General features: G+C 38.7%; 2 protein-coding genes across 4 annotated transcripts; one reads left to right on the forward strand and one right to left on the reverse strand.

The window, feature by feature from the left end:
* The first annotated feature begins 39421 nt into the window (after positions 1 to 39421).
* Positions 39422 to 46634, forward strand: LOC110700637. Of its 2 annotated transcripts, none has more exons than XM_021878205.1 (9): positions 39422 to 39782; positions 39881 to 40036; positions 43707 to 43758; positions 43831 to 43882; positions 45095 to 45190; positions 45353 to 45406; positions 45488 to 45553; positions 46171 to 46249; positions 46335 to 46634. In XM_021878205.1, exons 1-9 carry the CDS (start codon positions 39717 to 39719, stop codon positions 46410 to 46412), a joined length of 699 nt encoding a protein of 232 aa, XP_021733897.1. In that variant the 5' UTR covers positions 39422 to 39716; the 3' UTR covers positions 46413 to 46634. The 2 variants fall into 2 exon arrangements, with proteins under 2 accessions (XP_021733897.1, XP_021733905.1); XM_021878213.1 differs by having other exon boundaries at positions 39424 to 39782; positions 43707 to 43752.
* Positions 46635 to 47178: 544 nt separating this feature from the next.
* Positions 47179 to 56246, reverse strand: LOC110700623 (SAC3 family protein C-like). 2 transcript variants are annotated; one of them, XM_021878183.1, is made up of 9 exons: positions 55935 to 56246; positions 55285 to 55385; positions 54066 to 54287; positions 52261 to 52485; positions 52073 to 52158; positions 51866 to 51962; positions 49730 to 49822; positions 49491 to 49645; positions 47179 to 47568 (listed from the first exon to the last, which is right to left on the reverse strand). In XM_021878183.1, the coding sequence occupies exons 1-9, from the start codon at positions 56167 to 56169 to the stop codon at positions 47550 to 47552; spliced, it is 1233 nt and encodes a 410-aa protein (XP_021733875.1). In that variant the 5' UTR covers positions 56170 to 56246; the 3' UTR covers positions 47179 to 47549. The 2 variants fall into 2 exon arrangements, with proteins under 2 accessions (XP_021733875.1, XP_021733883.1); XM_021878191.1 differs by having other exon boundaries at positions 55285 to 55380; positions 55935 to 56221.
* Between the last annotated feature and the right edge of the window lie 15843 nt (positions 56247 to 72089).

Here is a 72089-nt window from a genome sequence, read left to right on the forward strand (position 1 = left end):
TTGATCTTTGGGTGGTAAACGTAGAATGCGAGTGTCTGGGAGTCTTCTTTCCCAAGCTTGGAAATCGTCCCTAAAGGAGTACGAAAGGATAAGTAAATCGATACGCTTGTTTAAAAAGGGAGAAAAAAAAAGGCGCATAATATATTCAAACGGATAACATCACCCTTAACAATTCTTCAATGAAGATATTGTTCGGACGAGTCAATTTGCTTTTTGAGAAATAAAAATTGACTCGTTCAGTTGGCGCGCGCAAGTGACTCAATTGCGCGCGGCTATCGAGCGCAATGGAATCTCCTGCACTGGAGGGGTCGCGCAACTCAGTGAGTTGCGCGCGCCACCTGCTTGTAGGATTTTTTTTTTTACTTCGAACGGTTTTTTTTTCATCGTTTTTTTTATTTGATTTTTTTTTTCTATCCTTTGAATATGACTCTAAATCACGAAGAGACAACTTCGTAATTGGGAACCTAGACCAAACTAAAAAGAAAAAAAAGAAGACTATCCTAACACGTTGTATATAGTCACATAATCACATAAGCATGCCATAAGTCCATATTCACGCAATGCCATTCTAAGGTCAAAAAAGGCTTGGGTGTCCAAAGGTACCATATCTTAAGAAGCGACGCACAAATCAATCACTCAACGTGTTGACTCATGGCATCGCCCTCCCAACATTTTGTTGGCGATATGGGTGGGATGATTGTTATTGATTTCGGGATAGAAGCCTAGTGTTGGCGACCCCTAGTGAATGAGCCAATCCCCAATGGTTTAAGTGTGCTATGCTTATGCATGATGCAATGTTGCTTATTTGGTTTTTACTTTTGTGAAAAAGGAAGATATTATGCGTTCAAGTCTCGCTCTCTAACAAGAGATTATCCAAGTTAATTCTCTTTACAACCCATAGGCAACCTAGTGTTGGAAACCTTGGATCATAACTATGAACTAATCATGTAACCTCTAAGTCCCCAGTGGAGTCGCCAGTGTAAGGAGGGGGTTCCCATCGTAAGGGTTCCTCTCCTTAAATTCCCATGGCCCTTTAAAAGCCTAGGACTTTACACTTGTTAGAGTGTAGTAGGATTTGAATTCCTGACTGTTTGAGGGACCTTGAATTAGAATTGATTCTATCATTACGCTTTTTTGTAAGAAACAAGTAGGGAGTCGCCAATGAGTTTTAGGAAAACTCATAAACCTCGTTCATGTCTTTCTTCCATGTGGATTTCATGGAATGATTAGCACGAATCATAAGTTTACCCATGCCCAAATTGGTCTATAAACCAGAAATGAGTTCGGGAGCGAGGGTACTAAAATATCGTTATCCTAGCCCTAGTACGGCCTCTACTAGCTCTTCCTTATTTACAATTTCATCACCAAACAATATATGCAACGCGATACCTAAAACTATGTTAGTCGATTATATTAACACATACCAATTCACGTAGGAATTACATTGTAATGTCGTTATTCAATAATTAATCAAATTCATGAAAAGGACAAGAAAATAAACAATATTCGCCTTGGCTTAAGTGATCAACCAACAATTATTTAATTCAATTCTAATATTTATTTAACGCAAGATACTATGTGGAATTGATTAATTAATTATTTTAAAGGTGATCAAACAACACTAATTAATTAATTAGGGTTCCTTTAAATAAGAAAATAAATGTGATTTAACTAAGTGCTCGGGAATTTACCACTTCTCTTTGCTAGATCTCCATTTAGAATACTTATGGACTCTTTCTTGTTGGGGAACCTCCACCGTAGTAACAAAACATCAAAAGGGGTGAGTGTTTAGGACAAGAGGGGCTAGGTTGCACAAGTTCACAAGTATTTCGCCAGAGTTTAGGGTATTTTTCTGTTTGTTTAAGCCACGGTTTAAGCTCTTAATTATAGGGAATGATTAGGTTTAGGGTTACAAACATTCTACCGTATCAAGTGTCGCGTGCAACAGGATGAGTTGTGCGCGGCATCCCAGCGCAAGTTGTAGACACCTACTTTTGGCCTCTTGTCCCAAAACAAAGTGCGATGATGTTACAAAAATCCGTTCTTCATGTTAGATCAAAGTTGAAGTGTTTATGGACTACGAAAAGCATTATTAAGTAATTTAAAACACATATTTAAGACCAAGTTATTTTAGATCCTTGTCCGATTACTAATTATTCCTAAAACGTGTTCATACATGTTTAAACTTGATTAATAACGGACCAAAATGCGTCAAATGCAATGATTGGATCCAATGGAACCTACATTGTTGAAAAACCCGAGCCAAACAGATAAACCAAACATCAAATTCCCAAGAAATGTTATACAAATGGATAGCCCTTTCAAATATCTTTCCAACGGTATATTATAAGCCCAATTCCAAGCCAAAACGAAGAAGTTATGATCAAAACACTAAACCGGGCCCTAAAACCGACACCCTTGCACTCCGACGTCCATAACTTTTGATAAATAACATATTTTGACCTAATTATAACGGAATTGGAAATTAGACATTCAGATATTTCCGATGATATCTCACACGCCTTAATCCAACTTCGCAATCAAAAGATATGGAAGTTTTAAAAACGCTTTTTCGTATAAGGCAAACCGCAAACCAGCACAACTTAATCAGTTGCGCGCAACTTGCGCGCGTGACTCATTGAGATGCGCGCGGCACCCCACCGCGACTCTGAGAGTTGTACGCGCCACCTGATGGCGTGGCTCTAAAACCCTAAACCTATATCCCTACGTCTATAAATAGGGGTTTTCGTTCAGCATTACGGGGACCGGAAAAATCAGAATTAAAACCCTAGTATTCTCACAACCCTAATCTCTCAACTTCTCTTACTATCATACTACTTTTTCTTCTCTCTTCCCAAATACTTTCAAACCCTAATTGATTCCATTGAAGTCCTTCAAGGTACGAAGAAGAAAAAAAGTCCATAAACACATTAAAACGGAGATTTAACGAAGAAAGAAAGTCCTTGAAGGTACTATCATACTACTTTTTCTTCTCTCTTCCCAAATTCTAGTCCTTGAAGGTTAGTTTCCTGAGCACTTAGATAAATCACTTTTCTTTTATTATTTAAATTACTTTAATTGATTAATTAGTGTTGTTTGATCACTTTAAACATACTATTAATTAATTAATTCACATAGTACTCTTTCGTTAATCAAGACTAGAATTTGAATAATTAATTATTGTTTTATCACTTAAGACAAGGCGAATCTTATTTATTTATTGTGCTTTCACGAATATTATTAAATAAGAATAACGACTTTTGCAATGTAATTCCTATGTGATTAATTCTTGTAAATAAAATCAACTAACATAGTTTTAGGTATCACGTTGCGTATATTGTTTGGTAATGAAATTGTGAAAAAGGAAGAGCTAGTAGAGGTCATACTAGGGTTAGAATAGCGATTCCTCCCTAAAAAGAACGTTATTTTAGTACCCTCGCTCCCGAACTAATTTCTGGTTTATGTTAACCAATTTGGGCATGGGTAAACTTATGATTCGTGCTAATTATTCCATGAACTCCACATGGAAGAAAGCCATGAATGAGGTTTATGAGTTTTCCTAAAACTCATTGGTGACTCCTACTTGTTTCTTACAAAAAGGCATGATGAGAGTATCATTTCTAATTCAAGGTCCCCCAAACAGTCAGGAATTCAAATCCTACTACACCCTAACAAGTGTAAAGTCCTAGGATTTTAAAGGGCCAAGGGCATTTAAGAAGAGTACCCTTTACGACGGGATCACCCTCCTTACACAAGTGATTAGGTTGCACTGCTATGGGCAACGCAACTAATTATCTTGCGCGCGGCTTTATGGTAAGATTCAATTTAATATTTTTCATATAATTCTGAATCTTCCGCAGCGCAACTCTGGAAATTGCGCTGGGTGTCGCACGCAACTGAATTAGTTGCGCGCAGTAGCCCAACGCGACTATTTGAGATGCGCGCGGCTTATTCTGCGGCAACATTAAAATTTAACCTAGGCGCTCCTAAATCTGTTATTATTGGGTTTTAAGACAAGCTTAAGCCTAATTATGATCGAGTTTAGTTAATTGGACTTTGTTTTGGCTTTTATCTTTAATTCGGGCTAGTCTTTTGTGTTTTGTGGCTTAACCAGTTCTCTATAAGTATTCTTCACTTTGATTCAACACGAAGATGGTTTTATTTATCATCATTACACTTCCTGTCGGGATAGGAGGCCAAAAGTAGATGTCTACAACATCCTTTAGAGGACCTACATTCAATTTTAGAATAAATGGTTTCTCCCATAGGTAGGACCCCATGTTTATTTTCTACCCAAACCTTCTTTTCTGAAGTGTCAGCTTTTCTTTTCCCTTTATCCTTTTTAGTATCTTTCCTCTTAGGCATCATAGGTGTTTTAAATTCAATTTTTTTCACCCAAGCGTTCCTTAACAGGAATCACTTTGTCACCTAGACGGTTCTTCACATTGGTTCTACTCTGATTTTTCTTCATGTCCTTTGTAGGCTTATTAAGAAGTCATCTCTTCACATCATTGGGCAAGGAAGGAGGAACCTTTTGGGTAATCACTTCCCATAAAGGCCTAGCACTCCAATATGTGTCAAATTTCTCTAATTCTGTTCAAACAGGGATTCATAGGGACGACGGAGATCCCTAGAAGGAATTGTTTGAAGTAGACCGTACTGCCTTTTTACCCTGTAGGGATAATAAAAAGTCATCTCGCTTAAGCTTGGAAGACGACAAAAGGGTTGCTTGTTGACGCCAACCATCTTCTCTATTTTCCACCATGGGATGACCCACTTGATAGCAAAGTTGCAAGAAGAAAAGACTTTATTCCACTCATGGCGCCCCATCTTAGAGAAGTGTTTCTTTCGCCTCACAAAACAATTTGGAGTATATTTTTCAATGTTGTCAGGAGGACTAATTAATTTTAGTCCCTCCATTAGCCATATCTGCAGAAAAAAATAGATAAATTCAATGCAAATAATTAGTATTACTATACAAAAATAAGTTTTTGATTTCTTGTAATTAAAAATATTATTTTTCTACCTGTAATAAAATTGGAGAGCCCCGAAAAGGTGCTTTTGGATTTTTCTTTAATTCATCAAGACTAAGCATAGTCTCTCCAACAATTAATGGCATTGGATTTATTCCAGATTCAATTTGCTCCAAAACAATTAATATAATTGCTTGACCCTCATTAGTTCTACCACTAGTGAGAAGATATTGGCTAAGCATGCAAAAGAGAAAAGCCCTTCTTCTATAAACATGAAAAGATTCAGAATAAGGTCTATCAAAGCAGTGGCGTGCAAATTCTTTTAGATTAACTATGCTACCATCTACAATATTGGTTAGATCTCTGTCTCTTAAATTAAAGAAGCGCTCAAAATCTTTATAATAATTTTCATTTACTCTAGGGATTACCGCAAGATCTAATGAAGGGAAGCCTAGTGATTAGGGGATTTTGCTCCTACCAATCGGAATGCGCCACGTGGACCAATCAGGTCCTGCCAAGTGTCCCCCAGTTGGAACAGTCAGGGCTTCCCACGTGGCACGCGCTTATTCGTCCACCTTGGACCTGTTATGTCAAGACATGTGGCATACTCCATGCCTAATGGAGAAACCGGCCACCCAGGCCCAACTTCCGAGGGAAGCCCAATCGGCCCTAGGTTTACCTAAACCTAGGATGGGCACGTTTTCCAAGGTTATAAATACCTCCCTTAATCCTCATTAAGGGAGAGAACAGAAACATTACGGAAAAAACACATTAATTACACACAGTAATAACCGGCTGATCTCGCTAACAAAGCAGATTACCTACATTAAACACTCTCACCTAGAGAGACCAAATCACTTTAATTTCCGCATTAATTACTCCTTAATCAGGTACTAACTTGACCGTTGGAGGCGGAGCTCCCAGGAGTCTCCGTTATTTTGCAGGTATAGGCGTCCGGTTCCAGTCTCGGAATTGTAACTCTCCCGCAGGACATCAGAAAACCCCGAAACATTTGGCGCCGTCTGTGGGGAGAGTACTTCTGAGATGGCATCCAAGTCTGTACCGACTCCTGAAGAGAGGCGTCCCCTAGACGACCCTCAAGTTCAGTCGGACCATGATACCGAAAGTGAATTTGAAGTTGAAGCTCATACAGCTTCAGACGGGACCCTAAGGGCCCGACGTACCCGTCATACCGAAAGGAGGGAACGGGAGCATCTTCAAACAGGAAGCGAGCCAGCAGGCGCACCGCCTGTTCGGCAACAGCCGACTGATGGGTCTGCTCCCATCACAAGGAACGAACTCATGACCTTCATGAGGGACTTCAAGGGAGAAATTCAAGAGTTGATCAACAAGAAGCCGCCTGCTCCAGTCAAGGAGCAGTCGGCCAAGAAACCCTCCACTTCACTGAAGAGGAAGCCAGTTCAAGGGCGAGAGGCGACTCCTCATCCTAAATCTAGGAAGCGGGAGCCACCTGCCCTTGATTTCACAAAATTCCGTTATCCTACAGGAAATAGGAAACCTGTTCGTCATATTCAAACGGACGGGTCGAAGCAAACATTCAGAGATGCTCGGCTACTGCTAGAGCAGAAGAAGAGTGACCGATTGTCAGAGTCGGCCTCTACTTCAAACTTTCAAGACAGTTTGCGAAATACCTCGATGAGGCATACTCAGTCGTACCATGAGAGTCAGTCAGGCGGCACCTCCCGTCAGTCCGGCTTTCATAGTGACCAGGCGGTACCAAACTTACCATTTGTGCCGCAACAACAGTATTTTTTGCAGCCACCTCCGTTTGGTGGACCTGCAGCAAAAAACGTCCAACCTATGGACTGGCAGCTACGATTGCTTAGACATGGTGAACAGCCGTCGGCCTTCTCCAAGGAAATTACTGAAGCCGCTCAGCCGGCCAAAGTGAAAAATGTACTAGTAGGCGCCTATGACGGCACTACTAACCCAGAAGACCATCTGATGGCATTCACCAACCTGATGTACCTTCAAGGGTTGGATGATCCCACTTGGTGCAAGTGTTTCCCAGCGACTCTCAAAGGAATCGCACAGCAATGGTTCGGCAACCTGCCGACTGGTTGTGTAAATAGCTTCAGGACGCTTGCTTACTTATTTGCCTCCAACTTCGCCATGAACATCCCTGGGAAGAAAACGACCCTTGATTTGGGAACAATTCAGCAGGGCGAGAAGGAGGGGCTTCGTTCTTACATCAGGCGGTTTAACCTGATGAGAATACAGATTCAAGGGTTACCGGATGAGGTAGCTTATACTGACTTTTTCAGAGGTCTCAAAGACGGGTCTACCTTCAAATTTGATTTGGTTCGAAAAAGGGTGGCGACTCTTCAAGAGGCCTTGATTGAAGCAGAAGCCTATATACAGGCGACTGATCTTTGTACGATAAAACAGTCGGACGGGAAAAGGTTCGACAAAAGAGAAGGACGAAAGAAACAGTCGTCAAAAAAAGATGAGAAAAGAAAAGAGGTCTGGGCGGCTGATTCCTCTAAACAGCCGGCCCAGAAAAAGAAAAAAGAATTCAAACCATACTCCCCAAAGTATGCGTTTAACAAGGATAACCAGTTTATCCTAAAAGAAATCAAGGGACGGATCTCAATTGAGAAGCCGGTCCCCATGAAGGGTTCTGCAAACAACCGGAACCAAGATAAATTTTGTGCTTATCATGATGATGTTGGTCATCACACCAATGACTGCATCAGTCTCATGCGGTACCTAGACCGCCTGGCTGAGCAAGGTGATCTTGACACTTATGTCAAGAAATCTACGGGGAACACTTCCTCAAAAAAGCAGTCGGCCAAAATGAATCAACAGGCCGACAGCTCTGATATAGATGATGCAGTCGTCTACACCATTGCAGGCGGCTTCTCAGGAGGCGGCCCCACTATTAGGGGCAACAAAGACAATATCAGGCGGTTAGATGTAAATTCCGTTCACCAAGAACGGCCGTCCAAATATTCATTTCCTGAGATTGTCATCACCGAAGAAGATCTAGGAGGGGTAAGGGGGCCGCATGACGACCCTCTCGTTATTGAATGTAAGAGAGGTGGCCGAATCCTCATAGATACCGGAAGCTCCTCAGATCTCATCAGTAGCAAATGTCTGTCGAAACTAAAATATCAGACTGATTGCATACATCCGGCCTCCCACCCTTTAGTAGGGTTTGGAGGAGGAGTCGTCCACCCACTGGGACGAGTAGATTTACCCATCCGCCTGGGCGAAAAAGGGGAAGGACGACACATGGTAGTCCGGTTCCTGGTAGTAGAGGAACTCTCGGCCTACAACATGATTCTGGGTCGACCTACCCTGAATAATTCCAAGGCTGTTATAATCCCATCTCTTATGTTGCTCAAGTTTGAGAGGGATAATGGAACAGTCGGCTCCCGAAGGGGAGATCAGAGGATGGCCCGAGAGTGCTATCTCTCGGATGTCAAGCCCACTGTTATGGGTACTGGGTCAAGCGGTGAAAAAACAGACCTTGACAAGGAGAGTGCGCCTGTTCAAGAAGCAGGCGGCAAAAAGAGAAAGGCATCCCAGACAGGGGCCGCAAGAAAAGAAAGAAAATAGCAATCATTGGCAGAGGGGCGGCCGGATGAGTTCCGCCCTCAGCCGGCTGGTGAGCATGCGGACCTGATCTTAGACGACTCACGTCCTGACCGAACAGTCAAAGTTGGGACGACTGCTCTGAGAAACCTTGGTGACAACTTTCACAAACTATTGAAAGAATACAAGGACATTTTTGCATTCGAAGTCCATGAAATGCCAGGCATTAGTCCTGATCTGGCGGTACATAAACTGGCCGTGGATCCGAAAAAGAAGCTGGTACGACAAAAGAAGCGGAACCATGGCGAAGAAAGAAGTCAGGTGGCAGCCGCCGAAGTTAAAAAATTACTTGATGCAGGGTTCATTCGGCAATGTTACTTCCCAGACTGGGTTGCAAATGTGGTGCTTGTTAAAAAGCCGAATGGCACCTGGCGAATGTGTGTAGACTACACAGACTTAAACAAGGCGTGCCCCAAAGACAGTTACCCTCTGCCTAAAATTGATAACCTGGTCGACTCAACAGCCGGCCATGCCTTGATGAGTTTTATGGACGCCTATTCTGGTTTCCATCAAATTCCTTTATGGAAGAAAGATCAGGAGAAGACGGCCTTCATCACTGATCAGGGGTTATACTGTTACACGGCATGCCGTTTGGTCTTAAGAATGCCCCGGCTACCTTCCAACGAATGATAAACACTGTGTTCTTTGATCAGATTGGGAGAAACGTCGAGGCATACATTGATGATATGATTGTCAAGACTAAACTTCAGAAAGATCATCTGTCGGACCTCCGAGAAACTTTCGCCACACTCAGGCGGCACCATGTCATGCTCAATCCCAAGAAATGTGTATTTGGAGTTGAGTCTGGGAAATTTCTCGGATTCCTTATCAATTAGAGAGGAATAGAGGCGAACCCTGAGAAGGTGCAGGCGGTCATTGACATGCAGTCGCCTCGTACCATCCGAGAGGTTCAGAAGTTAACAGGTTATCTGGCGGCCTTGGGAAGATTTCTAAGCCGATCAGGCGACAAATGCCTATAATTTTTCCAGGCAATTAAGAAAAAGGCAAGGTTTGAATGGGGGCCGGATGCTGAGGACGCCTTCTAGAAATTAAAAGTTCACTTGCATTCCTTGCCGAGGCTGGTCAGCCCTTTGCCCAAAGAGGTACTCTACATGTACCTGGCCGTCTCTGATCATGCGTTAAGCGCTGTTCTCCTTGCTGAAAGAGACGGTTGTCAGCTCCCGGTCTACTTTGTCAGTCACGTACTGAAAAATGCCGAGTTGAGGTATCTCCTAGTGGAGAAATTTGGTCTTGCACTCTTCATGGCTGTTAAAAAATTGAAGCCCTACTTTTTGGCACATGCAGTCGTCGTGTATACAGACCAACCTATCAAGCGGCCACTTACCATCATGGAGTCGTCAGGCCGAATGATCAAATGGGCCATAGAAATACAGAGCCTCGAAGTTACATTCGAGCCTAGAAAAGCAGTGAAGGGGCAAGCCTTTGCTGATTTTATTGTAGAGATGACTCGTCCTCCTGACTCTCAAGTTCCAGACCAAGTATGGAAGGTATATGTGGACGGAAGCTCTACTTCAAATGGTTGTGGAGCAGGCGTCATATGTCAGTCGCCAGAGGGCGACCGGTACGAGTATGCTCTACGCTTCAGTTTTCAGGCTTCAAACAATGAGGCAGAATATGAAGCTTTACTAGCCGGGATCCGCATGTGCAAGGCGGCAGGGGCAAGAAAAATATACGCCTGTTCCGATTCACAATTGATAGTGAGTCAGTACAATGGCGAATACGAAGCAACCCATCCGGCCATGATCAAGTATTTACAGGCGGTCCGACAAGCAGTCGGCTCCCTTGAGGATTTCCATCTGATCCAAGTGCCGAGATCAGAAAACAACCAGGCGGATGCACTGTCAAAATTAGCATCATCCGCCTCCTCTGATACTCCTCGAACTGTTTTTTGGGAAGTAATGGAGAAGAGAAGCATCGAGGAAAACCCTATTGGAATCCTAGACAGAAGCTCAACCTGGATGGATTCAATCAGGGCATATCTGACAAACGGTACACTGCCGGATGATCCTCAACAGGCGGCAGCACTGAAAAAACGAGCCACCTGTTTTGAAATGATAAAGGGAGAACTTCACAAAAAGGGGTACCTTCAACCCTTCTTAAAGTGTGTTACTCCAGAAAAGGGACGAGAGATACTAGACGATCTTCACTCTGGTTACTGTGCTTCTCATATAGGCGGTAGGACGCTTGCTCAAAGGGCAAGGCGGCAGGGCTACTTTTGGCCTACTTTGGAAGCAGATGCAATGGAGATGGTGAAAAAATGTGACAAGTGCCAAAGGTTTGGCAAACTAATTCACCGTCCGGCTACTGACCTCACTACCATTCACAGCCCACTACCGTTTGCTAAGTGGGGCATGGACATTCTGGGTCCAAATACGCCTGCTACAAGCGGAAGGAGGTACATACTTGTTGCCGTCGACTACTTCACTAAATGGGTAGAGGCGGAGGCTGTAAAGGGAATCAAGACGAAAGATGTAATTTCATTCATTTGGAAAAATGTCATCACTCGGTTCGGGGTTCCCTTGTCTATGGTTTTTGATAATGGTCCCCAATTTGAGACGCCTGTTCTCAAAAGCTGGTTGGGTGACCAAGGAATTGCAAACTACTTTGCATCTGTCGGCCGTCCACAAGCAAACGGCAAGGTAGAAGCCTTTAATAAAATCATCTCAGACGGTCTCAAGAAAAAGATTGAACGAGCAGGCGGCCTATGGGCGGATGAACTACCACATGTTCTCTGGGCCATTAGGACGACTGAAAAAGGGGCGACTGGAGAAACTCCATTCCTCCTAAATTACGGTGCGGAAGCTGTTCTTCCAATAGAACACTACGAGCCGACTCTTCGAGTAATGCTATATGACGAAGAGGCAAACTGGGAAGCCATGCGCCTGGCATTAGACTCACATCCTGAAAAGAGGGGCAATGATGTCTTGCGCCATGAGATCTATCGCCTGAGAATGACTAGATCATACAACAAAAAAGTACACAGGCGTCCACTCAAAGTAGGGGACTTTGTACTTAGAAAAATGGAAGCAGTTGGTAGGGCTAATGAGTCTGGCAAACTAACTCCCAACTGGGAAGGACCCTACCGAATCTATGAGGAAGTCAGGGACGGTAACTACCGTCTGGAAACACCAGACGGACAACCGTTGCCTCGAACTTGGAATGTAGATAATCTTAAGAAATATTTCTTTTGAATGATGTAAATAGTCAAGAGCTACTTAATAAAAGTTTGCACTTACTATTCAATTTCGTACTAAGTGGGGCACGCCTACTAACAAATAGTCGGCTACTCTCCATGTTTAATTTTTACTTACTTTTTAGAGGGGCATGTCGTCTGTACCTTTACAGTCGGCTACTCTCCATTGAGTTTTACTCTATTTTTAGAGGGGCATGCCGTCTGAACTTTTACAGTCGGCTACTCTCCATTGAGTATTTTTACTTCAGAGGGGCATGTCGTCTGTACCTTTATAGTCGGCCACTCTCCATTGAGTATTTTACTCTATTTAGGGGCATGTCGTCTGGACATATAGTTGGCTACTCTCCATAAGAAGATGGCCGACTGGTTCCAAACACATAGCCACCCCCCTAATACTTAGCTAAAAAGATTGGGGCCTGGTCGACCCTGTGCCTAACAGGAGGCTACCCTCCTTTTACTTAGCACCTACGTTCACCAAGAACTTACCAAGGCCACAGGCCGAATGATCAGACAAGGCGCCAAGCCAACTGATCAAATTTACAAAACTACTACGACCTGTCCCAACATCATAGCAGGCGTCCGGCGGCATCCCTCCGGATGAAATTCGTCGCAGAGAGCAGCTCCCTTTTGGGTGGAACATTGTTCTATAAACTAATTACACGGCACCTATACGACTGTCCCCAAGGGCAACCACGTAGCCATTTTTGAGACAAGGATACCTCTATCACTAACCAAACCAGTGGTAGCAGTTGACATCTGAGTCAGATGACCGCCTGTATTACTTGGGATAAATGCAGGGGGTACCTCTTGAGTTAATAGCCAACAAACATTGGCGAATAAAAAGGTTCAGCCGGCCTCCGCCGCCTGGTACCTTTACTACTCAAGCAGGAGTGACGACGACTGAGTAACACCAAAGTTAACTCATAGTCACTCCCTCAAATTTGGTATGGAACCTAAAAGGTTTGAGTAGACCGCCTGTTTTTGGGCAAACAGGGGCACTCAAACCCCTATTCCTACTAGGTAACCTATTGAGTTAATAGCCAACAAACATTGGCGAATCAAGGGGATCAGCCGGCCTCCGCCGCCTGGAACCTCTACTACTCAATCTAGTGTGACAGTGACTAAGTAACTCCTATGTTAACTTATAGTCACTCCCTCAAACTTATTATGGAGCCTAAAAGGTATGAGTCGTCCGCTTGTTTTTATCAAACAGGGGCTCTCAACCACTACTCCTGCTAAGTTAACAAATTACAAGTTAAAAGCAAACAAATATTGAATAAAGGGAAACAACCGGTACCCGCCGCTTGTTATCTCAACTACTCAGTTCCTTGGCGACTAGGTAACACTCATGTTTACTTGGTCAGACCACTTTCCTACTTGGTTAAATTTACAAAAGACAGGACCGCCTGCCTAAAAAGGATCCAGTCTTTAAAATAGTTCGAATACCGATTGGATAAATGGTCGACTGATCGTCTATCCTGGAAACAGACAACCAGTCGTCCAGGGGCATAGGCGGCGTGACTAACTTTCCGTACCTGTCTGCAACTATCGGCCATGTAAAATAGTCGGTCTAGTGAACAATTGGATATTGGAATATTCAATACTTAGACAAATTTGAGGCAAAACAAAAATTCATTAAAAATAAGCCGGTCATTAAAGACCAGCAAAATATTCAAAGCCCCAGCCCCCTGGCCGGGTAAATACAAAGCAAACGGCACGCAGGCCGTGGAAAGAATACATAAAGCTTAAGAAGGGGGCAGTTCAGTATTAGCAGCTGCCGCCTGGTCAGCACTCTTCTTGCTGGACTCGGCTTCAGCTGCATCCTTTTTTGATGCCTTACCCCCAAGCGGCACAAGCGCCACTACCGGCTCCTCCTCCTCCAACGCTTCCTCCAACGCCTCTTCTTCAGCAGCCGCCAGGATCTCTTGATTATATGTATCCGAACACTGGCGGTACGTTCTTTCCCAAGAGGCAAAGTCGGCACTAGGGAAGAGGCGGCCCCAGGTCATGCGCTGGATTTGAGCGGAGTCTTCCATCATCTCCCGGACCAGCTCTTTCTTCTCTTGCTCGGCCTTTTCCGAGAGCTCTTGGGTAAGACTCTTCTCCTGGGTCACCAGGCGTTCCTTTACGCTGGCCAAGGATTTCTCCATGGCTTCGTAAGAGTACATTTTCAGGCGAAGAGGTTTCAGCTCGGCCTTGAGATTTGTGATGGTCGCCTCCAGCTCGTCATTCTTCTTCTGGGCCGCATCTAACTGAGCCCGAACAGCGGCGGTAGCCTGCGCCTGATAATAAAGAATATCAATGGTCAGAACTTCATTTTGGGCAATTTGAAACATTGCCTTATCACAGTCAGAGGCGGCCATAGCTTTTGCAGCCTTTACCTCTTTGTTCTTCCGATCAAGCGGCTTGCGAAGGCCGTTAACTCGGAGCAGGGCCTAAGTACAAAGAAACAGGCGTCAGTTTCCAAACAAAATATAAAACAGGCGTCCAGAAATTCAAATACTCAAAAATATGCTAAGTATACCTCAGCAAGGACCCTTGCAATCCCGTCAAGGTCAAGGGTGCCGACACCCCTGATCATAGACTTGGCCATCTCTACCAAGTCAGGCTCCTGGGGGCCGGCTGCATCAAGCATAAACAAACGGATTAGACTTAGTAAAAAAGGGAGCAAGTCTAAAATTTACAAGGACAACTTCATACCTCTAGGCGGCCCAGTTGGAGTTTTAGAAGAAGTGGCCGGCTATTTCTCAGCCGCCACCTATTTCCTGGCAGAACCAGGAGAGCTCCCAACAGTCGTCTTCTGGGCCTTGGGGTCCGGCTGTTGGGAAGATGAAGCTCTTGGAGCACCCGTCTAAAACAGAAGAAAAAAGTCAGTATATGCATAAACACTCCAAAAAGAGGGTGAAAGGTTCGGAGCTCACCAAGGGTGCCCCCTTTTTGGGGGAGTCGGTTGAAGCTCGTTGCATAATAGAGGCCCGCAACATGGCCGCCGCAGTCTTGGAGGCGGTGATTTTGCTCATGGCGTCAGCTGCAAAAACAAACAACAAAGTTAATAAAAGATAAACAACAAATGCATGGAACAACAGAGTATTTGACAGGCCAACTACCTCTTGAGCACCAACTGCTGAGGCCGCAGGCGGCCAAAAAGTACTCGTCATAGAGCCACTTGAAGCTCGGGACGCAGTGCAGGGGTACTTGCTCTCGTACCCCTGAAGTAGAGTCGACCCTCGACTCTACTTTAAAGAGTCCTTTATCAAGGATCTCTTTCTTAGCCTTGGGGGGAACAGGCGGCATGCTACGGCCGCCTGCAAGAAGGGGCGGATTCCTGTTCCACCTATTGAAGTGCTTGTTCAGCTCAATGTCTGAACTCTCAATGATGAGGAAGGTGCTCCGCCAGTCCTTCCACTTGTTTGCTTTACCTCTTGTCATGAGGTAGCCCCTGTGGCTTGTCAATTGATACCAGCCGGTACCGCCTGTCTTAGGGGTCCGGCTGAGATAGTTCATATGGGCGAAAGCCTCGAAGCTCGGCTCCACCCCGTGCAGTTCGCACCCGGCCACATAGCCGAGTACGTTGACCCAGGAGTTTGGGGCTAACTGCCATAACCCCAACTCATACCCATCCAAAATCCGCTGAACAGCCGGATGTAATGGGAAGCGAAGCCCTGCCTTGATGGCCGCCTCGTAGCAGCCAAAGCAGGCGCTATCATAACTGGAACCAGCCGGCCAGACGACTGTGTCTTCTGGATCCGGCACAAACACTAGAAAATCGGGGCCCATGGTGTGGTTTGCAATAAAGCTCTCCACTTTCTCTTGCATGGCTGTGATTCGGCCCCGAGGTACCGTGCAGTAGTAGGGGGTATTTAGCTCTCAGTAAGAGGCGGATGGTTCCGCCCAATTGTCCCCCTTCTCAACTGCGTGAGAAAGTCTCGCCTCTTGCAGGCGGCTGTTTTTCTCTTCTGTACCCAAAGAAGCATGGCCAGAAGAGCTTGACTCGGAATCGTCCTCCGACGAGTCCGAAGAGGACGACTCCTCCCCTCTCTCGGAGGGGCCCGCCTCCTCTCTTTGAAAAGGAGCAGATTTGTTAACTGTTAAATGGGAAGGGGTCACTATGACCCCCCACAGAATTGCCGGCATCCAGGCCGCCTTGTTTCACTTCCACATCTGGCGCTTGGTCAGATGTTTCACTAAGCGGCACCCTGTGGGAGGAACCGTCTGAATTTGAGATCCTAGCTGTCTTTTTCGTTCTGGCCATCCTGCTCTGCATAGACACAGATACAGTCGGACTTTGTATAAAGGGCAAAGATGGGTCCGGAAAAGGGCAGGCGACACTCCTAGTCCTAGATTCAGCCGTCCCCGGTGACCGGTTGATCACTAACCTAGGTCGTGTCGTGTGCTTCCGTGGTGCCATTTCAGAAAATAAAAAGAAAATTAAGAGTAAGAGAACTGAGTTACCTGAACGAGTGACGGTTGATGAAGTTCTGAAAATCCTGTGCAGTCGGCTTGTCAGAACAGGCGGTAGGCAGAAAAGGTCCAAAATGTCAGAGCAAGTTCAGGGGTCCGAATGTTCTCAAAAAGTTCTCAAAGTGTGAAAATGACTCAAGACAACTCTCCCTTATATAGGCGAAGTGAGAAGGCGAAGGGTCACTTTCAGAATTCAAAATTTGGGCGGGAAAATCTCTTGTCCTTTCGCCGACTAACACTTGTAGCAGGCCGTCGCCTGTTACAGTGCGACACCTGTCACAGGTAACACGTGACCAATCACGTGCCACCTGTGAGGGGCAAATGATTAGGGGATTTTGCTCCTACCAATCGGAATGCGCCACGTGGACCAATCAGGTCCTGCCAAGTGTCCCCCAGTTGGAACAGTCAGGGCTTCCCACGTGGCACGCGCTTATTCGTCCACCTTGGACCTGTTATGTCAAGACATGTGGCATACTCCATGCCTAATGGAGAAACCGGCCACCCAGGCCCAACTTCCGAGGGAAGCCCAATCGGCCCTAGGTTTACCTAAACCTAGGATGGGCACGTTTTCCAAGGTTATAAATACCTCCCTTAATCCTCATTAAGGGAGAGAACAGAAACATTACGGAAAAAACACATTAATTACACACAGTAGGCTGATCTCGCTAACAAAGCAGATTACCTACATTAAACACTCTCACCTAGAGAGACCAAATCACTTTAATTTCCGCATTAATTACTCCTTAATCAGGTACTAACTTGACCGTTGGAGGCGGAGCTCCCAGGAGTCTCCGTTATTTTGCAGGTACAGGCGTCCGGTTCCAGTCTCGGAATTGTAACTCTCCCGCAAGACATCAGAAAACCCCGAAACACCTAGGATGGCACCAAATTCTTCCGATAAAGGCTAATTTCATCACACCCTAGTCTAAAGCAATGTGCATATGTGTCCCAATATTCTAAGACGGTATGAATAAAATCTATGTCAAGATCTACCCCCTTAATACCATAAATATCTCCCATGTGAAAAAAGTCGAGTTCTTTTCTCTCTTTAGCAGTTAAAGACCGAAACCATTAAAGAGTGAAATTGACTAAAGACATGATTATTGGTTGAGAAGCTAAAGTTATAATTAATCTGTTCGAATTATACAGAAAATCGGCAGATTAGGGGGCTATTTGTTTACAAAATCGATGTAGTTTGACTTCGGAAAGGATTCGAAAACAGCACGCTGCAGCGCCAAACGACAAGTTTGTCTCCTGGCGACAGCAGCAATGCTCGGCGACAGCACAAAGCGCGTGACGACACGCGGCACTGTAGCGCTTCCTTAAGGTGCTATGCAAACCGCGTTTTTCTGGCTATGATTCGAATTCGTACAATGACTTTACAATGTTTCCCTTTGTTCAAATACCCCATATATATTAATTTAATATATTTTCCTTCTCTTTTCTTTTTGGATTTATTCAAACTTAATTAAATTTAGGTATTTTTTTAAGTCCTATTAATTTTGTCATTTTTTCATTTTGGGGGAAAAAGTCAGATACCCTCCATTAATAAAAATGATTGAAATTTTTACGCAAAATTAATCACAATTTTTGCACACACACATATACACATAAAAATGAAAAATAAATGCAAATATAATACAGTCATAAAAGATAATAGTTTGTATATACAAAATATGTCTAACAAATGTATCTAATAAACGAGTCAGTCAGGCAAAGTCCTATAAAAGTCAAAATAAAAAAACACAGGTACAACTACGGCGCTGGAGGACGCAGATGATGAGGAATGTTCATCATATCAAAGAACTGTGCAGATCGAGGAGTATGCTCTCCACCAGCTCTGGTCTCGCCAGGAGTAGGGAAACTCAATTCAGGACCAGTCCACCCAAGGTCGCCCTGATGATGAATCAACAAAGGCTGAGGCTGCTGCGACGACGAGCCGACCTCGTACGTCCCACCACCTACCGGAGCCGATGTCGCCTCTCCTTGGCCCATCGGCCCAGTCCGTGCACCCTTAGATGAAGAGCCCGAGCCCTCCACCGCCTCGGTCCGAACAGCATCGGATCAGCCACCCCGACCACTGGAAGTATTGCGGCGACGCCTTGAGCTAGACCTAGTCGGCTCTCTCCGAGCCTCGGGTCTCATTCGAGTACGGGAAGGAATAGGTTGTCTCTGCAAAAATAAAGCAAGTCAGATGCAAAGAAATCAGAAAAATAAACAATGCAAAATGCGAGGAAAAGTTACCTTCTAAGCAGTGTCGCTACGACAACATGAAGTCACGTTCCTAATCCGCACTAGCTAGCTCCGAAAGGCGTCTATGCACCTCGCCATCGCCGTAACCACCTCCCGCAAGAACTGTCATAGAAATAAAGTCAGTAACAATATAAGACAGATGTAAACAAATAGCAAGTAAATAACTCACCCGAGTCTGGTGACGAGGGATATATCGCTCCACGAAACGCTGATCCTCAAGAGCCGAAGGGATCATCTCCTCAATAGACCCGTATGTCCCCTAATAGTGGATAGACATACGAGGAAGAACGAACTTGGTAGGCTCAGTCTGGCAAAATGCAAACCAAAGTGAATAAAATACCACTTGAGGGCTACTTAGCAAAGAAATAAAAGACAAAAAAATCATATTGCCGCCTCCTCAGACAAAACAAGGGTCGGAGCTAACAATGACAGCAAATCCTCCTCATAGCATCGCCCCGATCTAGCATAAGATCACCAAGGGGTACTAGCAGGCGACCTCTTCGCCAAGTTGAGCAGTATCACATCATGGAACATGTGGCGAGGCAGAGGAGCAGGGACGACGAAAATCCCTAAGGAGTGCTGAATAACAACTCTCTCTCCTAGGTACACCGCCGCCTCATACGTCCCCTAAATGTAGCGACGCTCAACGGTGTACTGCGTAGTCAGCGCAGGGATAACCAGACCGTCCCATGGCCGGTATAATACCTCGGGCTCCTGCAGGATATGTTTGTAAGATAAAGCTCCTACCAAAAGCAATATAAAGATGTCAACTATTCAAAAAGAACATACCGAGAGGATCAGCTCTCGGACATGGGCAGTAGTCGCCTGATCACTAAAACGACCTCCCCAACAGGCTTCAACAGGGAGCTTGCGAGGAGATGGTCTCGCCAGCGCAAGTGAAGGGAAGTACTCGTAGAACCAAATCTACAAAGATAAAAAGATATCAGTAGGTGCTAATAAGAGTTTAGGGCTAACTTTTAAAGAAATAAAGTATACCTCTACGACTCTCCAGAAGCTAGAGAAAGCGATGTTTCCTGTGTAGGACCGGTGTCGACAGGAGTCTCGTAATCCCCGCAGAAAGTCAGCATAGGCCAAGCTGGCCCAATCATAAGTCCTGATCAGCTGAAGATCGCGGAGAGCAGGAAGGTAGTAAAGCAGCACCCGACTACCCTTGTCAGGAGAAAAGGTCCCTGACAGCAAAATAAGTGCAAAGATGTGAACCCGCTGCTCTTGGGTGGTCACATCGTCCTCAAAAGCCAACGCCAGATTGACCGGCGAATGCACTTGGAGCTAAATTGTGATGGCTCCACCTCAGCACGGGCCCGAACAGCAATCGGACCCAACAGCTCATCGACCACAGGAGAGAAAACACTAATAGAGTTGTCGAACGGCAGCGTAGTCGAGCAAAACTCCAATCCCAAGATGAGACTGAAGTCGGCTGGGGTGACAGTCATCTCACCCCAAGGAAAGTGAAAAGTGTTGGTGGTGTCCTAGAAGAACTCCACCAAAGCGCGAACCACGTGTGGCCCGCATCGAACGAGTACATGGCCTGCGTAGCCCGAAACAGGGCAGTCAGCCCACAAGACTCCCAAAGCAGTCGCAGCCCCTCATCGTCGCTAAAATACTTGCTGTACAGCTTGCCTAGGGTCTCGTTGCCCGAGCCATGGCTGCGCGTCCTACCACTAACAATCTCACGACGCACCCTCTAAGAAATATGGTGCTTGGGGGCAAGGAACAACGTCCGCTCGTCCCACTTAGGGAAGGGACCGAGAGAGGTGGACGGATCCTCATCCTCCTGAACGAGCTCATGTTCCCGTTGTGTGTCTCGGGACCGGGAACCGGAACCTCGCTGTCTAGCCATACTAAATTGTGCAAAATTGACAAAAATTAAGGCTCTATAGTATCTAATGTTCGCCTATCCGCATGATACTATGTTCGCAAAAAACAGAGTACGTAGTGCTAAAATAGAGCACAATTACAATTCAAGCATATATGGCATTTTTCAAGCAACAAAAGAATTTCTTGCAATATTATGATAATTATTGTGACAAATTGGGGAAGAATTGCTAGCAAAAAATCAAAGAACGAGCCACATTGTTCTCCTGGCCTTAAGAGGTTCAACAATGGTGAATCGCTCGTTTCTTCACCAAATTGAGTCAAACAAGTCTCAAAATACTCCTAAGGCAATATACAAACATAATCAAGCAATTTCATGGCATAAAATTTCACAAACAAAGCAAATTGAGCAAGATAAGTTTTGAATTTTCAAGAAATTCGTTAATAAAATGTGCAAACTAGATGAACAAAGCTTCGATTTGCAACAAATTTGAGCGAATTTGGTTGAAAAATGAGCAAGAACGGACAATTCAAAGTTTTCATGGCGAAACTCGAATGAAAATAAGCAGTAACAACGAAATGAGGAAGAAAGGGGATTTATTCAGAAATCCCAATAGCAGTGTTGCACGACAACTCTGTCGCCGCGCAACAAAAAGAAAATGCGGCGACAATATCGTTGCAGCAGCGACAGAACGCTAGGTCTCTCAAAACGATTATTTCAACCTTGTACAACACTTTGGTTCCTTGGTACGCCAGTTAGCCCCTATAAGCAACTTGACACGATTTAGTAATCGGCTCGGTTACAATTGCATTAAGTAATCGACCTGATAAACGATCGTCTCACTTAGCTAAAAGCGCCTAAACATTGGCTCATCGCAAAGGCACCGACATAATGTTTCATAAACAGTAAAGGCACCAACGCAATGGTTCACAATTCATAGGCACCGACATACTGGTTCACAAGCAGCAAAAGCGCCGACGCATTGGCATAGCAAAATCAAAGTTCAAGCAAACTTTAAAAGATCGACGAGCGTTAGTCTCAGGTGATACTCTTCAGAGTATTATCGTAACAAATGAGGATCGCTTCAGGCAAAGCAATCTTCGATCATATTCCCTTGCTTGTGGAAGATGGTCATAAAGCAATGAAGATCGTTCCAAGCGAAGAAATCTTTGATAGGATTCTCTAGCTTGCAGAAGACTATCACAGCGGAAATTGGAGGCAGTTACAAGTGTAGCATTCTTCAGGAGGTATCCCCTAGCTTGAGGAAGATCGTCAAAAGCAACGAGATAGCGTTCCCTAGCTTGTGGAAGGTTGTCACAACAACAAAAACAACAAATCGGTTACTTCAGAAACGTGTGCTCAACGGTGCAAGATACGAATTTCTTAAATCTCTTATCTATTTTAACTAACGCTAGTTTGCAGGTATCGGCGTTACAAGAGTGATTTAGGATCGTAGAACATTCTGAATCGTTCTCCGTCCCTATCGATACTTTGACTTTTGTTTTCGAAACTTGCGTTTCTCCAAACTAAGTCAAAGTGGGGGCTTCTGTAGACACCAATTTGTGTCTCCCCAAAACCAAACCCGGTGACAAATACTTTTCACGTCGAATCATAATCGAATGAAGTGAAAGTGTGGGAAGTCTAGTGTTGCGGTTAGTTTTAATTCTCTACTTTCTCTCTGTTTTCAAAAACCTATTTTATGAATAGCCAATCCAGTTTAGTTTGGTCCATTTCAAGGGTCCAATAATAGTGTAGTTGGCTTGGACTCGAAAAGATATTTCCAACGATATATTATAAGCCCAATTCCAATGAATAATGAGGAAGTTATGGCCAGATTACTAAATTGGGCCCGGTTTAATCTTTATATGCGACCCAATGATCTAGAGGAGGGCCTATTATGATTTATCATTCCTAATGCAATTAGGATTGATTATAGTTTCTAGAATCTTCTAGAAGGTTCTTTTGATTCCTGATGTGATTAGCATTGATAATTGATTTTTATGAGTTTTATTTATAATAAAAGAAGTGTTTTAAATGAAATTACAGTTTTACCCCTCGTACGCTTAATTTTATCAAAAATATGAAAACGTGTGAAAAAACTGTCTGCAGCGCCGCACCACAGGCTGTCGCCTGGCGACAGGCCTGTCGCGCGGCGACAACGTCGTGTTTTATTCTTCTTGAAACTCCGATTCTTTTTTATCATGTTCCGGCTTATTTTTGTTATAAATAGCCTCCTTAAACCTCCGTTTTTAATAACCAACTCTCATCAAAAAATTCTTGATACCCTCTCTCTCTATTTCTAAACCAACTTTTCACAAACAAAATTCCGCATTCACAAGATCTAGACACACCTAGCCAAGTTCGAAGTTGCCTTCGTCCTAGGCGTGAAAGGTTTGATATTTCTGAGGGTTTGGTCCCAAATCTTTATTTCAATTATTTGATTTAATTGTTTGATTGTTATTATTTTCCTTGAAGTTACTAACGCATGTATTTTGTTATTAGAAAGAGGTACGAGGCATCCAAGTAAGTGCTTTAATTGTTTAATTGATATTACGATATAGAAATCATGCTAAGATTGTTATTCCTAGTATCATGTTAGGATGTTTTATTGCTTCCTAGTATCATATTTAGGGTGATTTTCTTACATCAATTATGATTTTTATGATGCTTCCTATTGTCTTTCCTAATAGCATGTTAGTATCATGTTAGGGTTAAAGCTTTAATCTTTATTATTTAGTGACATGATAGGGTTTGTTATTAATTTTGTTAGTATCATGCCTAGGATCTTGCTATTATTATGCTTTATTTTTAACATGATTAATTTTATTATTATTTTGGTGATTAAAGTTACGATTATGATTATTTTTATGATGATTATTATGTTTCTTGATATTTATTATTATTGCTTGATCACGCCTTTTATGCATGTTTAAAGGGAATTTGTACTTGTAATCACGCTTAATAAGATAATTCATAATCTTGTTTAGGCTAATATGATTATAATTCAAGTGATCGTCAATAATAGTTTTATTTGTGCATTAATATTAAACCAACATAGATTAAACAGGTTTAGGGTAAACCTATTGATTGCATGTTAGTCAGAAAGCGAACATGAATACGAAAAGAATAAAATAGAGGCCTGGTGTGCCTCAGTCGTATGCAACCAAAAATATCACAACTAAGCTAACTGCAAATAAACGTAGTTAGGGAAGTCGAGTTCGAATCCACAGGGAAAAAGGGACTAATAACTGGAAACCTAAGTGGAAATACTCTAGGACGGTAGTAACCTAAGTAACGAGGGGGGTTTTCACGAGCAATGATGATAAATGAACTAAGTAAGAACAACGAACGTAATGAATAGGTAATCAATGAGAAGAACGGTCTTGGTTATGCGAAATCCACTAATGAACATACAAATTGATCATAGAAGTCTCCTCAATCAAGCTCTATTGAACACCTTGTTGTAGAATTCCTAGATTCTAAATTCTCATAAATAGTTAGAAATAGCAAAGCGCTCCTTTCTAACCCTTTCCAATGCACAATTCAAGACAAGCGCTCTAAATTATCCACAAGAAGAAAATAAACGGAGAAATCAACAAGGATTGAATAAATTAACACAAGCGGTCTAATTTCTTCAATAATATTATTCCCTCTTCAAGTTATCAACCAAAAGCATGCATCAATAACCTAAAGTTGCTACTTTGGAAAGATTAATTAGATGCAAGCGAATCCAATAATTCTAACCTAGCAATTGATTAAAGCAAATCATGAAATTAATTCAAGGAACAATATATATTCAATAGATATTAAGAGAAGAAAGATCTCACAATTCGTAGCTAAAAGCTTCAATCTTTAACCAAGAATCCGGAAGATTAAGCTTCCATGGATTCTAATTCCAAAACAAAGAATTCTGAAAATTCCAAGAAAACCCTAGAAAGCTTTTTTTCTCAAGACTTAATTCTCCTTTTTTCTCTTAAAACTTAATTAAAACTAAGCTATTTATATGTTTCTATATTTTAATAACATAACACAATAATAATAATAAAATAATATCCAAAACACGAGCCAAAACAAAGCCAAATTGCTGAAAATTAACCAAAACAGCCCGAATTTCTGCCAGAGCCGCTGCCAGCTGCTCCGGACCCGCTGGCAGCTGCTCTGGCAGCCCCTCACTCTGGTATACCCGCTGCCAGCGGCTCTGGCCAGCTGCCAGCGGCCCTGGCAGCGGTTCCTGCTGTTTTTGCCTTCTTTCCTTGCTTCTTCTTCTTGCTTTGCTTCACCTTTTCCTCAAGCTTTCTTCCTTGCTCTTCCATGCTCCATCACAACTCTCAAATCACGAGCCAAGGTCCATCCTTCTTACATAACTCTTCATTGGTTCCCGAGCTCACTCACTCACTTATACTCATAAATCCCGCCTTTTGCACATAAGTGAGATCACAGCCCAAAACTCACAAAAGCTAACAAAAGTACATATAAAGCATCAAAACACACCCTAAAATGCTTCTCTCAACCCATGATAATAAGGCTTATCAAATTCCCCCATGCTTGAACCTTTACTCGCCCTCGAGTAAACTTAGAGAATAAAACACATCCTCCTCACTAAGGTTCAAAACAGAAGATGGTGGAATCAAACTAGCTCTACGCACTCAAACTCAACAAAACATCCTAGTACTTATCAACCAATCACAATCACACTCCCCCATACTTCACACTTTGAATCTCCCTTTTTTCTTATTTATCAATTCATCCCCAAAATCAACTTGGAACGATAAACGCATAGCCATGAGTATGAATATTCTCAACCGCCTAAAGAAATGAAATTTTTGATAAAATTGGGCAAACAAAAACTCAACTTAACCAAAAATCTCATAAAAACACTTCCACATTCAAGAGTGAAAACAAACAACTCATGCTCTCAAATTCCTAAGATGATCAACAAATTCCCCCAAAATCTCAACTATCTCCCAAAATCACCAAGATGAAACCTACCCCGACACCTCCTTATATCTCCTCCCCTTATGACACCGACTCCGGCAAATAGATGCGAAATTTCCTTGAAAAATCAAATTCATGAACATTTCTCTCTTTTTTCTCTCATTTTGCCTAGGAGCCCTTTCGGGTTTTCATCCTAGCCTCTCATCTTTTTCCAAATCTCACTTTCTCACCCACTCATTAGCCACTTTTTTTCTTAGGTCGCCCTTTCGGGTTTTCAACCTAACCGGGCCCCCATTTTTGCCTAAGCCGCCTTTTCAGGTTTTCGGCTTAGCGGGTTTCTTTTTCTTTTTCTTTCTTTTTTTAATTTTTTTCTTTTTTCTTTTTCTTTTTGCATTTTTTTTTCATTGAACCACAATTGAAATAGCTATACAAAACCATTAAATTAGGATAACTATACAAATTTCAAAAATATGCAAGAATTGCTTCCCCCCCTACTTGAATGAGACATTGTCCTCAATGCAAGAACAACAACAATAAAAACAAAAGTAAGGGAAAGGGAAGAAATAAGTACCACCTTAATGGGAAGGATTCCCGAAGTTGGAAGATTCGGCATTATCAAGGATTTCAAAACTCTCGAGAAGAAAAATGAACTATGGGGACCCCAAGTGTTGCCCATGGGAAGATTATTCCAACCAAACGCATTTCTCACATAAGTAGGTGCGCTCGTGCTCCATCACTTCCTCCAAACCAACCACTTGCAATGCCTCCAAATCGACGACTTTTGTGCATTGCACCATTCTTTTGGGCTGTTGAAGTTGAACCCATGTAGTCTTTTCTTTCGTAGTTAGACGAATGCCCATGAAGTCATTTGCTTGGGGAAAAGAGGGTGATACACCCTCCCTTGAAGTATCCCCTTGTTGTCTACCCCCTTGCAACCCTTGTAGGTGAAGAGGTTGCCTTCACTTGTTATGTCTTCCCATTGCACAAGAACGAATTGCACAAATCTCACCTCCTCTTTCAAAATACAATGAGCAACCCACCAAACCTCCAAACACCAAGGTTCACACAATTCCTCAAATTTCAAGTTTAGAATTTAGAAATTGAAACAATGTTAAGGTTTAATTGGACTTGAAATTGAGGGAAAAGAGGTTAGACGAGGGGTTTTTTAAATTTCTGAATTTTGGATTGAAAATGGGGCAAATGGGTTGTTTTGGATAAAGAATACTTGCTAAGGGATAGAGGGAAGTGATTAATTGGGGTTTTGGATAAAGACTAGAATGAATTGGATTGTAGGATTGAAGAAAAAGGGGTTTAAAAGGGCAAAAATTCAGGTATGCAGGGAATGCCGCTGGTAGCGGCTTGGGGCCCGCTGCCAGCGGCTTAAGAAGGAATTTAGGGTGAATGTTGCTGGAAGACCCGCTGGCAGCGGCTTGGGACCCGCTGGCAGCGGCTACTGCAAAAAAAAAAATTTTTTTTTTTTTTTTTTTTTTTTTTTTTTTTTTTTCTGAAGGACACCCGCTGGCAGCGGCACCAGACCCGCTGGCAGCGGCTGGGGCAGAACTTTGGGATTTTTGGCTGCTTGGAGAGCCGCTGGTAGCGGCTACAGAGCAGCTGCCAGCCCGCTACCAGCGGCTCCTGCAGGGGCTGCCTCCCAAAGTCTGTTTTTACCTGTTTTGCTCTGTTTTTGCTCACAATACGTACTCCCAAAGCATCCTCCTACATAAATCCACCAAAAGCACTTGGTACATCAAAACAAAAACAATAAAAACTAAAATAAATGAAAACGGGGAAGAGTTTTCGGGTTGCCTCCCGATTAGCGCCTTTGTTTTACGTCGTTGGCTCGACGCGGCTCATCCCACTTCGCTACTCCATTGATGGCTCGTAGAGATCGATGCACTCCACGTTCTCGGTTTTGAAACCCTCGAAGTAGGGTTTGAGCCTTTGGCCATTGACTTTGAAAATCTTATCGGTCTCGAGGCTTTGAATTTCAACTGCTCCATGCGGATATACATTCACCACTTGAAAAGGGCCCTCCCAACGGGACCGAAGTTTTCCCGGAAATAATCTAAGTCGGGATTGATATAGGAGTACTTTTTCACCGACTTTAACCTTCTTCCTAGCAATCATCTTGTCATGCCACAACCTATTCTTTGCTTTGTGGTATAAATGGGACAATTTCTTGCCCGGAATTGCAGACGGGCCGATTGTTGAACCTGGTGGTATAGGTGGAAGCTTGGAATGTTCATTCAATTCCCCCACCTTCACCTGCACATTAGTAGGCATAGAGAAATCCAAGAAATCACCAGATACAACATTAGTTATATGTGTGAGGAACTCATCCCCACGATGATTGTTAGGAACATCATGCACCATTGGATCGACAACATTAAGAGAACATAAAGAATGAGTGTTGACAGGATACTTTATGGAATCATAAATGTTATACCCAATTGCTTTCCCATCAACCTCCATAGTCAAGGAACCGGTAGACACATCGATTTTTGTTTTAGCAGTCTTCAAGAAAGGTCTTCCTAACAAGATGGGGACTGCTTGTTTGTCATGTTCCATGTCAAGCACATAAAAGTCAGCAGGAAAAATCAAACCATCAACCTTAACCAACACATCTTCCACCACCCCCTTAGGATACACATTAGACCTATCCGCTAACTGAATCACTACCCCAGTTCCATGTAAAGGTCCAAGTTTTAAAGATTTAAACAGGGAATATGGAATAACATTAATTGATGCACCCAAATCCAACATAGCTCTATGAAAAGTGGTGTCCCCTATTGTAACTGGAACAGTAAACATACCAGGATCACTACATTTTTCAGGAAGTTTCTTTTGGAAAACTGCAGAAACATGAGCACTCACTTTCACTTTTTCCTTCCCTCCTAACCTGTGCTTCCTCTTTATAGTACACAGTTCTTTCAAAAATTTAGCAAATCGAGGAACATTTTTTATTAAATTCAAAAGGGGAATGTTTACCTCACACTTGCTGAATGTTTCATAGATGTCTTTGTCTTTCTCATACCTCTTTGTTTCTTTCAAAGCTTCGGGAAAAGGTGGTGTGGGTTCATAAGATGGAAAAGTGGGAGGATTTGCTACAGCTTCATGTTCCACTTCCTTCTCCTCAGCTCCAATCAACTCTTCAGCCCTCTTAGTTGCAATTTCAGTCTCTTTCAGCTCCTTGCCATTTCTCAATGTAATAGCGTTGGCTTGTTGCTTAGGATTCAACTCCGTTTGAGATGGAAGCTTTCCAGAGTCCTTAGCTTCAAGTCGGCTTACTGCACTTGAGATTTGACTGACTTGATTCTCCAGGTTTTTGAATACTTGATCTGGTTTCTTGTTGAAACTGCATCATATTCTGCTGCATGGTAGAAACATTAGAAGTTAGTGATCTAATCATTTCTTCAGTTGACATATTACCTGAATTAGAGCTTTGGCCTTGAGGTGTTAGGAACGGTGCCCTATATTGCTGAAACTGTTGTTGACCTTGAGCATGCTGATGTTGTTGGTTTCCTTGGGAATTCCCACATCTCAAATTTGGATGATCCCTCCATCCTGGATTGTATGTATTCGAATATGGATCATATCTTCTCTGAGGACCTTGCCCTTGGAAACCCATTGCATTGGCCTGCTCATTCTGTTCCTCTTGTAATTGAGGACATGCATCAGTGGGATGTCCTGTGGAGGTGCATAAACCACAAGCATTCAGTTGCTGTGGATTCCTTGAGTTCACCATGAACTCACGCATCATAGAAGTCAAATCAGCTACTTGACTCTCTAACTCAGTTGTATTTGAATTTGCTGCATTCACCCGGCGCGTGGGAGTTCTCTGACTGAACTGCCTAGAATTCTCTGCTAGCTCTGCAATCAGCCTCGTTGCATCTCCTGGAGTCTTATTCACTAGCCCTCCACCACTTGCTGCATTCACCATCCTCAAATCATCATCTGTTAGACCTCCATAGAAGTATAGGATGAGGTCTTGATCGGAATACCCATGGTACGGACAACTAGCACACAATCTCTTGAATCTCTCCCAATACTCATACAAGGACTCATCTTCCTTCTGATCCACATTGCTGATAGCTTTCTTAAGGCTTGCAGAAATAGTGGCTGGGTAATACTTCTCTAAGAAACACTTCTTCAAACCTGCCCAATTTGTTATGCTCCCTGGGGGAAGATAGTAAAACCAATCCTTCGCTGCATCTTTGAGAGAAAAAGGAAATGCTCTCAACTGAATTTGCTCATCAGTCATCCCAATCGGTTTCATGCTAGTACATACCACATGAAATTCTGCCAGATGTTTATTTGGATCTTCACCCTTCATGCCATGGAATGCCGGCAATAGATGAATTAGACCAGATTTGATCTCAACATTAGCACCTTCCTCCAACTGCTGATATGCGATGCACAACGGCTGTTGGTTCAAGTTAGGAGCTGTTAGCTCTCTCAGTGTTCGATTTTCTGCCATCACTTCCTCTTCTTGAATGTTGAAGATGTATGTTGGTTCACTGGGGTTTGTTCTTGCCTCTCTTCGCGACCTGGAAATATTTCTTTCAATTTCTGGATCAAACTGCAAAACTTCTTTGTTAGCAGAACGGGTACTTATCATACCCTAGCAAACAAACAAAGAAAAAAAATAGCTAAGAACAATCCTAAAATAAATTCTACTAAGATAAACAATTAAACGGTAACGCCTAGTTCCCCGGCAACGGCGCCAAAATTTGGTGTGCCTCAGTCGTATGCAACCAAAAATATCACAACTAAGCTAACTGCAAATAAACGTAGTTAGGGAAGTCGAGTTCGAATCCACAGGGAAAAAGGGACTAATAACTGGAAACCTAAGTGGAAATACTCTAGGACGGTAGTAACCTAAGTAACGAGGGGGGTTTTCACGAGCAATGATGATAAATGAACTAAGTAAGAACAACGAACGTAATGAATAGGTAATCAATGAGAAGAACGGTCTTGGTTATGCGAAATCCACTAATGAACATACAAATTGATCATAGAAGTCTCCTCAATCAAGCTCTATTGAACACCTTGTTGTAGAATTCCTAGATTCTAAATTCTCATAAATAGTTAGAAATAGCAAAGCGCTCCTTTCTAACCCTTTCCAATGCACAATTCAAGACAAGCGCTCTAAATTATCCACAAGAAGAAAATAAACGGAGAAATCAACAAGGATTGAATAAATTAACACAAGCGGTCTAATTTCTTCAATAATATTATTCCCTCTTCAAGTTATCAACCAAAAGCATGCATCAATAACCTAAAGTTGCTACTTTGGAAAGATTAATTAGATGCAAGCGAATCCAATAATTCTAACCTAGCAATTGATTAAAGCAAATCATGAAATTAATTCAAGGAACAATATATATTCAATAGATATTAAGAGAAGAAAGATCTCACAATTCGTAGCTAAAAGCTTCAATCTTTAACCAAGAATCCGGAAGATTAAGCTTCCATGGATTCTAATTCCAAAACAAAGAATTCTGAAAATTCCAAGAAAACCCTAGAAAGCTTTTTTTCTCAAGACTTAATTCTCCTTTTTTCTCTTAAAACTTAATTAAAACTAAGCTATTTATATGTTTCTATATTTTAATAACATAACACAATAATAATAATAAAATAATATCCAAAACACGAGCCAAAACAAAGCCAAATTGCTGAAAATTAACCAAAACAGCCCGAATTTCTGCCAGAGCCGCTGCCAGCTGCTCCGGACCCGCTGGCAGCTGCTCTGGCAGCCCCTCACTCTGGTATACCCGCTGCCAGCGGCTCTGGCCAGCTGCCAGCGGCCCTGGCAGCGGTTCCTGCTGTTTTTGCCTTCTTTCCTTGCTTCTTCTTCTTGCTTTGCTTCACCTTTTCCTCAAGCTTTCTTCCTTGCTCTTCCATGCTCCATCACAACTCTCAAATCACGAGCCAAGGTCCATCCTTCTTACATAACTCTTCATTGGTTCCCGAGCTCACTCACTCACTTATACTCATAAATCCCGCCTTTTGCACATAAGTGAGATCACAGCCCAAAACTCACAAAAGCTAACAAAAGTACATATAAAGCATCAAAACACACCCTAAAATGCTTCTCTCAACCCATGATAATAAGGCTTATCAAGGCCTATTATTAGGGCGGGTTCAATCTCTTTTAGGTTGGATTTGTACCTTCATCCCCGAACTTCTAGTCTTGGTTCCAGACCTATTGGAGTTCACGATCTCTTGGAACGTTAAGGGGTGTAACCTTCACCCAGTGAACGGTTTACAAGTTCCTAAAACTTGTTGCCGACTCTTTTTCTCTATCTTCCTTCCCTATGGGCGCCACCATGCTTAAGTGTATGATCACAGTAGGGTCAATTTTGGGGTAATGCTTGAAATATTTCCTACATATGGTCCTCACTAAAATAATTAAAATTTCTATTTTCTCTCACATACTTTCTCTTTTATGGTCCATCTTACTTTTAATATACTACCTCCGAACTTGAAAGAACGACCCATTTGACCTAATTTAGTCCCAAAAATAATGACCCATTTGTATTAAAATCCCCACAAATTTGCAATAATATTTGAGCAAAATTAGCTATTCCATATAAAATTTTGTTTCCCTGTGTACTTTTATTACTTTCTATCTCTACTTTTTTACAAACCCTATGTAAATTTATCTTTCCAATATACTTTTACTTCTTTTTATTTAACTTTCTTAATACCCGCAAAATTTAAGCATAAGTGTAGCTCTACAAATATGTAATTCTTAAATATTACAAATATGTAGAACTACAAATATGTAATTCTTAAATATAATCGTACAATATTTTTTGTCATATCTAATTAATTAACATGGGACATATTTCATGTTGAAGATTTTTATGTCATTGAATCTCAAAAGCGCAGACTTGCACATGCGCATATTCTCATAACATTGGCTTCAGAAGATAAGCATAAGTGTCCAGAGGATATCGATGTAATTATCTCAGGGGAAATCCCTAACAAGGATATAGATCCTTTGGCATTTGAAACAGTTACCAAGAACATGATCCATGGACCATGTGGGCCATGTTTAATCGATGGAAAGTGTTCAAAGCATTTTCTGAAGAAATTTTGTACTGATACCACCTTTGATGATTATGGCTTTGTGCAGTATAGACGCAGACAACATAGAGAGCCCATCATTGTTAATGGAAGGGGGGTAGATAATCGTTGAGTGGTACCATATAACAGAGATCTATGTGTTAAGTACAATGCACACATAAATGTTTAGCGTGTTGCTGCGAGAAGTGTGGTAAAGTATCTATGCAAGTATGTTACTAAAGGTCAAGATCTAGCAACAGTTGTCATTGAAAACAATTCAACCACACGATGTGATCAAGAGGTACGACAAGGAAATAAAGTGGATGAGATAAAACAATACTTAGATTGTCGATATGTATCGGCCATTGATGCATGCTGGAGAATATTTTAGTTTGATTTGCAACATCAATATCCTTGAACGGAACTACTTCAGTTTCATCTACCTGGTGAACAATTTGTAGTTTTCAATGATAATGATGATCTGCACATAGCCCTTGAACGACCGAGATGCAACAAACCATGTTAACTATGTGGTTTCAAGCTAACCAGGATTTTCCAGAAGCAAATCAATACACTTACCAAAATTTTCCAATGGGAATCAAATGGGATCGTTCTACAAAAAGGTGGGCACAACGGCAAGAAAGACCTTGCATTGGTAGATTGCCTTTTGTTCATCCAAATTCTGGGGAACGATATTACTTACGGATGCTTTTAACTAAGGTATATGGAGCGGAATATTTTGAAGACATACGAACTCTTGATGGTGTCATCCACCCTACCTTTAGATATGCATGTCATGCCTTAGGGTTGCTTGACGACGATAATGAGTGGCATGAAACTCTGGCAGAAGCCTCTAACTGGGCATCGGTTTCACAATTGAGAAACATGTTTTGCTCCATATTTAATGTTTTCAGAAGTAAGTGATCCGAAACAGTTGTGGGAACAACATTAGGGTGAACTTACCGATGACCTTGAGAGAATGATGCAACGTCAAACTAGAAACCCTAACTTACGATTAACTCCCGAGGAGATGCAGATTCAGGGATTACAAGAGATTGAACATATATTGAATAAACTTGGAAGGTCATTGACAGATTTCCCTCACATACCACAACCTTCTTCAGAATTAGCACGTAATGCCTTTAATCGGTTGATAAGAGATGAACTTGAATATGACACAAATGATGAAGCCAACAAATTTGACACCTTAGCTAGAGGGTTAAACACGGATCAATATAGAGTATATGCTGCAATACTCGATGCTCATTCTCGAGATGTAGGTGGCCTATTTTTATCTATGGTAGTGGTGGGACAGGAAAGACATACCTGTGGAACACTCTAATTGCGGAATTCAGATCTAAAAGAAAGATCGTGCTCTATGTGGCTTCATCGGGAATTGCTGCTTTATTATTGCCTGGGGGTAAAACCGCACATTCAACTTTCAAGATTCCTTTTGATCCTGATCAACATTCCATTTGTAACTTCAAAAAAGACTCAACTCGTACTGATTTGATCCGTGAAGCATCATTAATTATATAGGATGAGGCTCCAATGACCCATTGATTAGCATTTGAGGCGGAGATCGACATTTCAAGGATATTTGTAATGAAAATAGAGTTTTCGGAGGTAAATTTGTTGTTCTTGGTGGAGACTTTAGACAGATACTTCCCATGGTGCCAGATGAAGGGCGAGAATTTATTGTTGCAGCTACCTTGCATCAAGCGTCCTTTTGGAGAGACTGCCAAGTTATGTGCCTAAGGATAAACATGTGTTTATGTCGAAGTGATGTTCCCTCCAAAACCCTTGAACAAATTCTAGAATTTGCTGATTGGGTAATAAAAGTTGGAGAAGGAGATATAGCAAGAGTGCCCATTACAGAGGAAGATGAACCAAATTGGATTGAAATACCACGTGATTTTTTGATAACCAATGATGAACATGGTTTCCAAAATCTCATTAACTTTTTCTACCCCAACTTGCCTTCAAATTACACAGATTAGGAGTACCACAAGGATCACAGAACGCTAGCACCAACAAACAATGATGTAGATGAGCTAAATTCGAAAATTTTATCAATGCTAACAGGAAACGTGCAAAGATACTATAGTTCAGATACTTTGGGTCATACATGAGATGGTGGGATCCTTGATAACATGGAGCCTATGGAATTATTACACTCGTTAAATTTGTCATGTCATCCTAATCATTGCTTAGAGTTGAAAGTTGGTGCCCCGGTAATATTTATGCGAAATATGAACCAATCCATAGGGTTGTGCAATGGAACACGCCTTATAATCAAGAAATTGGGTTATAGAGTGATTGAGGCACAAGTGATCACAGGTCCAAGAGCTACAGAATCAGTTCTAATTCCGTGAATTGATTTAACACTTTCCAACAAGAAGATAGATCTCCCTCTTAAAAGAAGGCAATTTCCATTAATTTTAGCCTTTGCCATGACAATAAATAAAAGCTAAGGACAAATGATGAGACAAGTTGGCATTTTCTCCCTAGGTCGTGTTTAGTCATGGCCAATTATATTTTGCAATGTCACGAGTTACATCTCCTTTCTGGCTAAAAATCTTAGTACAAAATAAGAAGGATGTTTCTCACAGTTTGACTAAAAATATTGTGTATAAGGAAGTATTAACCAGTATAAATTAGCTATGTATGTAGTTTTGCTATAACATTTATTTAGAAACTCTTAGCAATGTTTGTTTTAGTGTAATTTCAAAGCGATACTTTTTATATAGGAAAAATTGCTCCCATTAATCTGAACTTTGCCTCGTCCGCCGAAAATAATCCCAACTTTCGTTTATTATCTATTGCACCGAACTTTGGGGGGTATTAATTTTCGTTTATTATTATTATTATTATTATTATTATTATTATTATTATTATTATTATCATCATCATCATCATCATCATCATCATCATCATTATTATTATTATTATTACTACTATTATTATTATTATTAAATATTAATTATTATTATTATTACTAAATATTAATTATTATTATTATTTTTTTGAAAGAAATATTTATTATTATTATTATTAATATTATTACTACTACTACTACTACTACTAATATTATCGCATTATTATTATAATCATTAAATTTTTAAAGTTAAATATTAATTATTATTATATTAATTATAATTATTATTAAATATTATTTAATTATTATTATTATTAAAAAATAATAATTAGTATTATATTTAAATATAGTTATTATCTTAATATTAATTGCTATTATAAAAATCAATTATTGTTATTATAATTAATATTATTATTTATAAGTATTATTATTACTATTAGTATAATTACTATTATTATTATTATTATTATTAAATATTAATTATTATTGTTATTATTATTATTATTATTATTGTTATTAATAATTATTAATAATTTATTATTATTATTATTATTATTATTATTATTATTATTATTAAATATTAATAATTATTTTTTAATAATAATAATAATAACAGTTATTATTAATAAATATTAAATAATATAATTAATATTTATTATTGTTATCTATTATTATTTATTTATTATTATTAATTATTAATTATTATTATAATAATTTAATATGAAGTATTAATTTTAAGTAGAGCAGAGCAGGGCAGAGTAGATTGAAGCAGAGCAGAGCAGATTTCAGCAGAGCAATGCAGATTTCAGCAGAGCAGAGCAGAGCAAAGCAGCTCTAAAGAACGGGGCCTTATTTGTGCATTAATATTCTACCAACATAGATTAAACAGGTTTAGGGTAATCCTATTGATTGTATGTTAGTCATAAAGCGCACATGAATACGATCAGAATAAAGTAGAGGCCTATTATTAGGGCAGGTTCAATCTCTTTTAGGTTAGATTTGTACCTTCATCCCCGAACCCTATTTGGTTCAAGACCTTATGGAGTTAACGATCTCTTGGATCGTTAAGGGGTGTAACCTTCACCCTGTGAACGGTTTACAAGTTCCTAAAACTTGTTGGCGACTCTTTTGCTCTATCTTCTTTCCCTTTGGACGCCACCGTACTTTAGTGTATGATCACAGTGGGGTTCAAGCTAAGGGGATTAACGCTTGAAATATTCCCTACAGACATATTATTACCATAACAAGTTTATTAGATAATCTCTTTTTATTTACTCAATTATAAGCCTTGTTCGCGGAAGATAGGGAGTATAGACGTATAGTACACGCAAAAACTAATATTTAGTACAATAGTTAAATGGTTTATCAACTCAAAAATTAGTTAATAAAAAATTATTACGCTCCACATATTACTTTGTATTTTGTAAATTTTTTTAATTAAACTTAATTTCGTACCCCCATTTTTCGAATCCTGGATCTACCACTGTTCACCACCACCACTGAAATAGAGGAACAAGAGGAGAGAAAATAACGTTCTAGTAACCACCGTGCATACATGAGCATTTATAAAAAAAATTGGAAAATTAAAGGTCGAATTAAGTTGTGGTGGTTGTAGATCGTACATACCACCACCAAAATAAACACAAGAAATTCGACCTTTACCCGATCAAAGAAATTGAGATCCAAATACCCATACTACAATCGCCTTTACCCGATCAACATTTCAAAAATTGAGATCCAAATACCCATACATGTAGTTTTGTTTTAGATATGGAATTGGCAGCCAAATTTGACACCGTAGCCTCGATTGTGGACTTTTAGTAAACTTTGAGTACGTCGATGGTGGTGGACACGGCCGGAGGTGATGAGAGAGAGTATGATGGGAGAAGGGAGGAGGCTATTGTCGGTGAAGAGGAGAGATAGGGCGGTGATTGATATTTTTTAAAAAAAAAAAGTGAGGTGGTGGTTGTGGTGGCTGCCACGGTTTAAAGTGGAGGAGAGAGGGAGGATGTGACGGTGGCCGGTAATCAATTAACTATGGGGGTTGACTGAGGTGAGGAAGGGGGAAAGGTTAAAGGGTATATTATAGTATAGTATTATATTGAAATAGTTCTATGGGTAAATAAGTAAAAGTGTAGTGTTATATTTGCTATAAAAGGAAACAAGTCAAGTAAAAAGAAACTTCACAAAAAGGAATACAGGTCAAGTACTATAGAATGGAAGAAGTATATACTAAGGAATTACTCGCCTGCATAATGACTACATTTGTTATTAATGAACAGGAATTTGGAGACTACTTTTTAGAGGAGAATCTGAGTGAACATTTGATGAATACATTCACTTTTATACTACATGTTCCTGAGATAGAAAATGATGATATTGTAGTTGTATCTGTTTTACAAGTAAGATGGGAGGAAGAATTCTACTATTTGAAACGAGAGATGCGTGGACAATCTAATTGAATACTTAGATTCATTCAGCATAATATTTAAAGACTTTAATATTTTTTATTTTATATATATATATATGAATTCAACACTTGGTTTTTTTTTTTTTAATTTGTTATCAGATTATTTTTTTTTTGTCGTCATTATTTTTGGTTTAGTTAAATACTACTCCCTCCGTCCCTTTATTACATGCCTATTTCTCATTTTGCACGGGAATTAAGAAAGTTAAAGATTCCTTAAAGCTAATAATTGGGAGTATAAATATGCATGTGGTGTTAGAGAGAGATAGAGAGAAAGAAAAAGTGGTTGGGAATTAGGAGAGAGAAAGTATTGGAAATTGATGATAAAGTACAAAAAAGAAAAAGAAAAAGGTGACAAATCATCAAACAATAGGTCTTGTATGGACCCGGTCTACAATAAATTATTGTAGACCCAAAATTTGACACTTTCAAATAATATAATCACATTCTGGGTGATATAATCACCTTTTTAGATGATATAATTATTTTTTTGTGAGTCATATTTTGAATAATATAATCTCATATTAAACCATTTAATAAGATTATATAATTATCTTTAGGATGATAAAATTTAAAAATCTTGTTTTGAATGATGTAATTTACTATTTGATACTTTTTATAATGATAAATTCACTTTTTTAGTTATACATTTACATAACAGTTTTAAAATGATATAATCACTTTTGTAGTAATATAATCACATCTCGTATGATATAATCACATTTGTATGGTATACAAGAAGGTTGGGTCTACAATAAGTTATTGTAGACTGGGTCTATTCTAGTCTTTGTAATCATCAAAAAGAGAATAATATTGTCAAAAAGTACAACCTATAAATAGAAATAGGCACTTAATTTTGATCACCCCAAAAGGGAATACAGACATGTAATAATGGGACGGAGGGAGTATATGCATCTACATACTTTGCATTTTTTTAATCCTATCCTTAATTATAACCCGTGCACTAGCACACGGGCACATTCTAGTAATAATAAAAAGATAGTTTTTTTTGCCAAAAAAAAAGAAGTATAACACTTATTAAAACACGGTCATATTTGGTAAGTGTAACACTTATCAAAACACGGAGATAGTACTATATTTTATCAATTTTCTCTCTTACTTTAAACCCCGCAAAACTTATTTTATCATTTCTCTCTCTTCCATAGTCCCTAATAAAATAATAAAAATATTTATCCTCTCACATATTTAATCTTTCGTAGTCCCCATCTTACTTTTGTTATAATAATTTATTCAACCACTCACAATATTATATTACTTTCATCCTTGTGTCATCAATGCAAATAAAATAATAATAAAAAAAAAAACTGAGGTAGTACAATTTTGTCATTAGATTTATGATGATTTATCCATATACCTAGAGGTGAAAGTAATTCGGATTAAAACCGAATCGAACCAAAAACCAAACCGAATTAGTAATTCGGTTTGGATTATTTAAGAATTCGGATTGGATCGGATTGGAAAAATTAAAAAATATGGATTACAGATTGGATTCGGTTTGGGGTTTACAAAAACCGAAAACCAAATTACAAACCGAATTTTGACCCAATACTTTAAGCCCATTTTCTTTTTCAAAGTATCCAACCACTTTCCCCTTTCATATATAAACTTAAAAAAAGAACTTAATTCTCAATTCTCACAAAGAATGTAGTTAACAAGAAATGATTGTAGGAATTTTAAGGGTGAAATTCGAGTTTCGGATTTAAATGTTGCAAAAAAGGGAACAAATTTCGGATTGGATTGGATTCTAATTTGAAAAAACCGAATTAATTTGGTTTAGATTGGGTTGGATTGAATCTTAATTCGGTTTGGATTCGAATTGAGATTTCCGAAACCAAAATAATTCGAATTGGATTCGATTTTGGCTATAATCCAAACCGCAAACCGAACTTTCACCCCTACATATACCTGAAAGAAAATCATCGTTTTTGTATACTCAATCTGGTTGTTCAAAAAAAAAAAAAAAAATATCAATCCCTTTATTCAGTTCCATGTCAATGTCATTCTTAGTGAACAAAATCTGCTGTAATTCATTGTTCCCCTCACCCCACAATAAGGTATTTACTCATCTCTCTTTCTACGACTATCCCATTTCCTCATTTTTATTTAATTATTTTTTGGTTATAGATATGTTGAAATTTTGTTTGAATTGTAGAATAATTGGGATGTGTGCAAAAAAACTAGCAATGTGATAATTCAGAGTCACTGGGTTAGAAATTCAGCAATACCCCATCTCAAGCTTAATAACAATTTTTCTTGGAATTATCATCACCATTTTACACTCCATTCAATTAATAACGGTGGTACTACGGTGAGTTCTTGCCTCGAAATTATATTTGTATGTATCATTTTTATAAAATTGTGGTAATTCAAGGTGATGTGATTGCATTTTTTTAGTTTTCTTGAATGTCATTATGTTTTACATGTATTAATGGATAAAAATAGTTTAATTGTTACAAGCCTGGATAAGAGGAGGGTTACAATAGGCCTGTGGTAGCTTAGTCACATCACTTGACATGAGCTTCAATGATTGAGAGTAGTACTAGGATGGGTGATCTCCTAGGAAATGCTCATACTGGTTCATGTAGCCAACCCCACTTATAAGATTAAGGCGTTCAAGAAGAAGTTCTTCCAAAACCCTTAATTGTGATATTGTGTATGGTTTGTTTTTGTTTGGAGATTTATAGCAGTTAAGCATAATAGCACCCCATGTAGTACTTTAAAGTGAATTTGTTGTGCAAAGAGTGTGTTATGACTCGTGGCCGCCTGCTCGGCAGGGGACGGCTCCTCAATTGTGAGTCATTGCCTTTTCCTGATCCAAGAAAAATGTTTTGGCTTTTGGGTGGCCCTATTTCTTGTGCTGCGACGGAATTTTTGTTGATGGAAGAGTTGAAGACTAGTTTTATGCACAAGTATTGATAAATGAGGTGAATTTGGAACCATCGTTATTAGTTGAGCTAGCTGACATTGTGTAAATATTTCAAGGATGAATGAGTACTTGGAGTGGAAGCTTACATTTGTGTAACCATGATGTCCTTTCTTTTGGTTTGTTTGGGTGCTTTTTTGTCTAATTTTTGCCTGTTTATTAGTTTGGAGAAACGGGAGCCCTGTTCTTAAATATAATTTGGGGCCTATATATTTGAAAATTTTTACTAAATTAAATATTTTTGGATAAAATTGAAGATTTTAGTAAACAAATGCTATTACAGCAAGATAAGTAAACGTTAGGAGATGCAGTACTAGGTTGTAGACTTGTAGCAATGTAATTTGTAAAAAAACTTGATCAAACTTTGTAAAAAATAATATACATACTTAAGGCACTTCACGACTCGTAGTTCACTTCAGATTGTAAATTTGCAGAGTAGTAGAGATGAAACCAATATAAGAGTAGTGTTGTTGTAGTTTACCCCAAATTCCCAATATGTAATTGAATAATGATTTTTTTTTTAATATTTATAATTGTTAGGATTTCCTGAATCTAATTGACAGTCTTGTATGGAAAAGAGGGCAAGTATGAAAATTAATTGATTAGTTTGGAAAAGAAATAAAATTTAATGGGAAACTAAAATAGATAAATTAAATAATGACTGTAATTGAGATTTGAGAATTTGTAGAGTTTTAAATAAGCGTGACTTTAGGATATGATGGAAGTGAGAGTAAAGAAAACTGATTTCCAGGCCATGAAAAACGGGAATACAACATAGTTGGGCCCTCTAATTTTTTGGGGCCCTGAGCACTAGCACACTTTGCACACCCTTGTCTACCTGACTGCAGTGTTGCACTTCTAGGATTAGGAATTACACATAGTTGTAATCTATGAAAAATGACTTTATTTTAATGCGGAAATTGTTTACTAAGTGATAGCTTCACATTTCTTCTAACTTTAGCTTGCGAGTCCGTTCTTAAAAGCTAAAAATAAAACTGCTGAACCAACCATCTTTCAGCTACCAAAAGTGAGCTTGAGAAAGTTACTTGGGTAAATGGTATTTGCCATTCTTCTCGCTGCTATTCTGTCTAGTGAACTTGTTAGTTCTGATGAAAACTTATTTAGCCTGAACTCATACAAACGATCAAACTTGTTTGAACTTATTGCAACGATAAAACTTAATTAACTTATTTTACCGCATCAGAATTTTTTCTGAAGCTATTTAGTTTTTTACTAAGCTTATTAGTCCTTGTTTGAACTCATATGACCTTTTCTTTGGTTATAAGAAATGCAATATATTAACAGATGAAAATTGATTATTCAGAAAGAGGACATACTGTCCTTAAATCAATGTTTCAGACTACAGATCATTCCCGTTTCTTCAAACTTTCCCAATTGAATGACTTTTAATTTTCCTCAGTCAGTCATAGTCCATAGAGACCCTAGATAAGCTATTATGTCTCACACAGAGTGTAAAAAGTGTGCCTTGGCACACCTAAGTGCTAGGCGATTCGGGTAGAACGTTTTGTTTGCTATAGACAAGGCGCACCCAAGACCTGATTCGCGCACAAGAGTTGCACATCAGTCATTTTTTATATTAATGAGGCACACTGAAGTGCACCTGGTGCAGGCCGCGCAGCAGGACCCTTATTGCTTTAGTGTTCCTTGAGCTTTATTATAAATTGGTCTCACACCAACTCAAAAGATAAAGCTCAAATAAAGATAGAGGAATTTTGTCCCCACCAAGTACACCACAAAATTGTCACAACAGCATTGCACCACCACATTTTATCCTTGTCCACCTCAAACTGCATAAAACAAAATTATAGCCAATCCACCGCCGTGAAAGGGAAATTCATGACTATTGATACAAGACAAACAAACTTTCCCAAAGGTGACTTGCCATTTCATAATATATGGAAGAGAAGTAAAGATGACACAGTAGCTCATTTAGAATTTGTTTGTGGCCAGGTCTAGTGATTTGAAAAAAATAAGTCATCAACTTGCTGGACAGTTTTCTCTCATTTCTTTTTGAAGTAGAAACTCTTCATTTTAGTAATTTTCAATTGTATCTCTATCGAATTAAATAAGTAAATGTTTGAATGTAAAGACTCCTAGGATTTGGTTATTTGCTTCATCAATGAGATTGAAATTTTAATCAACAATAATATTAGAACCTTAATCTCAACGATGGAGTTGGCAAAACCACCAATTGATGATTCAAAGCCTCCTATATTAACATGAGGTACATATGTACTATCTCCAGTTACACACATTAACCATTTTCTCATTGACCTATCGCTCTTTTTAATAAACCTCAATCATATTCTTTGCTAGCTTATAGTTGTGTATAATACCAACTGTTCCTAGTTTTATCATGCTTACCACAGATTATAATTTCAAGGTGAAACAACTTTGGTTCTATATTCTATCTACTTAGTAACAACAACAATCCCAAAGACGTAGTTGGCAACATAAATCAAAATTTTAGACGTCAACTAAGTTTTCTCTTTTTCCATGCCCTTATAGCAAGTGTTACAATGTATATGCTTTTGTAAGCCCATTTTTTTTATATCATACTTGTGTCCTTCCATCCAAGTCTTCTTTTGTCTCCTTCGAAGATTCTTGTGATCTCAACTCTTCACTTTCTTTATTGTTGCACCTTCTTGTGATCTCAATTGGTTCTCCCTTGTTCAATTCTCAATGTCCAACTCCAACTTTCCTTCAAATGTCTTCAATCCTAATTCTATCCCTTGAGGTATTTCTTGCTGACTTGCTTTTGTCACGAGGAGGAATGAATACTATGATAGCCACCTCAAATGTTACTCAGATCTACTTTGGCATACTCTTGCCATATTCATGGTATACCAATGTCAGACATGGGTTTGGTCCTTCAAAAATAGAGAAAACCTATGGAAAATTAGAAGTATCTGTGTTGGAACTTGGAAGCTATATAATAGATCAACACTTTTGGCAATTTTGAGTACTGCAGATTATTTCTACATTTACTTTTGCACGAACTTGTATCTAATTTATCTATTCATTCTTTTCTTAGGCACATGGCTTACCAGATTCTCAAAAAATTTCAGCAGAACCTGAAGGTACTAGTAAGTATTTTATATTTATATGTATTCTTTTTGGGAACTTTTGATTTACTAACATCAATTTTAATTTTTCAGGCTCAATGGAAGGAAACGATGGTCGACAAGAAAGATCACTGTCAGCCACCAAGTACTGTAGTCACTTGCATTAGAAGTATTATCTGTCAATAGTAAGGTTTAACTTTTGATAAAGTAATTTGATAGGTGTAGTTTTAATACCATACTAGTATAGATTAAACACACTGTCTGTGCATATAACAACTAACTGACAACTAGTGCTGTGGTATACTGGTATTCTCACTTCTCTTTTTGAAGCTGCCCATTATAGTGCAACCTCGACCAAAAATTGTGAACAAAATTTGTTAGAAAGTGAACGTTCTATATATGTTCAGGAGTCCTTCCAACATTGTGTTTCTTATGATACCATTTTGTTGACTATTGAATTTTCTCTCCAACATTTAATTTGATTCCCTCCATTCAGTTAATCATCTATCTAGACTCTATTTTAACTAGAATGACCATTAAATCCAAATGAAGTATATATTTTCTTTGATGAGAAACCATAGCATCCTGAGGTCTTCATTATTGTGCCGTGACTTCTGAGTAAATTGACGAGGAGATATAAAAGTTCATCATGAGATTTATGACATTAATTGCCACAAGTAGCTGACTTTCGTGCATGTGCATATATTTGGTTGAAATAGGAAGAATTCACTCTGCCTAAAATTTGTTACTTCTATGTAGCTATGAGGTGTGAGTTAAAGTCCTGAGTCAGTCATGAAATGGTATAAAGTCTGTATATTTGCAGTAGTGCATCTGATTCTATCAGCTATAGATTATGTGGTGTAGGTTAGGTATAATGATTGTTCTTGTGAACGGAGGAACTTAATCATGCTCCAGTACAGTGATTGAATGGATTTGTTTATGCTTTCCTTTTATGCTTCTAAGTATTAGAAGTGAGTTTGTTAGTTGTAATGCACTATTTGTACTTGCTTAATGTATGCACTTCAATTCTTTTTTTTTTTTTTTTTAAATTCTCACATATTGTGTATTGAAGTTACATATTTGTAGGGGAGGATAAGAGAGTGAAGAGGGAAGGGGAAGATATCCCTTCCTAATTTTTTCGAACTTCGGAAGGGTTTAGTTCACTAACGAGGGAGAAAAAATAGAACACTCCTATTCCTTTCTCTTCCATTATCCAGTCTCCAACATCACTAGGGAAAAATTATTCCCTACTCCCCTTCCCCTTTCCTTCTCTTCAAATTCTCTCGTCTGAACAAAGTAACAAACTGCTGTAGGATAACTTTTTCACTGAGAACTAATTATTGTGCAAACTTGGCAGAATATTGGAGCAGTTGAAAAGATATGGAGCTTCTGGAGTACTGTCATATGGTCTACTGAACACTGCCTATTACCTTACTACCTTTCTCTTGGTGTGGTGAGTAACTAGAAATCAAAAGTGTTGACTCTGTGTGTTTGACTCTCAGGGAATTTGTGTATTAATGTATTTCTGGACCTGTACATTTCCTATCAGCACTTGGACACTTACTGGGTGGTGGTGGTTAAATTGCTTACATTGATTTTCCACCTGTTGCTTCAGGTTCTATTTTGCTCCGGCACCTGGAAAAATGGGTTATCTTGCTGCTGTTTCAAGGTAACTGCATGTTATACCAATAATATTTCATTCCGATTAAGTTAATTTTTTCTAATGTCATTTTACGTATATTGGATGCAGATTTCTAAAAGTAATGGCCATGGTTTGGGCAGGAAGTCAAGTCACTAAGCTCTTAAGAGCAGCAGGGTAAGCTATCAATTCTACTGCTATATAATCAGTTACGAACTAGCTTAGTAGCTTAGGTTGCTAAGAAGAACTTTATAGTAATACAGCTTTATAAATGGGACAAATAAATTCTTAATAAACTGCCGCTTTTAATTTTCCCTATCACTGACAACTTCCCAAGTAGTTGCTTGTTCCATTTAGTAAAAGCTAAAAACTCTTTCCATTCCCCTTTCTCCAAAACTCATATTAATTGTGAACTAAAGCAGAGTGTCATCCAGTTTCTATCACTCTATGTTCATTTGGTAGAGTTGACGGTATGTTGGTAACCAGAATGATAGTGATTAGAGATCAGACTGGAAAGAAGGGATATAAAAGGTTCAAAGGCTAAATTATGTTGTGTTTATGTGAGTTGTCTTACGTTGTAGAAGTAAAGAGAAATAACAACCTTATAAGCCTAGGGAGTTAATCCTTCCATAGCCAATTGACTTGAGTAATCTAAACTCTTCTCTAGGGATTTTATACACTACACGATTGTCTTTTTTTGCTTTACTTCTGCTGATGGGATATCATATCGCGTGGGTTTGAATCGCCTTGCTACTCATTATATGTGATCTGACAATATTTACTCGCCATTACAGTGCCCTTGCCCTTGCACCTCTTGTAGATAGGGGATTGTCATGGTTTACTGTCAGATACAAATTTGAGTCACGGGGAAAGGTTAGTATACTTGTCAAGAAATTATAGTGTCTTCTGTGTGGCTGCTTAAATTACTGAACTTTTTTGTTTTTGTAAACTTCTGCAGGCTTTCTTCACAGTTGTCGCATTTTGTCTGAGTTTAGCTTTAATCATGTTTTTAGCCGTCACTCTGCTTTCAGCATGACATATCTTCTTTCATTGTTTCTGAATCAAAGAGAGCTATTCTATCTTTTCTTTGTAAATCAGACATCTATATTTGACTAGTATAGAATTTTGCCAATCGTAATTGAGTTGATAACCTCCCGGTGCCCGTCAAAAAAAAAAAAAAAAAAAAAAAAAGAAGATAACCTCCCGGTGATTTTGTTATTTTCTTCCTTTTGTGGAGTAAAATGACTCACTGTCTGAACTAATGCTGTCACGCTGAGTAGTTTACGAAAGCTGGTTATGAGAAACATCTTTTGAGGTACTCATTTGTGAAGTTGCTCCAATTTCCTTTTCAAGACGTTTTTAAATATTTGCTCCATTTCTTTTTTGGAAAGTTTTTACAATATTTAATTCATTTATCACACTTAATGGACCCAACATAATACACTCTCTCTTATTCTTCCACTACTTTGTTTTTTTACAATTTTTTATTTTCTCAACTATTCCACTACCTCCATATTTTATTATTTTATCCAATTTCTTCTAAAACTCCGCACATGGAGAAATGAAGCAAGTATTTAAAAACGGAGGGAGTAGCTCTCAATTCTTTAAATCAAAAGGACAGTGTGATATAAAATGAAAATACCTTCTCCTAGTGATGAGTTTGTCTATTTGTCATGCTAATTAAAAATTTATCTCACCTTACAATTCCTCTTGATCAAAAGTATCTTCCCGGAACAGAACACTGCCTGCAGAAATTGAAGACGCAAAAAACTATGTAACAAACCAAAGAAATACTCCCTTTATGAACAGCCTAACATTCATTTAAAAAAGAAAGAATAACATGTCTTTCACAAATTCGGACTTTGCCTGTCTTTCGTAGTAGATGGAAAAATTAGAAGAATGAATGCCAGTTCGACGATGTTGGACCTACCCAAAAAAAAATTGTTTGTCCCTCCCTTCTATAATAACTTAATACAAATTTGAAAGTTTTGAAAAAGTATCCAATAATTCCATCAAGACGAGATTCTTTGGTAATGTAATTGGGTTTAGAGCATCTCATTGCGGATGTCGCCCAGAATTTATCCCTGCTTTCCTTCTTCCTCCACCTCACTTTCTCTTTCCTCCACCTTACTTTCCAATAACATCACTATTTACTTTCCAATAACATCACTATTTACTTTCCAATAGCATCCCTGCAATAGTAAACAAGGTATTAGACTTGAACGTTATGTGGGTAAAAACTTTTCAAAATAAAACAAAGAGGAAACATCACCCAAGAATGTGAGTACAAAATTCCCGAAAGTTCAACCTTTCAATTGTAGACTCTTGTTTTCAGGAATGTGGAAGGCATGGAAATAGTAAATAAGTGTAAGGAAAAAAATGAATAAAGTAAAAGAGACTAGGTAAAAAGGTAGGTGTATAACAAAAAAGTGGAAAAAGCAAGTGAAAGATTATAAAATGCCGTAAATTATTTGAATAACTTTTGTATACATCTGGTGTACAGTAATTTACTATACATCGAGGGTCACTTTTTATCAAATATAGGGTCACTTTTACAATTCTTTGGGTAATTTTTATCAATAAAGCATAAATAATTCATAACTTTTATTTATTTCAGGGTAACTTTTATTCATATTAATGTAACTTTTGCTCATTATAGGGTAACTTTATAATGGATGTACAATATTTATTGTACATCCAATTTCTTTAAAAGTTTGTCAAACGGTGTGGGGTATGAGGGTAAGATTGTAAAAGGGGATTTTTCATTATAAGACTAAAGTAGAAATGAGTTGAACTTTTAAAAACGAATCAAATTGAAAAGCAGGATAAACTTTCAAGAATGGAAGAGTATAAGAACCAAATATCACAAGTCATTTTAGCACGTTATTGGAATATGTCTCTTCAAAAGTAGGAGTATGTAGCACAGAAAAAGCTGATTCAAGTCCCACCATTTTTGGGCTTCATAAGCACGAAAACAGGAAGACCTCGGACACTAGAAGTTTCCGTGCTTCCTTCGATGAAAGAGTAGTCAATGAGATTGATCACTCACTTCATCGAAACTCATAAGCATTCCAAATAAATCATTCAATAGGAAAAAAAATTAGTAAGACACGTTTATACTAAAGATAGGATTGGGCATAAAAAGAAAAAGAAAAAAAAAAGTGCATCATGTATTCATATAACATGGTAGTTAGCTAACAACAGATAACAAAGCAAAAACCTAACGCAATTGACCTTCATTTTGAAGTGAGGATAGCTTCAGGGAGAGTAAAAGAGGTCATACTTTCACAGGGAATCAGATAGTTTAATGCTAACCATATAGTAATATGATTGATTGATTTATTATTACCTTTACAACAAATTAGCAATAAAACTGTGACATTTATTGGCATTTCAAAGCGAACTTCATTTGCAATAGCACTACAACAGGAAAATCCTAAATAACATGTACTTTCTACAAGCAAATTGGATGTGGGACAAATATGCCTGTGTGATAAGCAACAGTATAGATTACATCCTCAGTCTACAACAGCAACCCAGTTTAAATCCTGCTGAAACAGGTTCTGGAAAGCATCTATTGTTATTGTCCCTATAAAATCAATATAGTTAATTTCACAGTGACATCTTTAGCAAGCAGAATTTTTCAGTTACAGGATTACCTCATTCTTTGTATATTAGACAAACACCACACGTTAACATCAGATACAGGCTTACTTCAAGATTGGCCACTTTTTCCGAAAATATGAGATTAGCACATAGGGATGCATAACTTATGTCAACAAAGCCTATAACCTAGTTCTTTCAAAAAAAACAAAAAGCCTATAACATAGTGTCAAAAGTCCTAAATTCCTCTTGTGAGAAATAACAATGGGAGTACTAGACAGTATTAAAAGTAGAGGTATGTGTGTGATAAACCACCCCCCCCCCCCCCCCCCTCCAATCACATCCTCCTCCTCCTCTATAGGAGGTTGCTGAAGGAGAAGAGAGGAATTCAAACCTTGTGCTTAACTGAAGATTCTTATAAAATTAATGTATAAGAAACAACCATCATCTGAAAAGCTCAATATGAAAACATAGCATTGAAATGATAAAAGTAAATGGCAGAGAAACTCACTTCTCCAGCAACTCCAACCACGGGAAAAGATTGCACTGAAATCCTCCCTTGGGATGGGAATATCCAGTTTGCTTGGTGGGTAAGACCTTATTCCCCATATCATCTTGGGAAGTCTGCAGGCCACAAGCATTGCAGAAGGTTTCCAAATCCGATTCCTGACAAATCCAAATTTCGGTGTTACTTCATATAACGTACAACTAAAAAATTTTAATAAACAAAAGATATTTACCAAATTATACCTTAATCATCAGGATTTTTGAAAGAGATGTTAATGGATAAGGATGAAGCTTGTAGCCACTGGAATTTATACACGCTACAGCAAGTGCCCTAACCTTAAAACAAAGTGAAACAAACTCAATATAAGAACAATAATGAAGTTTTCAGGAAGAAAAGGAGCTTAAAAGCAGCATATACCAAATCTCTTTTGTTTGAACAATTAGATAAATAATAGCTACCCAACTTGGCACTTCTTATACATCTACCACATAACATTTGGAATAATTTTGTTGAAGAAACAAATAGATTTCCCTGGTCTCTCACAAAGGATTCAGGTTATCAAACGATTAAACTCTATAAGAAGTTTGGATTATCAAGGTAAAGGAATCTTATCGATATTATTGGAACTAGGAAGTGTTAGAACTTTGGAAGCACTGATATTTATAAATCGAGAAACAATAGTAATAGTACATGCACTAGTTTTGGAGACAACAGGAATACAGGATATTTTATAACATTTGCAGGTTGGATAAAAAAAAAAAAAAAAACAGATCCTTTGGAATCGATATGCATCCTCATGCGAAACTAAGTACCAGTTATTAAAATTTCTAGATTTCTACCTGTGAGATCTACAAACCTAAGGTTAACAGGTTGCAATAAGCATTCAGAACAGCTAATTATAAGGACCAATTAAGAGCTTCAAACTGCATATAGTGGTACTGTCCTTTGGAGGAGTAGTTGGAAGAAAATTAGAAGTCATTGTTGAGAATGGTCCTGTCTTAAGCCTAAGGGCCAGAAAATGGAAATGGAAATGGAAATTAAAAAGTAAGTAAGAAAAAGACGTAATACTTTTTTTCCCCCTATTTTGGACAGTTTTCACTTTATAAAGATCAAGCAAAAGAGAAGCAGAGGTAATCAGTGAATAAAAAAAGTGCACCTATGCATGAAGCCTAAAGCGATAGGAATCAAGCATTTCATTGAATTAAGAAGAAAAAAATGTAATATTTGGAAAATATTCCCAATAAAGCTAACAATTTCCAGCTTAAGATAACTGACCAAAACCCTAATGAGAAAAGAGGAGGATAAAGAGGGTAAAAAAAAAACATAAAGGTCACAATACACAAGGTATATCATATGTTTTCTTTAAGACCATGCTTGATCAGGAAGTAGTAATTATTACAAACAGCAACAATTCCAAAGCCATATTTTCCCAAAAGGATGAGACCAGCATGAACTAGTGATGGAGGTACCGACCCGGGTATGACGGAAAAATTGCCGTGTCCGAGTAACATAGGTAGCAGCCCCATTGAGTCCATCACAACTAACTAATAATATATCATCCGCAAAAAACAAACACCACGATAACTCATGCTGGATAAACCATGTTATGCAAAACTACTGCAAAGAGGAAAGAACATTAAGAACCTTAATCCTCTATTTCTCCGCCAATAGATTTCACATCTCAATAGATATCCTTATACTTACGTGGTATATCTTTTCCAGTTATCGCCAACTAAAACACTTCTCTTAGTAGCTTGTTATATGCTCACTCTAGTTCGATAAGGACCAAGTGCAAATTCTCCTTTCTTTTCCTATAATACTTCATTCATGGTAACATAAGATGAATGGCTTTTATGATGACTCGTAACTAATTCTGGGTATAAACCTTTATTAATTCACCAAAATACTAGTACATTTCTTAATAAAGTTAATACATCACCAAAGTGTTTTTTCTCCATCATTTTGGTCAGGTACCTCCATCACTCTAGTTTCAAAAAAAAAAAAAAAAAAAAAACAACTTGTATTCCCATCATTTCAAGTATGTATTAAAAAATGCAAACTTATTCACAAAAAGACACCTTTGCATATCAGCAAAGCACCATAACAAATGTCCAAATTCAAAATTGAACAACTTCAAGAATTCACGATCCATTTGGAATCCAATAATGAATAAGCACATAATTCCATCTATTCAATCCTTTCAACTACTTACCCTGACATGAGTTACTATTTACAACGTTATTTTGGAAAAAGGTTTATAACCATCAAATATTACCTATGCCATCTTAAAAAGTGTTTTATAATATTTGAAAACAGAGCCATATTGAAAATCATCTATACAAAAAATCCAAGGTAAAAGATCTTATCAAAGTACCAACCTCCATGATATAAGGCTCAATGATGCAGAACTGTAGGTTAGTTGCCTCTGATGCTACAGTGTGAAAGAAACGCCAAAAATTGCCGATCCGAAAAGACCTAGTAAGAAAGGGGTTACAATAAAAGTAAATTTAATGAGACAGTGCCCTTAAAAAAATTCCATTGGCATAAACAATGAGTCATATGTTAGCATGGCAAAAAGTATGTACCTTAACACTGTTCGCGCAAAGCACATCTCCTTTGAGCCAACAATATATGAAGATAGACGAGAAAACCACAAAGATAGAGACTCGCCCTATAGATAATATCAGCTGTATTAAGAGTCAGTACAATAAAGCAAGTAGAAAACTGTGACAATCAAATTCATAGCAAGAGTATCATCAAAGAAGAGAGCAACCGTTGAATGGCTATGAGTCTCAAGATGAAGGAGGACATATAAAGATCGATATTCAGCCTCATTGTCAAAAACAGAATCTGAAGTGCGGTTGATATCGTATAGGTTATATAGTGATCCAAGGCACTTAGTGAGCTGCTCCATATTAAGATGATGGATTGAAGATAAAGTGGTACTGTCACCCTCACATCTTCTAAGCTTGTAGTGGGAGGTGACATGAAACCTAATCTGCATTAGTCATGATCAATGTAACACAAAAGTCAGAGCATCATATTAGCTACCAACTTACAACAAGTAGTTCATGCCTAAAAAGCGACACAGTAGCCAATAATAATTAAAACTGGCCTGAGACGGCTAGGGTACAAGTACAACTCAGAAACTTGGTAACCCATAATTTCCTATTTTGTTGACTGGGCAAGTCGGCCTCCTTGCTCCTGGGTTAGAAGTGAAGAAGACCTCAAAGGTCAGCTAATTAGTGATAATTTTAATTTCTGGTTCTGCCTGATCTACTACGGTTCTTAAGCTGAACTCTGCATGACACTTTCAGGTTAGGGCATACTTGGGCGATGGATGGCACTTGGATTTTAGCAAAACTCACTTCAATACTTTTTCTCTACCAGATTTCTATGTGAAGGTTAGTACTTCAGTCAAATAGCATGGCCTATTGGCCTGTATTCATAAAGTCCGTTATAGTATAGTGTGTAGTCCGTACAGGCGTACACAATGAAATTGACTTTGCTTTAACTTCAATTCTCTGATTACTGATATGTTATTTTTCGGTCCTTTAGCAGGTTAGTTTGCATTTAAAAATAAAATAAAAAAAAATAAACAAAAAGAAAGACCTTTTGGACAATATAAGAGACTATAACATAATAAAATAAGCAAAATGGTACACTTCCTTTTTTAATGAACTTACCAAAAATTTTACAGGGTTCCCAAAGCTATATAAAAAATAGGGAATACATTGTTATACAAGTTTAGCCATATGTATACAGCTCAACTTCGCTTAAATGAAATGCTAAACACCAAAGATATTCTTTTGCACATCAAGGTATCATCAAAATTCTCCCTGTACATGGTATCCACTTTTACCAATGAACAATTTGGCAGTAAATATCAATGACATACCACATAACACTACGAGCACATGCATGAATTCAGTGACCTATTTAACATCTAAAAGTGAATAGTCTGCCAAGAGTCTGGATTTAATGATCCCACAAAATAAAAATTCATAATGCTATATGATAGATGTTGGTATGATACAGATTATTATGCAATCATTGACCAAAACAATATGAAAGGCTATACATATACAAGATTTTATGCCGTTGGGGTTGATAAGAGAAATCAAAGGTGCTACTATATATCATAACCAAACCACATGTTTTAAAGTAAACTATAGCAAAGCATTGCTCCCAAAATTACTTGTTAAGGTTAAAGTTTGGGCCAACCTTTCCAAGTAAACTTCTCTATGTATTTGAGACCCTTAGGAAGTCCTCCACTCATTTGTTATGCCAGACTTCATTCAGAAGTCAACACCCACAAATGGAGATGAATGCTCTGTTTGAGCACTTAGTCAGCAACCCTGAACTATACAAATGGTTCCACATAAGTTTGAGGTAGACAAGGAACAGTATAACTATGCTATTCACTCATACTGAAAAATACTATCCATTTAAGGAGAGCTCATAACATGAATTCATTCAGGTGTTCTAAGCTTTTCCTGATCTTCTTTACGCACACAAATCTATATGTGAAGTTGAGCACTTAAAAACAAAGCATAAAAATGAACAATTATAGCATACCATTTTCTCGTACATGCAGATCACTTTATCATTGTTGATGTTCTGCATGCTGAGATCTTGCCTAATGGACCTTGTCCTATCAGAGATGAAATCATGAAGAACAAGAAAAGAATGTTCAGATGAATCCAACAACTTCATAAGGTAATCCAATGTGTCCTCCAAAACCGGCAGAGGGCGTATATCTGATGCTTGAACTTCCTTCATTAAGATAGTTCTGCAAAACTAGTGAGAAAAAATGGGGTTCATACACAAAATGACTATTATGACAAGTTTGTCCACTATATTCACAACTTAACAAGAGCAAATTTTTAACAGGCAAAGAAATAAAACCTTGTTTACCATGTAAAGATTCCTAAGGAAAAATAAAAATAAATTAAAAAAATTAAAAATGCCACTTTCCATATCTTGCACTCAAAACTTGAATACAACCTACTAGAGTACTAGACTACTTGTCAAAAGAAGAGACTAAAAAAAAAAATTTAAGTCAACCATAAGCAACCATAGGCGGAGACAAAAAAAAGCCTTTAAAAAAAGGTGGCATAGTACTCCCTCCATCACATTTATAATACGAAGTACATGTTTTCCTTTTTAGGTGTTCCAAACTGTGTGTTACTAATATTTCTATTATTTCTATCATGATACACCTACTTTTTTACTTTCCCATACAAGATACCCCTACATTTTCACAAATATTTGTACCATCAATTATTTTTTACCCCTATATCCAATAGACCAATACTTCATTACATGTGATTATTTACTTTTTTTTTTTTTTTTTTAACTTTTCCATATAAAACAATCCAATTAATAAAAATGCTATCCACTCCCTGTAATAGTCTACAACCCTTAATTTTCATGAAAAATGAGAAACAGGCACTATATGATGGGACAAAGGGAGTAATAAGCATAGAGAGAAAGCAATATATATCCCTTGCCTCAGTAGTTGCATGGGACATAACAAAGCTTGTTTACTTGTTCAAGTACAGCAGATAGTGATACAATAAATGAAAATACATGTTCCATGTATCTAAGAGATTGAATTATATAAAAGTTAAGCATGAATAACCTTAAATACTAGTTTTCAATAATTAGAACTTTGACATAAAATTCTCCCTCCTTCAACACAAATTCCTGGCTATACTAATGCAACGAATTTACAATTTCAAAAGGACAATCAATTTCACTTAAACAACAGCAGACAAAAATTTTATAGGTTTACCTTTTTAACAGCGAGCATTGAGGATGATTTTGACTGATTTCCATTCAATCTTTCAAATACAGCTAGATCTCGAAGCTGCTCACGCTGGATTCTCTCCTTTTCTACCCAAAACAAGCAAGAAACATTAAATCACAAGCCCTTCTGTCTCATATACAATCAAAATAGAAAATTCAGTATTCCAACCGAAATCCAATTCTCGGAACACTAGACAATCAAAAGAATTTTCATTGTTCTGAAAATCATTAATACTATTATTTTTTTAATCATTGAATTTCCAAATTATTTCATTGATTTAAAATCCTTTTCAAATTCAACAAATATCAAGTATAACCCATAATAGGATTTAGCACCTAATTGGCCAATTCATCTCCTCTTAATCATAGTAATTCACATACCAATGAAAATAACTCCTATGCAAAATCAACAAACTTCAAAAATAAAACTTGAAAATCCCAATTATAGTCTTAGAGAAACCCCAGATCAGAAAATAAGTAAAATTCAGCACTTCAAAGATAAAACATGAAAAAAAATCCAAATATGAATTTTGAGTCTTAGAAAAGCCCCAGATCAGAAAATAAGTACAATTCAGCAGAAATTTATCACAGTCCTATATTTAATCAATGGGAATAAAAAAAAGGTGTATAATATACCTGGGCACATAAAAGGGCAAGTTCCAACAATACAGTGAGGAGTGGTACAATCAGTATCTTCTTCCAATGGAACTCTTTGGGGTCTGTTAGAGATGCGATTCCAATTGGGTTTTGGACCCGAAGTTCTGGTGACATAGTTGTGATGTCTGGAATTAGAATTAGAGTATGAAGATGAAGAAGAAGAACGAGAAGATGAAGTTGCAGAATTTTGGGAGGGATGATGATTTCTGTTCATTGTTAAGTTTTACAACAGTTTGCTTCTTTGTCCTCTCTTATTCCCAATTGAGTTAACTTCGTCAAGTAGACAAGTACTATGAATAATGGAATGGGTGGGTCCAACATAAACCGGTGAATAGGTTTAACTAGCATAGTACTTATATTCAATTAACAAAATTTTTAGATAAAACGATTAATGAATATTATTTAACTTTTTTACATAGGTGTCTATTTTTCACCCCTCAAAATAATGATATACTTACTATTTTAAAATTGGAGATTTTTCTATGTGGTCGGGTTACTCGGATTACTTCTGACCGAGTAACCCCTCAATTAACCATTGATCGATTAACCCCTGATCGAACCCCTGGCCTAGTAAACCCTCGAGTAACCCCTAATCAAGTAATCCCTCAAGTAACTCCCGACCGAGTAACCCCTCAAGAAACCTCTAACTGAGTAACCCCTGACCGAACCCCTCAACTAACCCTTGATCGAACCCCTCAAGTAACCCTTGACCGGATTAACCCTCGAGTAACCCTTGACCGGATTAACCCTCGAGTAACCCCTCAAGTAATCCTTGACCAAGTAACCCCTCACGTAATCCTTGATCGAATAACCCCTTAACTATATAACCTATACATAGTAATCCCTTAAGTAATCACTGACAGAGTAACCCTTCAAGTATATAACCCCTGACCGAACCCCTCAAATAACCCATGACCGAACCCATCAAGTAACTGCATCACCGGGTAACTCCTGACCGAGTAACTCCTCAAGTGACCCTTAACCGATTAACCCCTGACCGAGTAACCCCTCAAGTAACCTCTGACCGAATAACCCCTCAAGTAACCTCTAATTGAGTAACCCCTGACTGTACCCCTCAAGTAACCCTTGACTGGATAAACCCTTGAGTAACCCCTCGAGTAATCCCTGACCAAGTAACCCCTTGAGTATATAACCTCTGACAGAGTAACCCCTGGTTAGGGATGTTAAGGGGCGGGGCGGGGCGGATATTGGCCTTCTCATCCCCATCCCCACCTAATATTTTCATCCTCATCCCCATCCTCGCGGCGGGTCCAATTTTCATCTCCATCCCCGCCCCACCGGGTACAACTCCAAAACCATCCCCGCCCCACCCCCATTTGGATATCCATCCCCACCTAATCCCCACAAAAGACCCGCCTAATTCCCACCCAAGATCCACCTAATATCCGTATCTCAAATACACAATCTTACATAAATAATACGAATTATAAAATAAAACATTCTATACACATTTTTGTGTTATAATATAAGTGTCGTACAAAGTATTATAATTAATATTGTATTTCATGTAATTATTTTATAAATAGAATAAAAGTATGTAATTTTGCTTTAAAAGATATATAGATGTGGGGATGAGGTGGGGATGGGGCGGTTACGAAGTGGGGCGGGTGGGGTGGGGCGGGGCGGGGATGTGGCGGGTACAACTTAAAATCCACCCCCACCTCGTCACCCATGGTGGGTATGGTTTTTATCCCCATCCCCACCCCTCCATCCGCCAAACCGAGATCCATATGGGGCGGGGATGGGGCGGTTCTCCTACTTGACCCGCCCCACTGACATCCCTACCCCTGGTTGAACCCCTCAAATAACTCATGCCCGAACGGCCGAACCCCTCAAGTAACCCCTGACTGCGTAACTCTAGTAGTCTCTAATCGAGTAACTCAAGTAACCCCCACCAGACGATGTGGCCCACCACATATAAAAATTTGTGCTTGAAAATAATTTTTAATTTTTAAATTGAATGTATAGTTTATAAATATAATTCAACTCAATAGATGGAAGGAACAATCTGCTCTAGTACCATGAAAGGGTTTTATTCCTCCGTAATTAGGTGTTTAAGTTTTTTGTTTTCTTTTAGTTTTTCTTGTTTTTGCTTGTTTGAATTTTCCTTTCCTTGGTTATTGTAACCTCATTTGGAATTAAAATAATAAAAAAAAAAAAAATCTAGAGCATATACAGTTGTACATGTGTGAATTAGAATAACAAAAATATACTCTACAAAATAAGAGCATATACTCTCTTTGAATTAAGCAATCTAAAGTTAACTAATATGGATTAAATATATGCAGAATATCCGTGAGTAATATTGATTGAAAAATAATTAAAAAAATCAAGGATGTTTTCTTGGAGTATCTTTAATAATAAGATCTTTGACAATTATACAGTTTACGAAAAAAGAACACTCTAGACCATATACAATAGTTGTACGTGTGCTAATAAGGGTAGCAAAAATATATTCTACAAAATAAGAGCATATACTCTCTTTGAATTGGGCAATCTAAAGTCAACTAATATGGAAAAAATATATGCTGAATATCCGTGAATAATATTAATTGAGAAACAATATTAAGAATTTGAGGATATTATCTTGGAGTATCTTTAATAATAAGATCTTTAACAATTTATTGTTAATATAATTTGCCAAAAAAAAAAGGGACACGGACGTGTTCTATTTTAGTATAGTATATAATATATCTCTTATCATAGTGAATGTCATTGTTAATATAGATATTAAACACAAATAGTATTGTAAATTATGTGCATATGTATAATGATTATGTTAAACGTCATACATGGTAAATATTTTAATTTCAGAAAATATACTTACAAGATATATATGTATTCTTAGTTTATTAGTAAGAGAATGCTAAATAATTATATTTTGTATTTGTGTATATCGCTTAGTTTGTTAATTAAATATTCTTGTGCATAATTGTAGCTAATAGGTTTTTAAAGAGCAGCGAAAAGAAGAAAGAGGTGAGGAAGAAGATAGGCAGATTGTTAGGGATTTTAGGATATAAAATAAAATAATACCATGAAAGAGTTTGAATACTTGCCTTCTCATTAGGAACATATGGATTATATACAAATTACAAGAGCATAATTAGCCTAAACTTAAGGAATTTGATTAGCTAAAGTTATGCACAAGAATATTTACTTAACAAAACTAAGCGATATACATAAATACGGAATATAATTATCTTATATTCTAAAAGAAAAAAATATATTTTCAAATTTCTATATCTTTATCTATCTGTACTTAGTATTTAAAAAGACAAACCACAATCACCTAAATAACACATGTCATCATAATTCACCCATATGGCACATAACACATCCATTAATAATATTTCATCTTTATACTCCCTTTTAAAGTAAAAGATAAAATAAAGGAAAATTTGTCAAAAATAACACCACCTTTGGACGGTCTTCCAAGAATAGAACGACCTTTGTATTATTCTAAAATAACACCACCTTTGACTCATATCTTCCGTAAATAGAATGTAACCTGTTAATAACCTGTTTAATAGGTTACCTATGACACGTGTCAAACTGTCAGTGGTCATTTTTTTTTTAAAAAAAACATTAAATAAAAAAAACCTCGAATATAAAAAAAATAAAACCTTAATTAAAAAAAGAAAACCCCCTACCCAACCTCACAGGCCCAACCACCACTCCTCCTCCACTACCCAGTCCCCCTACCCCGCCGACGTCGTCTCTACCAGCCATCTCTTCCTGCCACGTGCCGGCGTCCGACCTTTTCCTACTCCCACTTAACTCAGGGCCCCTTCGCACCCTAACTTACCTCACGCACCTCCCAAATCGACAACCAAAACCACCAGAGCACCCTCTATTACTCGACAACAAGCGACATCAATACCACCATCACTTTCCAACCAAATTCGTCACAAACAGCAACTAATCTCGGCCATTACCCATTCCCTTTCCCCAGCCAGACCATACCTGTAAACAACCCATTATTGAAAAGGGGGAAGGGGTTTCGGGATTAAGGTTTCGAGGTAGGGGGTTAGTTTTCTGGGTGATTTCGGGTGGGTTTAAGGTAGCCAAGAATAGGGGAAGGAGGGTCATTACGGGAAGGAGGGTTGTTTTAGGGGAGGGAAGGTCGTAGAGGTAGGAATCGGGTAGGGGAGAAGGGTGAGCGGTTGCCAGCAGTGGGGAAGTGGTGGGGGTCGCCGGCGGGGGTGGGGGACTAAGGCACTGATGGGGGCAGGTGGTGAGGGGAGGAGTTTGTTTTATTTTTTTTAAAAAATATTGTTTCTAAAATAATTTTATTATTAAAAAAAATTGAAGTTTTGTTTTTTAAAATCATTATTTATTAAAAAAAAGTTAAAATAAAATACTTTTTTTAACCAATCACACATGGACACATGTCAAATATAAACTTGTGAAACAGGTTACATGCTTTTTGTTCTATTTTTGGAGGATGTGCATCAAATGTCATTTTATATTGAAATAATCCAAATGTCATTATATTCTTAGAAAACCGATGAAAGGTGGTGTTATTTTTGACAAAATTTCCTAAAATAAAATGTTATTGAATGCTAAAATCTTTATGCATTCCTAACTTTCAAATTTGAGTAAGAAAATGGAGTGTTCTATTTTCACTATATAAAAAAAAAGTTGTACTCCTCTCTATACCCCTTTTAATGTAAAAGTTAAAATAACAAATTATTTAATGTTAAAAACTTTATGTATTCCTAACTTGCAAATTATAAGTAAGAAAATTAAGCAAATTATTACAAAAAAATCACCAACACATACAACACGAATAAACAACACATTTCAAGAAAAATTAAATGAGCTACAACCCGTTCGTTGAACGGGCCAAAAGGCTAGTTTATATATTGAGTATTAAAAAAACAACTTAGACAGGGACACGTGGCAGCCATGGAGGTAGTGTACCCTAATTTAGTCTATATATAGATTATAGTAAAATAAATTTAATTTAATAAAAATAAATTCAATTCTGTAAAATCCATATCATATAACTATAACTATCAAATCAAATAATAACTAATATATAAAGCTAAACTTTTTGGCAGGTCACGAGGCAGCGACACTTGACGTTCCAACTTTTCGCCAAGTGTTGCACTACATTGAATAAATTTAAATAGACGAGGTCACAAGACAAAGTCACTTGGCGTTTCAACTTTTCGCTAAGTGTCGCGCCACGTAGGATAGATTTAAATAGACTTCCTAAGATAAAAAAAAAGTTAGTTTAGAATTCTATTTGGATAGAATCTTAGTATAAGATTGTTAATTTAGAGTTTTATTTTCGATAAAATACCAATAAATCAGACGTATAAATTGAATAATAATTTTATTCAAAATAGTTATTAGATCATAATTCTCAAAAATTATCATAAAAATTTGTTTTTAATATCATGAATTTTTTTTTAGTGAAGGAAGTAGTTTAAAGTGTAAAACATCCATTTATAATAGTAGGGAATATTTCAAGCATTACCCCAAACTTGACCCCCACTGTGATCATACACTAAAGTACGCTGGCGTCCAAAGGGAAGGAAGCTAGAGCAAAAGAGTCGCCAACAAGTTTTAGGAACTTGTAAACCGTTCACAGGGTGAAGATTACACCCCTTAACGATCCAGGAGATCATTAACTCCAATAGGTCTGGAACAAAGACTGGAAGTTCGGGGATGAAGGTACAAATCCAACCTAAAAGAGATTGAACCAGCCCTAATAATAGGCTCTACTTTATTCTTCTCGTATTCATGTGCGCTTTCTGACTAACATGCAATCAATAGGTTTACCCTAAACCTGTTTAATTTATGTTGGTTGAATATTAATGCACAAATAAATCTATTATTGGCGATTACTTGAATTATAATCATATTAATCCTAAACAAGATTATTAATTATCTTATTAAGCGTGATTACAAGTACAAATTCCCTTCAAACATACATAAAAGGCGTGATCAAGCAATAACAATAAACAAACAAGCAAGGAACATAATCATCATAATAAAAAATCATGTTAAAGCATAAAATTAATAGCAAGATCCTAGGCATGATACTAACAAGATTAATAACAAACCTTAGCATGTCACTAAACATTAAAGATCAAAGGTTTAGCCCTAACATGATATTAGGAAAGAAATAGGAAGCATCACAGAAATTATAATTGACATTATATTCTTTACCCTAAAAATGATACTAGGAACTTATTGTTGTCACCCTAAACATCATACTAAGAAAAGCATTCTAAAATGATACTAGGAATCAAAATAACAACCTAAACATGATTTCTATATCATAATATCAATTAAACAATAAAGCACTTACTTGGATGCCTCGTACCTCTTTCTAATAACAAAATACACACGTTAATAACTTCAAGGAAAATTATAAAAATCAAATAATTAAATCGAATAAAGATTAAGAAAGTTTAGACTAGATTTGGGACCAAACCCTCAGAAATACCAAACCTTTCACGTCTAGGGCGAAGGCAATTTTGAACTGTGCTAGGTGTGTCTAGATCTTATGAATGCGGAATTTTGTTTGTGAAAAGGGTTGGTTAGAATAAGAGAGAGAGAATCAAGAAATGCTTGATGAGACTTGGTGATTAGAAATAAAGGTTTTAGGAGGCTATTTATAACGAAAATCAACCGGAACATGATAAAAAAGAATCAGAGTTTCGAGAAGAATAAAACGCAACGCTGTCGCCACATACGCCTCTGTCGCGACAGCCTGTGGTGCGGTGCTACAGGCATTTTTTTTACACGTTTTCATATTTTGATAAAATTTAAGCGTACGAGGGGTAAAACTGTAATTTCCTTTAAAACACTTCTTTTATTCTAAATAAAACTCTTAAAACTCAATTATCAATGCTAATCATATTAGGATTCAAAAGAACCTTATAGAAGATTCTAGAAGACCATAACCAATCCTAATTGCATTAGGAATGATAAATCAGAATAGGCCCTCCTCTAGATCATTGGGCCGCATATAAAGATCAAACCGGGCCCAGTTTAGTAATTTGGCCATAACTTCTCATTATTCATCTGAATTGGACTTATAATATATCGTTGGAAAGTTCTTTTCGAGCCCAATCCAACTACACTATTATTGGACCTTGCTATGGACCAAACTAAACTGGATTGGCTATTTTCATAAAATAGGTTTTCAAAAACAGAGAGAAAGAAGAGAATTAAAACTAATCGCAACACTAGCCTTTCCATACTTTCACTTCATTTGATTATGATTCGACGTGAAAGGTATTCATCACCGGGTTTGTTTTGGGGAGACACAAATGGGTGTCTACAAAATCCCCCACTTTGACTGAGTTTGGAGAAACGCAAGTTTCGAAAACAAAAGTCAAAGAATCGATAGGGACGGAGAATGATTCAGAACGTTCTGTGATCCTAAATCACTCTTGTAACGCCAATACCTACAAACTGGCGTTAGTTAAAATAGATAAAAGAGTTAAGAAACACGTATCTTGCACCGTCAAGCACACGTTTCTAGAGGTAACCGATTTGTTGCATTGTTGGTGTGACAACCTTCCACAAGCTAGGGAACGTTATCCTGTTGTTTTGATGTTGATATGTCCACGCGTCTCTGAACAAAGAGCTTTGAATGATATGCCCACGCGTCTCTGAGCAAAGATCTTCTGAATGATATGTCCACGCGTCTCTGAACAAAGAGCTTCTTTTTGTTTGACGATCTTCCTCAAGCTAGGGGATACCGCCTGAAGACTGTTTCGCCTGTAACTGCCTCCAATTGTGCTGTGATAGTCTTCTGCAAGCTAGAGAACCCTATCGAAGATTGCTTCGCTTGAAACGATCTTTTAGCGCTTTGTAACCATCTTCCGCAAGCCAGGGAACATGATCGAAGACTGCTTCGCCTGAAGCCATCCTCATTTGTTGCGATTATACTCTGAAGAGTATCACCGTAGACCAACGCCTATCGATCCTTTAATGTTCGCTTGAACTTTGCTTTTGCTATGCCAGTGCGTCGACGCTTTTGCTGCTTGTGAACCAGTATGTCGGTGCTCATGTTGTTTGTGAACCAGTATGTCGGTGCCTTTGCTGTTTATGAACCATTATGTCGGTGCCTTTGCGGTGAGCCAATGTTTAGGCGCTTTAAGCTAAGTGAAACGATCATTTATCAAGTCGATCACTTAATATGATTGTAACTGAGCCGATTACTGAATCATGTCAAATTTCTTAGAGGGGCTAACTGGCGTACCAAGGAACCCAAAATTGTTGTATGAGGTCGAAATAATCATTCTGAGAGGTTTCGCTTTCTGTCGCCGCTGCAACGTCACTGGCGCCGCGATTTTTCCCTGTCGCTCGGCACTGCACTCTGTCGCTCGGCGACAGAGCTGTCGTGCGACGCTGCTGTCGGGATTTTTGCATAAATCCCTTTTCTTCCTTATTTCGCTGCTACTGCTTTCATTCACTTGAGTTCGCTGCGAAAAACTTCAAATTGCTCGTTCTTGCTCGTTTCTCAACCAAATTCGCTCAATTTGTTGCAAATCAAATCTTTGCCAATCTAGTTTGTTAATGTATGTTAATTTTTTCCCAACTCACTCGAATTTTTCTGAATTTCGCACATGTTCATTCACGAATTTCTTGAAAAATTGAAACTTATATTGCTAAATTTGCTTTGTTTGTCCAATTTTATGCCATTAAATTGCTTGATTATGTTTACATATTGCCTTAGAAGTATTTTGAGACTTGTTTGACTCAATTTGGTGAAGATATGAGCAAATTTCCATTGTGGGACCTCTTGACTTTGTGAGAACAATGTGACTCGTTCTTCATGTTTTTGCTAGCCATTCTTTTCAAAATTTGTCACTATATTTGTCATAGTATTGCAAGAAATTGTTTTGACTACTGAAAATTGCCATTTATGCATGGATTGAAATCATGATCTTTTTTAGTACTACATACTCTATTTTCTTGCGAACATAGTATCATGCGGCTAGGCGAACCTTGGATACTATAAAACCTTAATTTTATGGTATTTTGCATAATATAGCATGGCTAGACGATGAGGTTCAGGCTCTCGTTCTCGTTCTAGGGAGGCTCATCGGGAGGACGATCTCGTTGACGCCGGCGTAGACACCTCTTCTTCTCTAGGGAGGTTTCTTGAGTGGGACCAGCACACTCTGTATTTCGCGTTTGAGTTCCACATTTCAGAGCGCGTCCGACGAGGGATTCTCAGCGGGCGAGTCCGTAGCCATGGTTCTTTGTACGATACTTACTTCCGTGACCATAATGGTCTGCGCCTTCTGTGGGAGTCATATGGCTTGACTCCTCTGCTGCGAGCCACTCGGGCTATTTACTCTTTCGGACAGAGCCACTATGTAGTCCGAGCTTTGTTGGAGTTCTTTTGGGACACCACCAACACCTTCCATTTTCCTTGGGTTCAGATGAGTGTCACCCCAGCCGACTTTAGTCTCATCTCGGGACTGGAGTTTTGCTCGACCGCGCTGCCGTTTGAAAGCTCTATTAGTGTTTTCTCTCCTGTGGTCGATGAGCTGTTGGGTTCGATTGCTGTTTGGACCCGTGCTGAGGTGGAGCCATCACAATTCAGCTCCAGGTGCATTCGCTGGTCGACTCTGGCAATGGCTTTTGGGGACGATGCGACCACCCGAGAGCAATGGGTGCGCATCTTTGCACTTATTTTGCAGTTAGGGACATTTTCCCCTGACAAGGGTAGTCGGGTGCTACTTTACTACCTTCTTGCTCTTCGCGATCTTCAGCTGATCAGGACCTACGATTGGGCCAGCTTGGCTTATGTTGACTTTTTGCGGGGATTGCGAGACTCATGTCGACATCGGTCTTACACAAGAGACATCGCTTTCTCTAGCTTCTGGAGAGTCGTAGAGGTACATATTTATTAAAAGTTAGCTCTAAACTCTTATTAGCACTTGCTGATATCTTTTTATCTTTGTAGATCTGGTTCTACGAGTACTTTCCTTTGCTTGCGCCGGCGAGACCATCTCCCCGCGAGCTCCCTGTTGGGGAGGTTGCTTTAGTAACTAGGCGAATACTGCCCGTGTCCGAGAGCTGACCCTCTCGGTATGTTCTGTTTGCATAGTTGGAATATTTGTATCGCTTTTGGTAGAGCTTTATCTTATAGACATTCTTTGCAGGAGCCTGATGTATTATACCGACCCTGGGGCGGTCTAGTTATTCCTACTCTGGCTGCGCAGTACACTGCTGAGCGTCGCTACTTCCCGGGGACATATGAGGCTGCGGTGTACCTAGGAGAGAGAGTTGCTATTCAGCACTCCTCAGATATTTTTGTCGTCCCTGCTCCTCCGCCACGTCACATGTTCCATGACGTGATGCTGCTCAACCTATCGGAGAGGTCGCCTGCTGGTATGCCTTGGCGATCTCATGCTAGCTAAGGGCGATGCTACGAGGAGGATTTGCTACCGTTGTTATCTCCGGCCCCTGTTTTGTCTGAGGAGGCGGCGGTATGATTTTTGTCTTTTATCTTTTTGCGAAGTAGCCCCCAAGTGGTATTTTATTCACTTTGATTTGCTTTTTTCCATACCAATCCTACTGAGTTCGTTACCCCTCATATGTCCATCCACTATCAGGGAGCATACATGCCTATTGAGGAGATGATCCCTCCGGCTCCCGAGGATCAGCATTTTGTTGAGCGATCTATCCCTCGTCACCAGACTCGGGTGAGATATTTATTTGCTATTTGTTTGTATCTGTCTTATATTGTTGCTAACTTTATTTCTTTGACAATTCTGGCGCGAGGTGGTTACGGCGATGGCGAGGTGCATCGACGCCTTTCGAAGCCAGCTAGTGCGGATGAGGAATGTGGCTTCATGTCGTCGCGACGACGCTGTTAGGAGGTAGCTTTTCCTCTTTATTTCTGCATTGTTTATATTTCTATTTTCTTTGCATCTAACTTGATTTCTTTTTACAGGGACAACCTATTCCCTCCCGTACTCGGACGAGACCTGAGGCTCGGAGAGAGCCGGCTAGGTCTAGCTCTAGGCGTTGTCGTACTACTTCTGGTGGTCGGGGTGGCCAATCTGATGCTGCTCGGACTGAGGGGGTGGAGGGCTCGGGCTCTTCTTCTGAGAGTGCACAGGCTGGGCCGATGGGTCAGGGAGAGGCGACATTGGCTCCGGTAGGTGGTGGGACGTACGAGGTCGACTCTTCTTCGCAGCAGCCTCCGCAGCCTCAACCTTTGCAGATTCATCACTAGGGCGACCTTGGGTGGACTGGTCCTGAGTTGAGTTTCCCTCCTCCTGGTGAGACCGGAGCTGGTGGGGAGCATACTTCTCGATCTACGCAGTTCTTTGATATGATGAACATTCCTCATCATCTGCGTCCTCCAGCGCCGTAATTGTACCTGTGTTTATTTATTTTGACTTTTATAGGACTTTGCCTGACCGACACATTTGTTAGCTACATCTGTTAGACATATTTTGTATATACAGACTATTATCTATTATGACTGTATTAGCTTTGCATTTATTTTTCATTTTTATGTGCATATGTGTGTGTGCAAAAAAAATTGTGATTAATTTTGCACAAAAATTTCCGTCATTTTATTACTAATGGAGGGTGTAGGCGTCGTTTGAAGTGCGCCTACGTTAAGGCATATGTGAATATGCTTTGCACTCATAGGAAGTGGGAATTGACATATACGATTAGGGACAAGGAAAGTAGGGAGCCGCCAACAAGTTTTTAAGGAACTTGTAAACCGTTCACGGATCATAAAAGGCAACCACGATTAAGGGACAACAATAGGCAACAAGGATTGACCCGTGAAGGTTACACCCCATTCATAATCCATGAGATTACTAACTCCATATGGTTCGGAACCACAAAAGGAGGATCGGGGATGATGGTACGAAGTGAGTCATGGAGTGACATTCGTTCGTATTGGCTTCTACTCGATTCTTATAGTGAAAAGTGATTCCTGCGATCTCAAAGGCATACAAACAAAATATTCAATTTGCTCCAAAATATTATTAAGATAAATTGGTTGAATATTAATGCAACATATAATTCTAAATATTAGTGATCACTTCAATTAACAACAAGATTAAAAAGGAACCTAAGCCGGTTGTCCAAATTATCTTATTAGGCGTGATTTCCAATTACATATTCCCTTTAAACATGCAATATTGTGATCAATAAATAAATAATAGAACAAACATTAATATTGGAAGCAATTCAACAATAATAGCTTTAGTCAAATCAAATATAAAATAGCCTAATCGTGATACTAGCAATATTAAAATAAAATAAGTAATTAAATTAATTAGTTACCCACATTCCGCGCGTTTCTTTAAATTGTTACATCAATAAAAAAAATATAAAGCAAATGAAAATTAAATTAAATAAAAAGTAGAGTTGATTTAGTCCAAACCCTCAGTCAATTATACCTTTCACGCCTTGGTTTAAGTATAGAGCTTTGGGTATTATATGGACTCCTTGGAGTGCTTAAAGGAAGGAATAGTGAAAGAATGGGGAGCCTAGTGTTTAGGCTAAAGAGGGAGAAGAGAATTATTTGATGATCAAGATTTTTGATGATTGAAAAAGGGGAGATATGACATCTATTATTATAGAGAAAAAAAAAGAAGGGTCGAAAAAACAAGATAAGATCTGAATTAAATCGGAATAAAACTCGATAGACAACAGTTTTTGCGGTTTTTGTTTTTATCATATCTTTTGATCAGAAATCTTAATAAGATAAATAATATGTCGTTGGAAATATTTTGAAGTATACTTTCTAACCCAATTGAAATCAGATTAAAATATATTGTAGAATAAAAGATATGATCGAAATAGTGGGACGGTGTCAGTTTTGGATAGAGTTTGACATTTCATTCATATCTTTTCTGTTATAGCTCAGAATTGATATTATAATATATCATTGGAAAGATAATTTCAAGGGCTATCCAACCATATAAGATTTAGATAAAAAATACAAGGCACGAAAATAATATCTGTCTATCTTTGAATGTCTTTAAATTCGAATAGAATTAGGACTTTCAAAAAGAAAAAGTTTTATTCAATTTCAAACTTTTTAATCTTATCTTTTCATAAAGGATAATTAAGATCTTTTAGAAGCTTATAGAAGTTTCCAATTAATCCTAATTGGTTTGGGAATTGGATTAAATCCTTTGGACCCTCCACATGATCATTGGGTCGTAGGTAAGGTGGCTTAGGTTCGGTTTGGGCTCAGTTTAATATTTTGGCCATAACTTATTCGTTATAACTCGTATTTGGGCTTATAATATATCGTTGGAAAGCTCTTTTAAATACCCATCCAATTATTCAATCATTGGACCCAGATTATGGACCAAAATAAATTGGACTAAATGTTTTTATTAAAAAGACACGAAATGAATTATTTTGGGTTTAAACGCTCGAAAAGAGGAAAATAAGTGATGGTTTGGGAAAATGGGCTAGGAATTGGTTTTTTTATGAAATGTATTGGGATTGAATATGAATTTAAGCACTCCAAAAATTAAATACTCAACTCGACCAATAATGGCGATGAAAGGTTGTTCATCATCGGGTTTGGTTTTGGGGAGACATTTTTAGGTAGGTGTCTACTGAAGCCCCCACTTTGACTAATTTTGTAGAAACGTCAGTTTCAAAAACGATAGTCAAAGTAGTTGATTGGGACGGAGAATGATTTAAGACATTCTGCGACCCTAAATCACTCTGTATACGCCGATACTTGCAGAAAAATGTTAGTTCTATAGATAAAAGAGTAAAGGGATAAAATGCTTATCTGACACTAGTGTATTGGTGGTAAATATGTTCGATAGTATTTGACACCAGTGTATCGGTGACAAATGAGTTTGGTAGCTTTCTATGCTTGAAGAAATCCACCAGGTGACGTTTTGTTGAGATACTTTCCATGCTTGAGGAAAGTCGACAGATTAGTTTGGTATCTTTCTATGCTTGAAGAAATCTACCGGATGATACTTTCCATGGTTGAGGAAAGTCGACATATGAATTTGGCGGTTTTCTATGCTTGAAGAAATCCACTGGATAATACTTTCCATGCTTGAGGAAAGTTGAAAGATGATGAGATTGCAAGTCTTTGTGTATCGAGAACCTTGCGCCGTGAATCATCTTCGCTTGGGAGATGATCACTAAAATGATGATGGTTCGATTGTCCCTCAACGTGGGCTGTAGATGGTTCGCTTGTCCCCGAACATGGGCTGTAGATGGTCCGCTTGTCCCCGGACGTGGGGTGTAGTTGGTTCGCTTGTCCCCGAACGTGGGCTGTAAAAGGTTCGCTTGTCCCCGAACGTGGGATGTAATTGGTTCGCTTATCCCCGCACGTGGGCTGTAGATGGTCCGCTTGTCCCCGGACGTGGGCTGTAGATGGTCCGCTTGTCCCTGGACGTGGGCTGTAATTGAGACCTTGACAGGGTAAAGTCGTATCCGTAATGGAAGGAACGCTCGATCTCAGGATCGAATGGGATGTACCCTGATCTAGAACACCTGGGCATAAACAAAAAAAACTAAAAGAAAATATGAGATTTGCCTCAAAGAACTAGCGTTCTCTGAGACAAAAAGAAATAACCTAGACGACAAAAATAATCAGAAATAAAAAATAAAACCGTTTTCCCGGCAACGGCGCCAAATTTTGACAGGGTAAAGTCGTATCCCCAAATCAAAAGTAATTCCTAAATCCTCTAACTAATGTAGATAGGGAAGTAGGGTCGAATCCATAGAGAAACGGGTCTTTCTATTCCTAATTAACTAATATAATCTAGATTATGAGGTAACCAAAATTTATATTTGAATAATAAACTAAACTACAGAGATAAAGAATAAGGAGAAAATAATATATAAAAGGATCTAGGGCATAGGTTCACCAATAAATAATATTCCAGGGTAGAATATAATAATCATTCATCAATGCATATGATAATCAGATTATAAAGGGCTTTCTCTACGTATTATAATCACACAATTAATTTACCGGTATTAAATCTCATCTTTCGAATCTCGAATTAACCATTTATAAATTAACCTGCCTATTGAAACTAGACCTAAACATCAATTCTCATTTGTCGAATCTCGAATCAATATTGTCAAACACATGCATAAAAGATCAGGCCTAATCTAGTCACAGAGCATTAAATCAATCAATAGGAAATTAATCTAGCATTGACAATTAACAACAATAAATTACCCCTTCATATTATTTATGGATCCCCATAAACCCTAGAAATAAAACTACTCACACATAATAGAAACTAAACTAATCAAAGCAATAAATCAAGACATGATTAAAGGAATAAAGTAAACAACTAAGATTAAGAGAAGAGAAATTGTTACCTAAATAAATCTGGAATTAAGAATAGATTAAGAACAAAGGTTTTAGAGAAAGAAATCTAAGAAAAACAATTAAGAGATTAAGGAAAGAGAGAGAGAGAGAGCGAGAGAGAGCTCCTAAAATCGTATTACGAAGGAGTATTTATACTCTGTACAAATCCTAAACTAAAACAAACTAAAACGACGCTAATCGTCTCTTAATAATTACACGCGCCCGATCGGGCGAGGCACCGCCCGATTGGGCGCGCCTTTTTGCTCCAATGTTAAATCTCGCGCCCGACCAGGCGCGTCACCGGGCGCCGACCTTAGCTTCTCCCGCCCGGCTGGGCGCGCCTCTGGGCGCCAACCTCTTTGGCCGGGCGACTCTCTTGGGCCACTATTTGGACTACTATTGGGCTCCAATTCTTCGGGCCAATCTGGGTTTCCTCTTCCGGTCTTGAATACTCGGTCCAAATGCCCAGGTATCACCTATATCGAGCCCTTAATCACCGGTTCGATGGCTCTAACCGGCCCTAGGCTATAAAATCTGGTCGTGCTTCTCTAATGCTCGTGATTGCTTCAAAATATCTCGGGAAAATACTCCAAAAGTGTAAATTCCTGCAAAAGTCAACCAAATCTACGAAAACACTAGAAAACACCAATTAGTAATAAAAGTGGCTCTAAAGAGCTAAAAACACTACTAATTAAGACCAAGGGACGGGGGTAAAATACTATGTAAAATAGACACATCAAACTCCCCCAAGCCAAACCTTTGCTTGTCCCTAAGCAAAAATCTCATCAATG

The sequence above is a fragment of the Chenopodium quinoa genome, unplaced genomic scaffold (genome assembly GCF_001683475.1).
Source record: "Chenopodium quinoa cultivar QQ74 unplaced genomic scaffold, ASM168347v1, whole genome shotgun sequence".
NCBI classification, from domain to species: Eukaryota; Viridiplantae; Streptophyta; class Magnoliopsida; order Caryophyllales; family Amaranthaceae; genus Chenopodium; species Chenopodium quinoa.

Bases quoted from the DNA above. Each gene is read 5' to 3' on its own strand.
- LOC110700623 (XM_021878183.1), bottom strand. From the start codon at position 56,169: ATGAACAGAAATCATCATCCCTCCCAAAATTCTGCAACTTCATCTTCT. The intron at 52,159-52,260 runs GTTGCTCTCTTC...TATTATCTATAG, and splicing joins AGACTCATAGCCATTCAACG to GGCGAGTCTCTATCTTTGTG. The intron at 49,646-49,729 runs GTATAATTTGGT...TGGATTTGTCAG, and splicing joins CAAAAATCCTGATGATTAAG to GAATCGGATTTGGAAACCTT.
- LOC110700637 (XM_021878205.1), top strand. From the start codon at position 39,717: ATGTCAATGTCATTCTTAGTGAACAAAATCTGCTGTAATTCATTGTTC. The intron at 43,759-43,830 runs GTAAGTATTTTA...TTAATTTTTCAG, and splicing joins AGCAGAACCTGAAGGTACTA to GCTCAATGGAAGGAAACGAT. The intron at 45,407-45,487 runs GTAACTGCATGT...TATTGGATGCAG, and splicing joins TATCTTGCTGCTGTTTCAAG to ATTTCTAAAAGTAATGGCCA.